Genomic DNA, 72,089 nt, shown 5'->3' on the forward strand with positions numbered 1-72,089 from the left:
TTTCTGTGTATAAGATCATGTCATCTGCAAATAGAGATAATTTTACTTCCTCCTTGCCAATCCGGATGCCCTTTATTTCTTTGTCTAGCCTAATTGCTCTGGCTAGGACCTCTAGCACAATGTTGAATAAGAGCGGTGATAAAGGGCATCCTTGTCTGGTTCCCGTTCTCAAGGGAAATGCTTTCAGGCTCTCTCCATTTAGAGTGATGTTGGCTGTTGGCTTTGCATAGATGCCCTTTATTATGTTGAGGAATTTTCCTTCAATTCCTATTTTGCTGAGAGTTTTTATCATAAATGGGTGTTGGATTTTGTCAAATGCCTTTTCTGCATCAATTGATAAGATCATGTGGTTTTTGTCTTTTGTTTTATTTATGTGGTGGATTACATTAATGGTTTTTCTGATATTAAACCAGCCTTGCATACCTGGTATAAATCCCACTTGGTCATGGTGGATTATTTTTTTGATATGTTGTTGAATTCTATTGGCTAGAATTTTGTTGAGGATTTTTGCATCTATGTTTATGAGGGATATAGGTCTGTAATTTTCTTTTTTTGTAATGTCCTTACCTGGTTTTGGTATCAGGGAAATGGTGGCTTCATAGAATGAGTTAGGTAGTATTCCGTCTTTTTCTATGCTTTGGAATACCTTTAGTAGTAGTGGTGTTAACTCTTCTCTGAAAGTTTGGAGAACTCTGCAGTAAAGCCATCCGGGCCAGGGCTTTTTTTTTGTTGGGAGTTTTTTGATTACCGTTTCAATCTGTTTTTTTGTTATGAGTCTATTTAGTTGTTCTACTTCTGATTGTGTTAGTTTAGGTAGGTAGTGTTTTTCTAGGAATTCATCCATTTCTTCTAGGTTTGCAAATTTGTTAGAGTACAATTTTTCGTAATAATCTGATATGATTCTTTTAATTTCAGTTGGGTCTATTGTGATGTGGCCCATCTCGTTTCTTATTCGGGTTATTTGTTTCCTTTCCTGTGTTTCTTTAGTCAGTCTAGTCAATGGTTTATCAATTTTGTTAATTTTTTCCAAGAACCAGCTTTTGACTTTGTTAATTCTTTCAATTGTTTTTCTGTTCTCTAATTCATTTAGTTCAGCTCTAATTTTTATTATTTGTTTTCTTCTGGTGCCTGATGGATTCTTTTGTTGCTCACTTTCTATTTGTTCAAGTTGTAGGGACAGTTCTCTGATTTTGGCTCTTTCTTCTTTTTGTATGTGTGCATTTATTGATATAAATTGGCCTCTGAGCAGTGCTTTTGCTGTGTCCCAGAGGTTTTGATAGGAAGTATTTTCATTCTCATTGCATTCTATGAATTTCTTTATTCGCTCCTTAATGTCTTCTATAACCTAGTCTTTTTTCAGCAGGTTGTTGTTCAGTTTCCAAGTGTTTGATTTCTTTTCCCTAATTTTTTCTGTTATTGATTTCCACTTTTATATCCTTGTGATCTGAGAATATGCTTTGTAATATTTTGATGTTTTGGATTCTGCAAAGGTTTGTTTTATGACCTAATATGTGGTCTATTCTAGAGAATGTTCCATGTGCGCTAGAAAAAAAAGTATATTTTGCAGCAGTTGGGTGGAGAGTTCTGTATAAATCAATGAGGTCAAGTTGGTTGATTGTTGTAAGTAGGTCTTCCGTGTCTCTATTGAGCTTCTTACTGGATGTCCTGTCCTTCTCTGAAAGTGGTGTGTTGAAGTCTCCTACTATAATTGTGGAGGTGTCTATCTCACTTTTCAATTCTGTTAAAATTTGATTTATGTATCTTGCAGCCCTGTTATTGGGTGCATAAATATGTAATATGGTTATATCTTCCTGGTCAATTGTCCCTTTTATCATTATGTAGTGTCCTTCTTTATCCTTTGTGGTGGATTTAAGTTTAAAGTCTATTTTGTCAGAAATTAATATTGCTACTCCTCTTCTTTTTTGCTTATTGTTTGCTTGATATATATTTTTTCCATCCTTTGAGTTTTAGTTTGTTTGTGTCTCTAAGTCTAAGGTGTGTCTCTTGTAGGCAGCGTATAGACGGATCATGTTTCTTTATCCAGTCTGAGACTCTTTGTTTCTTTATTGGTGCGTTTAGTCCATTTACATTCAGCGTAATTATAGATAAGTATGTGTTCAGTGTTGTCATTTTGATGCCTTTTTGTGTGTTGTTGACAATTTCATTTTTCCACTTACTTTTTTGTGCTGAGATGTTTTTCTTTGTAAATTGTGTGTTCCTCATTTTCATAGTATTTGACTTTATGTTTGCTGAGTCATTATGTTTTTCTTGGTTTTTATTTTGAGTTATGGAGCTCTTATACCTCTTTATGGTTACCTTAATATTTACTCCTATTTTTCTAAGTAAAAACCTAACTTGTATCCTTCTATATCACCTTGTAGCACTCTCCATCTGGCAGTTCAATGCCACTTGTATTTAGTCCCTCTTTTTGATTATTGTGATCTTTTACATATCGACTTCAATGATTCCCTGTTTTGAGCATTTTTTTTTTTAATTAATCTTAATTTGTTTTTGTGATTTCTCTATTTGAGTTGATATCAGGATGTTCTGTTCTGTGACCTTGTGTTGTGCTGGTATCTGATATTATTGATTTTCTGACCAATTTCCTTTAGTATTTCTTGTAGCTTTGGTTTGGTTTTTGCAAATTCTCTAAGCTTGTATTTATCTGTAAATATCTTAATTTCACTTTCATATTTCAGAGAGAGTTTTGCTGGATATATGATCCTTGGCTGGCAATTTTTCTCCTTCAGTGCTCTGTATATGTCATCCCATTGCCTTCTTGCCTGAATGGTTTCTGCTGAGTAGTCTGAACTTATTCTTATTGATTCTCCATTGTAGGAGACCTTTCTTTTATCCTTGGCTGCTTTTAAAATTTTCTCTTTATCTTTGGTTTTGGCAAGTTTGATGATAATATGTCTTGGTGATTTTCTTTTTGGATCAATCTTAAATGGGGTTTGATGAGCATCTTGGATAGATATCCTTTCGTCTTTCATGATGTCAGGGGAGTTTTCTGCCAATAGATCTTCAACTATTCTTTCTGTGTTTTCTGTTATGCCTCCCTGTTCTGGGACTCCAATCACACGCAAGTTATTCTTCTTGATAGAGTCCCACATGATCCTTAGGGTTTCTTCATTTTTTTTAAATTCTTTTATCTGATTTTTTTTTCAGCTATGTTGGTGTTAATTCCCTGGTCCTCCAGATTTCCCACTCTGCATTCTAATTGCTAGAGTCTGCGCCTCTGACTTCCTGTTGCGTTGTCTAATTCTGTGATTTTATTGTTAATCTTTTGAATTTCTGACTGCTGTCTCTCTATGGATTCTTGCAACTTATTAATTTTTCCACTATGTTCTTGAATAATCTTTTTGAGTTCTTCAACTGCTTTATCAGTGTGTTCCTTGGCTTTTTCTGTAGATTGCCTTATTTCATTTCTGAGGTCATCCCTGATGTCTTGAAGCATTCTGTAAATTAGTTTTTTATATTCTATATCTGGCAATTCCAGGATTGTATCTTCATTTGGGAAAGATTTTGATTCTTTAGTTTGGGGAGTTGTAGAAGCATTCATGGTCTGCTTCTTTATGTGGTTTGCTATTGACTGCTGTCTCCAAGCCATCACTAAGATATTGTAGTGATTTATTCTATATTTGCTACAGGCTTCCCCCAATTGTCACTGAGGTAGGTGTGTCTCTATTCCTAAAGCACCTTGGTGGGTGGGCTCTGCAGCTGTACCTTAGACCCCCAATGCAAGTACCTCTACAGATTGGTAGGTGTCACCCTCCTTAGACCCCTAAGGCAGGAGGCTAGGTGGTCTGGGGGGAGCTTCAGCCCTCAGTTCCCTGTTGTGGGTCAGTGAGGGCTCTGTTGAATACGCAGAGATATCAGACCTGGGAAACTTGTCTTTCCAGTAAATACCCTAAAACAAATGCAGTCAGATCCCTATCAGAAATGCCTTTGCATTATAATAGCCACCTTGTTCCCTGTAGGGATGAAAGCCCAAGATCGTGGATCACATACGCTTGGCTGGAGCTGGTTCTGTGTTTTTAGTCCGATTAGGGAAGGATTTTTGGTCCCTGGGTTTTTTGTAGTTGCTTGTCTCAGGCCAGGAGAATGGGTTAGGAAAAGACCAAAAAAAAAAAAAAAAAGGAAAAGAAAAAAAGCAGAGCAGTTCACTCTCTAGCTCAGGAAATTCCAATGTTAATGAAACCATCTGGAAAGGGGAGGGGAGGCTTCAGATAAATAGGAGAGAGTAGCACCCCAGAATATAGACAAAGTTACTTATCTTCCTTGGGATGACTGTTTTATCTGAGATTACCAAGGGGTGTGTCGACTGTGTGTGCTGGCTGGGTAGAGATTGTCCCCGATGGTCAGGCCTGCGTCCCGTGGTTGTGCTGTCTCAAAAGCCGTGGTTAGTTCCTCCGCTCCCAGTCCAAAGCCCAGCGCCAAGGTTCCCCGGCTGGGACGCTGCACTCCCGGCTCCAAAACCAGTCGTTGCCTCCCGGTGACTTCTCCTCCTGTCAGCCGCTGCCTGTGTGCACTGGCTGGGCTTCCCCTGAGGTCAGTTCAGGGGGCTAGGGCTGCTCCCCGTCTTTGCACCATCTCAGGATGCCGTGCTCAGCTCCCCTGCACCCAGTCCAAAGCCCGGCGCCAAGGTTTCCTGACTGGGACGCTGGCTCCAGGCTCCGAAAACAGTCGCTGCTTCCCCATGGTTGTTCATTCTCAGTCTCTGTCACTCAGGTCAACTCTTTAGGTCTGTGTTTGTTGGTCAGGGTTCGTAGATTGTCATGTACGTGATTGATTCATTGTTTTTCAGGGTCTTTGTTGCAAGAAGGATCCGAGGTAGCGACTACCTAGTCAGCCATCTCGGCCCCACCTCACTACTGTTCTTTTGAGTAGCTATAAATTTGACCCACCTCAGGGGTCATTAAAGATGAGAGAGGTGGAGACGGACAGGAATAAAGAGATACCTAGGTGTTTACTTTATTTACATACTGTCCTATTTTTTTTTTTTTAATCAGCACACCAACAGGAAACCGGTGTCAAGCATAACTTAAGAAAATTCCAAGAAAGTTTGTTTACATAGGAACCAATTACAGAAGTGTGGGCTTGGTAGAAGAACCACAAGTACTAATGCAATAACCCTGGATTAGAAACAGTGGAGCTGGTACCTGCTTACTTTGGTCAAGTCATCAGGAAAGACCAATTACTCAGTAAAGGAATCCTGCTTGGTAAAGGAGAGAGTCAGTGAAAATGAGGGAAACCTTCCATGGGATGGATTGACACAGCAGCTGCAGCAATGGACTGAAACATACCAACAATTGTGAGGGTGGTGTAGGAATGGGCAATGTTTTGTTCTGTTATACATAAGGTCGCCATGAGTCAAAGTTGACTCCATGGCAACTAAGAACAACAATCACTACTTGGCCTGTACTGATCAGCCAAGACAACTAGCCTGACACCCAAACTTTCTGGCTCTCTCATCATATCTGTACTTGGATATGGTATTTGGCAGTCTGAATGGCTGCCAATGAGCCAGATGACTCAATGCAATCCAAAAGCGCAGTTAATTCTTTATGGGGTAACCTTGACCAGTGGGAAATGGAAGACTAGAGGAAGCTCATTCTCTGTCATCATCCACTGTACCTACCCCATGCTCCTCATGGAATTCTTTGAAGTGCATCTGGAGAAGTCCTATGCATTCAACAAAAGGCTGGTTTTGTGTTGTTGAAGCATTACTTTACAACTTGCTCACATCACTTCCTTTTATCCTCATTCTTGGTGTCCTGAATTTACATCTCTCAAGAAAGCATCTTCACTTTTGTCTTTGCTTCAGGCTTTGTGTTCTAGGCAACCTAGGAATAAGACTTAGCAGAAAGATGTGGCTGTCTGCTTCTGTAAGGATTTATGGCCCTGGAAACCCTATAAAGTCCCTATGAGTCAGAATCTACTTGACTATAGTGGGTGTTATCCTACCAGATGTTTAGTCACATTCCCTGGTGAAACTTGCAGAAGAGCAGGGATTTTAGAACATGAGGAATGAGAGAAACATGTATTCTTGAGAACAATGGTTAAAAAATTTCTGCCAAATTTGGGCTGGGGAGACAAAGTAAAGTTAAGAGTAAGACCAAAACACAAAACAAAACAGAATAAAATGTCCAACATAACTTTTTACACAAAGTAGAACAAAAATTTGGCATTAACTTTTATAACTGCATCATAAAAAAAATATAAAAAATTGCTTATTCTTGTATTTGTAACATCTGTGAGAGGAAAAATAAACTGAATTCTTGGAAGAATTTCAAATTTTTCATATTAAGATCAAATAGAATTTTCTTTTTGAGTTTTACATTAGTTAGAAATACCATTAGAAGTAAATAACAACAAAAAATTCAAATGATAGTGACTTAGTAAGAGAGATACTTGATTATCTCACTTAACACAAAGTTAAGCATCTTAAGTTTTACTAGGCATTTCATAGATATTATTAAGGACCCAGGTTCAAAAAAGCATCCTAACTTTCAGCTTTGCTCTCTCATCCTTATTGTGTTGGCTTTGATCATTTAGCTTGTCTTTTCTTGGTTGCAAGACGGCTGCCCAAGTTCCAAGCATTGAAAGAAGGAAGTGGGAAAAGGGGTGCAGGGTAGGGGAGAGTTTTCCTCTGTGCCTGTAACTTTTTATTCAGATATGATGAAAATGTTTCCTAGAATTTCCACCTCCACCCCTAGCATGTTCCTTTATGTAATTTCTAATGTTGGCCAGAATTGGGTTATCATGACCATTTGAAGCTGCAAATGACCTGGCAAGCTGGTAAAATGAAAGAGGTTGGAAAAGGCTGATGGAGAGGCAACTAGTGGTATTTTATAGGTTCTCATAGAAAGACTTACAAGTTATAATGAGTAATATCCTGTTAATATGTTACAGTAGATACATGACTTACTCATTACAGCTACACTTCACCCTCCATACTGATGACATTATATCACCTTACAATGGAATAGAAATAATTCCTCATGATGGAATAGTTAGGATACAAATAGATGCAGCCTAGGTACATATTTTTGAACACTGGAGATAGTGTTTGGGCTGGCCAGTATGGAGGGTGAAGTGTAGCTGTAATGAGTAAGTCACGTATCTACTGTAACATATTAACAGGATATTACTCATTATAACATGTAAGTCTTTTTATGAGAACTTATAAAATACCACTAGTTGCCTCTCCATCGGCCTTTTCCAACCCCTTTCATTTTGCCAGCTTGCCAGGTCATTTGCAGCTTCAAATGGTCATGATAACCCAATTCTGGCCAACATTACATAAAGGAAAATGCTAGGGGTGGGGGTGGGAATTCTAGGAAACATTTTCATCATATCTGAATAAAAACTTCTTCCTCAATCTCTTTTTACTTAATCAGATTTTTTCATCTGGTTATAATTACAACCGGTTAATGTACATGGTCCCGAGCTCCAGATTATGCTCTACAGCAAAAGCCTGAGTATGGCTGCTTGATTTTGCCAGTTGAATATAGAACCAGAATCCCTAGGAGACAATCAAATTAAGGGGAGGGCTGCCTGTCTTTGGAGGAAAACTAAGAAAGCTAATATGAATGTATGCACGCTATTTCTGCTTGGATGTAACAGAGTTTAAGATCTGCTAGGGGGCCAGGATTCTGTGCAGAAAATTATTTCAAATTGGCCCCAGTACCTGCACAAATGAGCAATAAAGCCACTTGAGATTTACTTATATTGCAGAAAAAAAATTATGCCCCAAAAATTTTAAGGAAGGTGAAACTACATACTTGCCTGGGCAAAAGGAAAATACCCATAAAAAAATAAAGTACTTGTAAAATGCTAAGCTTTCAGTAATGCTATTTCCTGGGGTACTCTGCAAGACAAAGTGTTAGTGAATACGGACCAAAATAACTAAATGAGGTAATTCAATGTATGTGGTTGTTATTTATATACCAATGAAAAGTAATAGAATGGCTTCCAAAAATAGCTAGTTTAGTTTTAGAATAGTTTTTCAGTACTTCTTTCTGGCGGCAATCAGCAAATAGAATTGGTGATTCAAGCCACTACTAGTATGAAAGAAACAAAACTGTGCTGTCTTTATATGAAAGAATCTTTGCCTTTTTCCTCTCTAAAAGTAAAAAAGCTAACATTTATGGAGCGTTTTACTCACTTAAATCTTCTAACACCAGTGAAGTAGACTAGACACTGTCTTCGAAATGTTAAGTGACTTAGAAAACTTAAGAGATTTGTCCAAGTCATACAGTTGTAAGTGATAGATCTAGGATAACAGGGAAACCTGAATCTAGTTTAAAAAAAAAAAAAAAAAAAGGGTAAGGATCATTAGAAAACACGAAAGAGAACTGCCCAGAATTTTTGCTTGATAGAGACCCATGATCTCTGAGTACAACTGAAGTCAGACTTGGGGGTAGGTACAAGGTGTCTATCTACCTTTTTCTCAAGTGGTGCTGATTTCCCGAAACAAAATCTGACAATGCCATGAGGTGAGGCCTTCACAAGTTGTTTTCATAAACCAGCTGCATCTTCTCCGTGGTAAGTGAACATTCCGCTCATATCCTAGCACTAGGTTGTGATGGTGACGTGAACATTCACTCCTTTCCTTGTTTTCATACATACCCCAGTCATAAGTTGGATGTGACAATGTCACACATTGCTAATTAGTTACAGTTTTTAATTGGAAGTCTTGTTGTATGGAGCTTTAAGGTGTACTTATTTTTAATCATGCACTCTTTCCAGTATTCTTAAACTCTTAGCTCTATCTTCTAAGGCTGTGACTCTAGTTGTATGCCTATTCTAACTTTCAGAACTTCCTCCTCTTCCAACACACATATATACAGTCCACATACAGCACAGACACAGCACACACACACTCATATACCACCCATAACACACGACCACACGCATTCACACTCGTCTGCTTTCTTTTTATATGTAGAAACAGACACACACAACTGAGCAGTAACTAGAAGACACAAAACATTGGCACATTGTTCCCTGGAAGTATAGCTTTCTGAAGTCAAATAGCACGAGTGAGGGAAAAAACAAGTGAGGGAAGAAGGGGGAAAATCATACCAGTAGTGCCTATGGAGAACTAAGCTTTCTAAGTCATCCATCAGTGCAGAGTATCAGAGACACAGATGGGTCTGTGTGCAATGCCCACTCTCTGTTAGCCACAATGTAGGCCAGGAAGCCCAAGGAACTGGACTATCCTGTGGTTAGAATTACCTGGTCTTAAGCACATTTTACCCTGTAGCGTCTTATAACCAAAAAGCTCATTGCCCTCAAGTCGAAGCTGGCTCACAGTGACCCAAATGGACAGAGTAGAACTGCCCCATAGGTTTTCCAAGGAACAGCTGGTAGATTAGAGTTGCTGACCTTTCGGTTAGCAGCCAAACGCTTAACCACTGCACCACCAAGCTCCTAGAATCTATCCTGGACTAACCAAAAAAAGACTCTTATATGTCTCCACCCACATCAGATTTGTATTTGTTCCACGTGGGTGATAAGAACTTAACGCCTATAACCAAGGGGCGTTTGTGAAAGTACATCGTGATCTTCAGATGAAAAGTAAAAAAAGAAGAGATCCCTAGGATAGAACAGGTTAGAAAGGATTCAGGTTAAAAAGACACAGAATATCTGAGACTTACGATATTTATATATTATTTATATATGATGGAATAGGACAGAGGTAATTTGAAAGCCTGGGGATAAGATGGGGATCTCTTTAATCCCCCAATTTGTAGTTTCTAGAGTTTTTTCAAGTTTTTCTTCCCCATCAGATTATTATTATTATTATTATTATTATTATTATTATTATTATTATTTATACATCATGTATCTGAATTTATCTTTTTTCGGTATCTTGGAAGATTTATCTTTTTATTCCCCAGGATTTATTGAATGAGTTTTCACTTTGTTGATAAACACTCTACTTCCAAAAAACTAGCTGAGAATAGTGATACTCTTGAAGGCAAAATTATACTGGCATAATTATCTTCATCCAATTTAGAATACCACATGTTGCTTTGTATATGGTGTAAATTTGATTTGGAAAAATTTTATTGAAAATAAGAGTAACAAAAATTTTTCTTCAATTTTCTATTTCAAATGATTTTATTTGAATTATCAGGGTATGTGTGTTAAGAGAGTACAAAAATATTGCAAACTATTACAATAATAAAAAAATACTAAATATATTGTCTAAATATTTTTTGGAGTATCCTGACAAAGATATCAAAAAGACAGAATTCCTTCTCTTAAAGAGTCACATATATGACCATAATTCTGGAGGAAAGTTTTCTAGACTCTAGTTTAAAATAGTAGATATGAGCAAGAGATGTAATAAGATTTAATCCTGTCTAGCAGAAAGGTATCAGAAAGTGTTTTCTAGAGGATGTTAAATTTGAACTGGGCCTTAAAAGATGGTCAGAATTGAGACTTCCACTTTGTGATGTGAACCAAAAAATTCCTCTTGGGGACAACTTGAAAAGCTGCCCCACATTTTTAAAAAAGTTTTCTTAGGGGAATCAAAACGTAAACATAACTCTGAAGACTTGTTAAGCACGATCCAGACGAAGATTAAGGTCTAGGGAGGTAGCCATGGTGCTGGGGCTTCATTTCCTCCTGGTGTACTTGCCAATTCTAGAACGTACAACTGAGAGAATAAGAAATTGAGCATCACTTTTGACAACTCGCAGACTGGATGGATGGATAGGTACTGGAACCCAGGACCGAGAGGCAAGAATATAATCAATGTCACTAAACGGTACGTATAGAAACTGTTGAATTGGTGTATGTTTTGCTGTGTAGATTCTCAAAAACAAAAATAAAATAAATTATAAAAAAAAAAGAGGGGAAGAGGGAGTCTTCCTATTGTGGAATTTGTAATTCAGATGTCTTAACTGTTAGAAGTATAACACATTCTACAGTGCCAATCAGGATCTGGGGACCATGAAACTGGTATCTTTATTAATATATCTGCTAGGGGAAACACGCACCCATACCCACACACTAGCTATTCACTTCTGTAACATTATGTTGTTGTTGTTGTTGTTAGGTGCCGTCGAGTTGGTTCCAACTCATAGCGACCCTATGCACAACAGAACGAAACACTGCCTGGTCCTGCACCATTCTTACAATCGTTGTTATGCTTCAGCTTATTGTTGCAGCCACTGTGTCAGTCCACCTCGTTGAGGGTCTTCCTCTTTCCCGCTGACCCTGTACTCTGCCAAGCATGATGTCCTTCTCCAGGGACTCATCCCTCCTGACAACATGTCTAAAGTTTGTAAGACGCAGTCTTACCATCTTTGCCTCTAAGGAGCATTCTGGCCACACTCATTCCGAGACAGATTTGTTCGTTCTTTTGGCAGTCCATGGTATATTCAATATTCTTCGCCAACACCATAATTCAAAGGTGTCAACTCTTCTTTGGTCTTCCTTATTCATTGTCCAGCTTTCACATGCTTATGATGTGATTGAAGATACTATGGCTTGGGTCAGGCGCACCTTAGTCTTCAGGGTGACATCTTTGCTCCTCAATACTTTGAAGAGGTCCTTTGCAGCAGATTTGCCCAATGCAATGCGTCTTTTGATAACTTGACTGCTGCTTCCATGGCTGTTGATTGTGGATCCAAGTAAAATGAAATCCTTGACAACTTCAATCTTTTCTCCGTTTATCATGATGTTGCTCATTGGTCCAGTTGTGAGGATTTTTGTTTTCTTTATGTTGAGGTGTAATCCATACTGAAGGCGGTGGTCTTTGATCTTCATTAGTAAGTGCTTCAAGTCCTCTTCACTTTCAGCAAGTAAGGTTGTGTCATTTGTATAATGCAGATTGTTAATGAGCTTCCTCCAATCCTGATGCCCCGTTCTTCTTCATATAGTCCAGCTTCTCGTATTATTTGCTCAGCATACAGATTAAATAGGTATGGTGAAAGAATACAACCCTGACGCACATCTTTCCTGACTTTAAACCAATCAGTATCCCCTTGTTCTGTCCGAACAACTGCCTCTTGATCTATGTAAAGGCTCCTCGTGAGCACAATTAAGTGTTCCAGAATTCCCGTTCTTCGCAGTGTTATCCATAGTTTGTTATGATCCACATGAAGGACCTGGCAGTCTGTAAGATTATAGCCACTGAAAACCCTTTGGAGTGCAGTTCTACTCCGTAACAGGTGAGGTCCCCGTGAGTGGGAATTGGCTTGATGGCAATGGGCTTGGGTTTGTTTTCCTTTTTTTTGGTTTACTCTTGTATGCAGTCTGACTGTTGTAATTATAACTCATTTGGTCAAAATTCATTTAACTGAGAGCAAATAATAAACTAAATCATAGACCACGAGGATGTGTCCTTTATATTTTATATATAGTTTTTTTTTTTACATATATATTTATATTTAGTTAGATATACCCACAAAAGTTCTTATGAGAAATGATTCATGCACTTTGGTCTTTGTTTAAGTAAAAGATGGATTTAAAAAAGTACTTTATTATCTACCTCCTTCTCTGCAGACAAATTGATTTACAAAGTAATATAAACTGTTCAATCTATTTTACGTAGGAATTTATGAACCTTTGTCATCATAAGGGCTATATAACATACTCTAATCCTTCATGTTTTACACATTTTTTTTTGCCTCCTTAGTCAAAATTTTCATTTAATGAGTCCTGCGTTCTCTTCTTATGTGGTGAAGTTCATATCCATGAAGGATTTTAGCTCCTGCAGTGAGCAGTATTAGGTGATGCAGTACATTTACTTAATGAGACAATGATACAGTTAATTATCTGTAAGAAAACTCCGAACTATTATAGCAAGACCTTGCATTTATAAGGAAAGCCACTACATACATATTTATATTAGTCTCTGCCATGTGATGACATTGAACATTCATTGCATTTCTGAGGAAAAAGAATTTGGGGTGCTCAACTGAATCAGATTCACTTTCCTGATCAATTGTTGATGAGGTTTTAAGCCAGGAATCTTTGTTGGTAGAAAATAGGAAATATAGGAGGGAAGCAGAGGAGACAAGAGTGATCCTCTCCCCTAGAGAGGTTGATAATTGTAGAATAGGGCTGAGGAGAAGGCAAGCAAAAAAAAAAAAGAGAGAGCTTAAAAATAATTAATGGGACTGGAGAACTCACTGTTTAAATAGAAGATAATTTGTGTAAGCATATATAGAAAGTTAGTGTAAATTTGAGCCATCTTCGCTATGTATATATTGGAGAAAACGTCTGATAAAGATATTTTTTCAGGTTGTAGAAGCAAAACAGCAAGCTCTGAAAAATGTGTCTTGCTTTAGAGGTATTGCTATAATCCTGAATCGGTGAGTTACTGTGACAGCATTTACAAATTGCTCAGGAGCCTGAAGGATCTTAGAAATTATCTAGGGGAGTGCCAAGGGCTCTCAGGAGAGCTGCTAAACTTCCGACATTGTGTCAATCCAGAATCTACAAAAATATGGCCTCTCAGTTGCAAAGCCCTGAGACGTGGGACAGAAGTCTTGGAAGAGCACTTTTGCCTTCTACAATGATAGAACTTTACAAGCCCAAGTGGAAATGAAACCAAGCAGCAGACCTGCTGATTCTGACAACTGTACTTGACAGTGCTGCCAGCTCACTCTCAGCTGATACTCTTAATCTGGGAATTGCTGGAGACAAGACTGCCTCATCAAATCACTCTTGACTTTTGAAATGGAGAATTTATCCATGAAAGGAGAAGAGGTTAATTACTAAGACAAATTCAGCCATGAAATCATAAGTGATTTGGAGGGAAGAAGCCCATATCTTTATTTTAACACCATTTGACCTATCCCAGTAAGTCTTTGTTTTATATTTAATGATGATATTGAGGATTTGAATGAATGATTATTGCTACATTATGTGAGTATGCAATTAAGAGCATGGAAAATGGAAAATAGCCAACATAAATTTTGGGGGTTTCAAAAAAAAAAAAAAATCCACTGCCATTGAGTCAATGCCAACTCAGGGTGATCCCACGTGTCACAGAGTAGAACTGCTCCATAGGGTTTTCCCGGCCATAATCTCTATGGAAGCAGGTCTCCAGGCCTTTCTTCCACAGTGCTGCTGGGTGGATTCAAACTGCTTGGCTTTTGGATTATTAGCCAACTGCAAACTGGTTTGTGCTACCCAGGGACCTTTTTGGGATTAAAGCCTGAAAATATTTTCTTTTTGTCTTTTATCTGGGGACATTAATACCCTAAAAGTTTCTCTGCTCACGAGGTGCTGCATGTTACAGGCAGTCTCTGTCGTCTGGAGCTTTTCCTCTTGCAAATATTACTAACTTTCTTTTGTAGGTGGCTGATAATTTTGGCTGTAATTTTTAGTCACTTCAGCAAATATAAACAGGAGATTCAGTCTCTTCACAAAGCACATTTGTGAGGCCTGTGGAATGGAATCTTCTCTTTATGTCATCTCTTACATCAGCATCCTTTGTGGAGGAAGGTGAGGAAGAGGAGGTTAACACACGTCCAAGTCAAGCCCATGTGATTGCTTGCCCAAGGAAGAAATGTAAGTGGATTAGGGTAACATATCTGCCTGTGTCCATGGAAATCTTCCAGACTGTCTCTCCCAGGTTTTGCTTAGGTCACAGCAGGTGACGAGGACTCACATGCTTTTTTGTTTGTTTGGGGGAGAGATGAGAGGTTATAACTTAAGGTCAATCATTACAGACATTTAATAATTAAGAATGATTCCAGCCCTTAACAGCCAGGAAGGACACATAAATCATAGCTATGATTCAAATGTGACTCAAGCAATAACAAGGGCAGGTCACTCTGTTATCTCACTACAGAAATGGCAGAATTCAGAGATCTGGTAGCTCTTGCTGTGAATCTGGTCACAGACACACGTACCCAGGCTACATTAATCATCATCACCGTCATCATCATTTAACAATCAAAAGTGCTCTTAGCTCTGCAGAGCAGTTTTGCATTGATGATATCTTTGATTCCCATAGACAAGCAAGTGGTGTTACTATGTTCGTTTTATAGATGAGGAAATCAAGGCACAGAACCATTAAATAATTTGCTTAAAGTCACATAGCTAATTAGTATCAGATTGGAGCCTCTTCACCATCAGACTTGGGCTCTTAATAGCAAAAATTGTTAAATTAAGAAATCAACATCCTAAATTGTACCCTATGCAAAAACAGTGACATATATTTATTAATGGCTGATTATGAAGCAGAGGGAAACCCTGGTGGCGTAGTGGTTAAGAGCTACAGCTGCTAACCAAATGTCAGCAGTTCAAATCCACCAAGCGCTCCTTGGAAACTCTATGGGGCAGTTCTACTCTGTTGTATAGGGTCGCTATGAGTTGGAATCAACTCGACGGCAACAGGCTTCATTTTTTTTTTGGGGGGAGTGTTTATGAAGCAGAGAGTGTGTTAGAGCTAGATAACATAAATGCTTAAAAGTAAGTTTATCCTACCTGGTTAAGAATTTGGTAACACAGGGATCACAACAGAGGGCCCCGGACAGAGCTGGAGAAAAATGTAGAATGAAATTCTAACTCAAAAGGAAAGACCAGACTTGCTGGCCCGACAGACTGGAGACACCCTGAGAGTATGGCCACTGACATCCTTTCAGCTCAGTAATGAAGTCACTCCTGAGGTTCACCCTTCAGCCAAAGATTAGACAGGCCCATAAAACAAAACAAGACTGAAGGGGCACACACCAGCCCAGGAGCAAGGACTAGAAGGCAGGAAGGGACAGGAAAGCCAACAGTTAACCCAAGGTTGAGAAGGGAGAGTGTTGACATGTTGTGGGGCTGTTAACCAATGTCATAAAACAATATGTGTACTAACTGTTTAGTGAGAAACTAGCTTGTTCTGTAAACCTTCATCTAAATCAGAAAAAAAAGTGTATTACATTAAAAAAAAACTTTGATAACAACTTTTTGAATAATGTATTCATTTGTCCCCAAACATCTGATGAGAGAATCAGTATAATAGAAGTTTTCAGAGATGCAGAAAAATGAAGTCAGGTTAAAAAGATACTATCTACCTAAATTAAGTAACAAGCTATTTTCTTTTTACTTTTTTTAAAAAAACAGCTTTGAATTAATAACCTAAATCCTTATCAGAGTGAATGTTTTCTGTTCTAGATGAGAAGGCTGGTAGGGAAGCAGAGGTTCAGTTTAGCTTACATTGGTCAGTTCGATGCTTAGTTAATTGTCAATAAATGTGTTTTGATTATTAAGGGTATATCTGCTTGCTAAATAATTTAAATTGAATTTTAAATACTTGCTCCAGAGTATTGACTGTATGGGACTCCACAAACCAATTTAATTTCAGTGGGCTTCAGTTTCCCCAGATAAATCAAGTGTTGGCTCAGATGGTTTCAAAATTCAAATTTCAGCTCTAAACTTGGCTATGGGGTAAAGAATGAATTCTCTAATTTTTTTTGTAAAAACTGATTTCATTTTTATTGTCTCTTGGAGGTGAAGAGAGAAGGGCCTGGGGGACAATTGTCACAAAACCACTTACTGAAAAATCTACTTTTTCCATGTCGTCATTGTTAGGTAGTGCGGATTCCGTTCCGACTCGTAGTGATCCTACGTACAACAGAAAGAAACACTTCCCGGTCCTGTGCCATCCTCACAATCATTGTTATGTTCGAGCCCATACCTTTTCCATACTGTCATATTTTAAATAAACAACTTTGAGAATATTCTTTTTCATTTCATCTGACCCCAGGCTATTTTGCTGTCATAACTGGTGTCCTACCTGTGCCCACTCCACTGTTTGGCTTCTGTCTATTGGTCCTAGAACAGGTAAAAGTAAACATTGCCAAGAAATCTTCAGAGATGTGGCATAAGCCCCAGGCCTGGAAATTTTATTTTATGTTTATTTTCTCCTTTTGGTGCATTTTAGGAAAGAGAGAGAAGAAGGAAAAAAAAAAAAAAAAAGAGTTTTTTCAAATTATGTGATGCTTAATGAGACCATTCCATTTTCTCTCACATCACATTAATTGTTTGTAATTTTTTCTAGCTATCTTGGCGTTCATGTCATCTGGAAAACTGAAGGAGCAGAGGGATGCATTTATTTCCAGAAGAGGTCAGAGAGTATAATTAGGGGACAGAGAATAGTAAGTAATCAAGCATGCAGTACACACTTTCATTAAGGCCCATGTGTTACAAAACCACAATATTTTAATTTTCTGGTTCCTGCTGTTTAGGCTGAAGAGGTTCTGTGAAGGTTTCTTTCAGTTCCATTTTGCAAAGGATAAAAGTGTGACATTTTCAGTCTCATTAGAGGTACAATGTTTTATTCCAAGGTTCGTCTTCATTTGCACGAAAGGAAAAAGCTCCTCTTGATGGTTAAATAATAAAGAAGGCTGATTGCTTACAGAGTCAAGTAACAAGACTCGATTGTGTGCCATGATCCAATCTCTCCTGAAATCTTGAAATTTTTATCCAACTTAATGATGGCATCTGCTGGGAGGAGAACATTTGCATGGCATATCTTTGTAACAACCCCAAATCATGGAAACAAGCCAGGGGAGAAATTTAAATGAGTGTAATCCTCTAGGAAAAATACACTTAGAATTTTTCTCTTAATGGGAACTTTGTTTGCAGACAGCGAACGGTCTACCCAGATAACGCCAACAACATCTGCTGCTGTTGGTTAAGAACTGACCTCTTAATCGTGAGCTACTCACATCAAAATGACTGCAGGCTGTTGGAACAACACGGGCTTTCCTTGAGAAGTCCTCTTCAACAATATCATAAGACTGAATGCCAAAATAATGATATACCTTTTTGATTTAAATGCAATTTGCTAAAACAAGGTAAAGGAAATGCATACAACAGGGGAAAACCGCACATTAATCAAGTGAGATGAAGCCCATCTGATTTGTTTGGCAGCTGCTGTGGAAGAGTAATGCTTTGGCATGCCTTTATTTTAGCTTACATTTGTCAATTTGAGGGAATCATTGCTTTTCTTTCTTCACTAAGTCCATCCTTTCTGTGACTGTGCCAGCTGTTTGTTTTGATTATAGGTGGCAGATAACAGCTTCCTGACTGAAATGTCTGTGGGTAGAGGAAGGATATGGGGATGGGGAACCATGATCCTAAAGAGATTAAAAGTCCTCACCTTTATATTTCAGTCTCAGACCACTGACGTGATCCAATATGATTTATATGTCATGTAATCGGGGTTTTTGTGACTCTTCTATTTGCTGTGATCCACAGCCATTCAGTTTATTTTAGTCTGTTGATGTTTAAGATAAAGTAGCAAAGTGAAAATAACTTTCTGTTGGTACTCATACCTAACTCGAGACCTCTGCATCTCCTGACCCAATATTTTAGACTATTTTAAGTTATCTAATTTTAAAATAGAACATTGTCTAACTGGCTTGGTTTGGACATGTCATCAGGAGTGATCAATAACTGGAAAAGGGGATCATGATTAGTGAAGTAAAAGGCTAGTGAGGGTGAGGGAGACCCTTGGTGAGATGGATTAGCATGATGGCTGCAATGATGGACTCCAACATGCTGGCAATTGTGAAGACCAGGCACAGGACTGGCCAGTGTTTTTCCTGTTGAACATAAAGTAGCCATGAGTTGGAGTCAACTCGATGACAGCTAACAACAACAGCGATTTAGAGTAGAATCAAAGAATTTGAAAAGACCTTTGAGATTATCTAGTCCAATCTATCATTTTATCTGTTGTTGTTGTTAGGTGCTATTGAGTTGGTTCTGACTCAGAGTGGCCCCAGGTACAATAAAACAAAATGCTGCCTGGTCCTGTGCCATCCTTATAATGTTCGTTATGTTTGATCCTATTGTTGCAGCCACTATGTCAACTCATCTCGTTGAGGGTCTTCCTCTTTTTTGCTGACGTTCTACTTTACCCAGCATGATGTCCTTCTCCATGGACCGGTGTCTCCTAAGTAAGTGAGATGAAGTCTCGCCATCCTCGATTCTAAGGAACATTCTGGCTGTACTTTTTCCAAAACACATTTTTTCATTCTTGTTGTACTGCATTAATTCTTCTCTGGTCTTCTTTATTCATTGTCCAGCTTTCACATGCATATGAGGTGATTGAAAATACCGTGGCTTGGGCCGGGCACACCTTAGTCTGCAAAGTGATATCTTTGCTTTTTAATGCTTAAAAGAGGTCTTTTGCCACAGATTTGCCCAGTGCAATGTGTCATTTGATTTCTTGACTCCTGCTTCCTTGGGCATTGATTGTGGACCCAAGTAAAATGAAATCCTTGACAACTTCAGTCTTTTATCCGTCATTCTATCTAAGGATCTTTTTTACAATATTTTGGGAAGAAAATCATCATTCCTGCTTGTATATTTCTAGGTGACCTGTATAAGCTTTCAACAGTGACAGTAGCAAAAAGTCAAAATCTGCTGCTAGGGAGTGTCTTCAGTAGAAAAAAAAAAAAAATCTCTCTTATATAAGAACATCCCTTCAGATAAAGGCAGAAAACTTAACTATTTCATTCTTCTCACATCCATGGGTTGTCTTTTCAGGACTATAAAGGGGCAGTTCCTTATATGGTGAGGTTTCCAGGTCCCTCGCTATCCTGTCTACTTTAAAGAGTATTATGTGGAGAACAGAACAGAAAACAGGGGGTAGAACTAAAGTATTTCAGAGTTGAAAGTAACATTCGAAATTTAAAGAAGTAGGAATGGGGTCCTAGACAAGTTAGGTGAACTGTCCGTTGTCACATAAACAGTCCCCTCTCTCCCAACAAATTTCATTTTTTGCTAAACTGTGCAGCTTGTTAGATACAATACTTCAGATGTTATATGATCAGCCCAGATCTGGGGATCTGATGCATATACATGCTTTATTAACAGTCATATTATTTGGTTGCTTGCTTTACATTACTTACACAGATAGTAGTTAAACCAGATCCAGTTTCACCAGGTTTCAAGATTCTCAGGATATTTTCGAGTCCTAATTCTTTCATTCAATCATTTTACCTTCTGTTCATTTTTGACTTGTGCAACTGCTAATTGCTAGAATGCTGTGTCTTTGTCATATTAGTCTTAGAAATACTCAATAGGACAGGGGCGAAAAAGCCCTGTGTGCCCTGACATTGGATCTCATTCTAGATCTATAATCCATTAATCAAGACCTTTTGAAACCATTGTTCAGCCATGCATGTTTATGCTTAATTCTGTGCTCACTTATGTTATGACTTTTGTCTTTGTTTACAAACTGTATGTGAAGGCCATTTGGCAGATACCTTACTGAAATTAAGACATTGCCTTACACCTAGCTGTTCAATTGACAAAGGATAGGAGGTTACTTTGAAATGTTTTATCCTTAGTAAATACCTTGTATTACTTAGAGATCTCATTTTTCTCTTCTATGAGCTCACAAATCTTCTGTTTAGTAACTTAACCTGAAATTTTGCCAGGAATTGATGGAAAAAATCACAACTCTTTGGTAATTTTTCTTCTTTTGGAAAATTGGGATTTTTTTTCTTAGACCTCAACTATTCATGAATTTTTAAAAGCATTAGTGTTTTGGAGATAATATGTGCAAATACTTAAATAGCTTGACATATAATTGTAATGGGCCTGATTTGAGCTTATTTAAGGTTGTGCTGTTACAAATTTTACACTAATCCTTGGTTTCAGTTTCCTTTGATTAATATATGCTCTTCCCTTTTTCAGTTTTTTTTTTTTTTTTTTTTTTACTTGAAAAAAGGTGTGGGGAGAACTTAGATAAATTCAGGATACCACGGTAGTAGATAAAAAATTGATAAAAACATTTATAAAATACGTGTCAGTTATGGAGAAAGTGATATAAAAACATGTGTGTACATAAGCATAGCTTAATAATTAGAGTATTTCTATCAACTGTGAAGTTATTTGGGTGTCACTTCTCAATTCCATCTCTTTCCATCCCCCATCAGAAATAATTTGTGTGTTAACTCCCCAGTGCTTCTCTTGGAGGGCTGATTCTTCTCTACCACAGGCTCTCACTCATGGTAATTTCCCCTCCCCACAAGATATGCAAGACTTTGAAGACTGAAAAAAATTTTTCGGAGTTCAGTAAATGCCCTCATTTCAACCAGTAAATGTACTTCGATGATCTTTGCTCATTTCTGTGGGTTCCTGTTTGCTCTTGGTTTTTGAATTCTGTGTAGTCCTTTCTTGCCACTCAGTGATGTATCGTTGTGGTTAGGTCTTGTTGAGTCGATTCCAACTTATAGAGACCCCATGTGATGGAACATGCTTGATCGGATTTTCTAGGCTGTAATCTTTACAGCAGCAGACCACCAAGTCTTTCTCCCATTGAGCTACTGAGTTCAAATCACCAACATTTCAGTTAGCAGTCAAGTACTTAATTGTGCCACTTTTGCTCCTTTTTTATAAAAATAAGTTTTCTATGTCTTATTCAACATAAGCAATTTTCAGAGTGGATTAGGAAATAAAAGTGTACTCTACATTTTTCAGATTGAGGACAATTCTCCTCTACCTAGAAGGTAGAATCAGAACAGGACTTGAATAATTAATTCTATTATTCATTAATATTACAACATCTTTGTGACCCTGTCTTCTGCTTTAAACATAGCTCTTAGCTGTTGTCTTAGTTTTTTTTTCCAGGTATTCATTTATTTGCACATCCTATTGCTGTACTTGTCCTCAGTTCTGATCTTTATCTGCATGTTTTATTTTCCAATTTTATCTTATAATTCCTCTCATCTCTTGGAAACTTTTCTCCTTAAAACTCTCTATAAATAGGGTCGTACCTATCTTTACAAAGATACAACAGAACCTTAGAAAAAAATTTTCTAACAGCTCATAAAATTATATATTTTTTCTGTTTTATGAACCCTCTTTATTTTACCATTCTCCTCTTTTATGAGAACATCTTGGTTCTATTTATTATGGGATCTATAAATCCTTCTATTTCTATACATACACTAACTAAGGAGTTTTATTCAGAATATGTAATGAACCCTTGAAATTCAGTAACAAGAAGACAAGTCATATGGTAGAAAATGGGCAAAAAAATTGAACAGGCATTTCACAAAAGAGATAAATGTATAGCCATTAGCCATTAAGGACATGAAAATGTGCTCCACATCATTAATCATCACAGAAATGAAAAATAAAACCACAATGAGATATCACTGCGCACCCATTACAATGACTCAAATTAGAAAGACTGACAATATCAAGTGTTGATGAGGATGTGTAATAACTGAAACTCTCATATATTGCTGGTGGAAATGGCCAGTTGTGCAATAACTCTGTTAAATAGCTTGGACATTTCTTATAAAGATACTCCTAACACATGACCCAGCCATTCTACTCCTCAGATATTTACCTAAAATAAATGGACATATATAGCCACACAAATGCTTGCACAGGAATGTTTCTAACAGCTTTATTTATAATAGCTGAAAACTTGAAACAACCAAATCATGAATGGATAAACTAATCATAACATAGTGAAATACGACTCTTCAATAACAAGGAATGAACTCCTGTGACATGTATACAGTCCGTGTGACCTTCTGAGGGTTTGGGAATTTGATACAAACATTACAAAAGGGGGCACTGCCTATTTAATCTTTTAAAGGTTTACTTCTTTGCTCTCACTTTTTATGGATGAGGAGAGAAAACTATTTCTTATCCCATGGATGTGAGGCACTTTCAGTTCTCAGCTATGCAGAAATGCAGCATCTGAAATTCTTTTAATTGTCCTTAGTGATGTATGTGCTTGTCCACCACGCATCATGGCATCCTGGTTATTGAAGAACTCCCTTTGTTTGTATAGACTTTCTTAAGGACAATCCTTTCTTTAGGAAATCTAGAGTATTCATTTATAACAACTGTCAAGAAACTTTATTTCAAATCTCACAGACGATGTCCTGATATTGACTACAGTACTACAATGTTTACGCCATATGGTTGTAATTATTAAACTGATTGTTTTCCTTATATTAAAAAAAAAAAGACCAATACAATAACATGGATGAATCTCAAAAACGTTATGTTAGGAAGCCATACACAACAGTATGTACTGTTTTACTCCATTTATGTGAAAATCTAGAAAAGATTAATCTGATGTATAATAACAAAAAGCAGAGGAGTAGTTGTTTGGTGTTAGAGTGGGAAGATGGTGGCTGGGGTTAACTGGAAATGGTACAAGGGAACTTTTTGGAGTGATGGAAATATATTTTGAATGTGATGGTTACAGCTAAGAAAACACTTTGGACTATTCATTTAAAATTGAAGCATTTTATACCATGTAGTTTATATCTCAATAAAGCTGATTTTTTTTTTTATTTAAAGAAAAGAATAATTTTCTTCCCTTAGTCATTTGTTTGTGGTATTTTGATATACAGAAATTTAAATTTTTATAGTCAAAATATATCAGTCTTTCCCTTCACAGTTTTTGAGTTTTGTGTCATGTCTAGAAAAGCTTTCCCTGCATATATCATACACAGGCCATTTGGCAGAATGGTTTATAATGCAGATTCTGGAATCAGATAGCCACTGAGGGGCTGTTTACACTTGGACAGGTTATTTAATCTGTCTATACTGTAGTTTCCTAATTTTTAAATCTGTGGATAATTGCAGTTTCCACCTCAATGGTAGACAGTGTCAAAATGAAAGTAGTTAGAATAGTAATACTCAGTACCAGCTATTTTTATTATTATATTTTCTTATTCTTTTTATTATTTGGAATTATTAGAAATAGCAAGAAAATTATAGGGATTATAATAAACATCTGTGTGTACACTACCTGAAAACCAAAACCAAGCCTGTTGCCACTGAGTCAATTCCAATCCATAGCAATCCTATAGGACAGAGTAGAAATGCCCCACAGGGTTTCCAAAGAGCAGCTGGTAGATTCAAACTGCTGACCTTCTGGTTAGTAGCTGAACACTTAACCACTGCACCACCAGGGCTCCAAAAGGCAGCATAAGAAAGATTTTTTTAAATTTATTTTTTAATTATATTTGGTTATATTTGATCAAACATTCTGTATTTGTTTTTTGAGATATGTAAATATAAATAAGAGAGAAATGTAACAGGATTCTGCTTAAGACATAACAAGAGACTGAAAAGCAGATGACATCTTTGAGAAGAGTTTCCTTTGTCAAATCTTAATTTAACATTCTGCCAAATTTTCTTCAGATGCTTTTCCTTTAGGAAATATGTGTAAAATTGAATTCTTCTTTGTACTCCTTGATTTTTGTCTTTCCCCAACCTATACATCATCACTATAATGACATTGGTATGTATTCTTCTTGTCCAAAAAAATAGTTACATTATATATTTTTTATGTTTATAAAAATACATATTTTTTATTTAAAATTTTACATAAATAGCACTCTGTATACATTATTATACTACTTGAATTTCTTACTCAACATAATATAGTCAAAATTTATCTATGTTTTACATGTTAGTAATTTTCAGTTTTTATTTTTCACATTTATATCTTTAACCTACCTGAAATATATTTTACTATAAAGTATGATATGCGGATGTACTTTACTTTTTTTTTAATGGTTAGCTGATTGTTCCACAAACTAAGTATAATATTTTTCTCACAGATTTGAAATTATAACAATTCACATGTCATTCTATCTATGTATATCGATGGCAGTGGGTTTTTAGTGGTATATATGTATACGTATGTATATATATATATATACATATACACAGATATACGCACACATATACATAATACTTGAATAAGTCTCTTGAATTTTTCTTATATTGATCTAGCTCTTAAATTTCACAGCATTACCACACTATTTCAATTATTTTAGCTTTTTACAGAATGATTGCAACTTTATTATATATATGTGTATACATACATGTTCAAAATACATATAATCATAATTTTGTAACTGATGCTAGTTTTAAATTTTTAGATTTACAATTTACGAAGAATGGAACAATTATTGCTAAAGAACAGAAAATAAGCATTATGAATCTTGATAATTTAAAAATAGTATTAAAATAACACCTACGGAGGGAGGGAAGAGTGATGGGAGGGAAGTTTAAGGTTGCTAAAAATTCTCATCTTTCAAAGTGAGGAACCAGTACGTACTGTCTAAGCTTACTAAGTCAAGTAATAGAAGTCTAAGTGTACTCTTTTTAAGATAAAACATAAATTACAACCAAAAATTGGGAATTCGAGGAAGAAGGGGAGAGGAGGATAGGGCATGTGAATGCTCTACGTGTTTTATCTTTCAAAGGACAGTCAATAGATACTCTCCAAAGTGGCCAAATCAAGATATATAAAATAAAACCCTTGCCCTTGAGTCAATTCCAACTCATAGGGACCCTATAGTAACCCTATAGGACAGAGTAGAACTGCCCCCATAGAGTTTATAAGGAGTGCCTGCTGGATTTGAACTGCTGGCCTTTTGGCTAGCAGTTGTAGCACTTAACCATTATACCACCAGGGTTTCCAATCAAGATATACAGGCACATATATATTACTTAAAATATATTGGTAACTGCTGGAAGAACTGGACATAGAATGTGTTAATAGTGGGTAATTATCCCTGGAGAACAGAACTAGAGGTTGGGGAAAGTGATCTTAATTTGTATTACTCTCACAATAAATATAGTTTAATTAAAAATTAAATTGTCTCCAGAGAGACTTTGGATAAATTACAACTGTCTGCCACAAGGCAAAAGCAAATAATACAGGGCTTGGTGTGGGGCTCTTTAGACTGAATCCCCAGTCTGAGATTCTGAGGAATCAGGAGTTATTGGAACTCACAAGGCATCCTGGACAAATGGTTCTGTAAATAAATAAGTGACGCTAGTCAGAGTCATAGCACCAAATTCAAAAGAACCAGTTTCTAAAATATTTATTACCATGATATGTCATCCCACTTTCTAGCAGAAAAAAAGATTTCCTGGAGATATGGCTTTTTTAAAATCAGATTATGAGAGTTGTGGAGAAGCTACCTAGAGTAGGTGATTCCTCGATACATTTTTTTTTTTTAGTATGGGATCAGTTTTACTTTTAATTTATTCAATTTTCTGCTTAGAATATTTGACTTTCTTAAAAGACAAGATTTTCAGTAAAAAAAAAGAAGTTGTTCTCCTTTCAAACACAATCTTTGTGTCTTCCATGAAAGTCTGAGTTATGGGGATGTCAAGACTCATCCGTGAACATCTTTTGTCTGTCATCGAAATGCCATTCTTACATTGATTAGAGTCTCATAAAGATGAATTGTTGAAATTTCAAGGTCATCTTGATAATTCTCTTGATATTATGCCAATTTCCTCTTGTTTGATCCTCTGTAGGTTATCATTAAGAGTGAACTATTTTCTTTTTATGAATACTTGTACCCTATTGAATAATCCATTTGAGTGCACACCAACTAATTTTCAAAAGTAATTTCTTCTCTGGACCTTTAGTCACTGAAAGGTAGAACCCTAAAATGACCTTTTACCTTCCAGAAATCTCAGTTCTTGACCTAGTTGTTTTCTTACTTCTTTTTCTCTACTGAAAACCCTTGAGAATTCTCCATGTGCTCAGTTATAGCTCTGCTGTTAATGCCTTGGTTTGGGAAGCCTGTAAATTCATCTTCTATGAGGACTGGATGGGTAAGTTCTATTTTGGCTAGATGAGTTTAATCTGCCAGATTGGGACACACCACACAGTGGGAAGCAATAGCCCTGGATGATGATAAGCCAAATATTAAGGACTTGGGAATGGTTATTTTTAGATGTGATAGAATCCCTTGAATCATGCCCACAGTGATCAAGAGTGCTTTTTAGAAAAATATATCATCAGGGTCAAAGGAAAAAATTCTAGGTATTGCATTTTTGAGGGATTTTAGAATTTTATGCTTGTAAACATGCATTAGTTGCTTGTTTTCAATGTTTTAGGACTTTTTTCTTCCTGACCATTGAGGTGTGAAGGGGTAGGGGTAGGGGTAGGAATAGGAAGGTATGTTGGCCAAATTTCCTTTTTAAACCTTACGGGAGCTGGGCAGCTTTCAAGCTGCCCAACTCAAATGATGAGAGCTATTTTATTCCATGTTTTTATATAATTCTCTGGCAAGCAGAATATGATCTGTCTTAACACTTATATTCGCCTTGCCAAAGCTTATGCAGTATGTTTGGACATATGGTCTCATTTTTATGATCTTTTAACCTTTATTTATTCTACATACCCTATGGCAGAGATAATCACTTGTGGGACTTGAATGCCAGGATATGGTCCCATCTGGAGCCTCTGAAAAAGAAGAGGGTTGCTTCCATGAGGGGAAAGCTTTTAAAGGTACATGCATACATTTAAACAGGAATAATTTCAGTTCACTCTTGATGAATTTAAAGTAGTGGTTTAATATGTGGGAAAAAAATAAATCAAACCAAAAGCCCAACATATGGTTAAATTTGTTCATGAAAGAAATCTGCATTTGGTATGTAAAGTGTTCCATGTATGTTCATATATGTTATTAGATGAGTTTGCATCGCTGTGTCTTTTATATCCTTATTGATTTTATGTCTCTTTGGTCTTTCAGCTATGGATAAATGTGAATTAAAATTTTCCATTGTGATTATGGATTAGTCTATCTTTCCTTTTCAGTTATTTTCTTTGTTTGCTTGTTTTTGCATTGTGTTTGTAGCTATATTACTTAGTGCATATCAATTAAGAGTTTTTAAATTTTTGAAATTGATCTTCTTTCATTATGAACTTCCTTTCTATTTTTTCTAGTAATGTAATGCTTCTTGCATCAAAATCTACTTTGGGTACAGCTACACTAATTTTCTTTCGCTTAGTGTCTTAGGCTGGGTTATCTACAGAAGCAAAACCAGTGCTTTACATATATATACACACACACACACACACACACACACACACAGACTTATCTCAAAGAAATGGCTCATTCTATTGTGGAGGCTGGAAAGTCCCAAAGACCATGGGTTAGGCATCTGTTGGAGGCTTCTCCTGACTCATGTGGCTTTTGGGTCTGATGAGCCCAGAATTGATAGGTCAGATGGTAGGCTGTTGGCTCGTAGGGCTGCAGAAGCCGATGAATCCCAAAGTCAACAGATCAGACGACAGGCTACTGGTTCAAGTCCCAAGAACTGGAGGTCAGACGATGATGACCAGGAAACAGGTTCCAGAGCAAGCAAGTGAGCTTTGCCAGAACTTTCACATATATATCTGGTGCAGGCTAAATGCCTGGGGAAACTCCCCTTACAACTGAGTGTACATCAGATCGCATTATGGAGGTGATTACATTATATTACAAAATGGAGTATAATTATGTAATACTGAGAATTATGGCCTGGTCAAGTTGACACATAACATTAACTATCACAATCCACCCCTTGTCTATTTGCCACCTGTACACATCTCCTTAAATGGTACATAATCTTGAAATAGAGACAATTATAAAGTCATACTTGTACCTAACATGATACAACTAACATGTGTAGAACCAAAAATGCATTGGCCCTGTTTATATCTTATATTTCGTAAGTGATGTGATAAGGGAGGGAAGAAAACAAAAATGTCATACATGCACATACAAACATGTGTGTAATAAAACAAGAGAGAAATACTCATAACAATTATAGTCCTCATTTCTGCAACTGGTCATATGGTCGTAACTGGTATTTAGAACTACCTTCTTCTACCACCCATTCTGTATTCCGTTTACCTTCAGCAAGTACCTCAGCTGGTTGTGGTTCTTTGCCTGGTAAGGTGACCCAAACCTTCATTCCTGAATGGTCTGGGCCATTAGTAGTTGTGTTGGAATTGGGTTGCTGTAGTTTTCCATTGACTTTAATCACAGGGCACAGTAGTACTGAGAGACATTCTAAGGGATCTTATTCCAGGCATATTTTTCTTTACCTCCATTATGTAATATCAATCTGATTTTCCCTTGGTAATCAGAATCAATCACACCAGCCAATATGGTAACTCCCTTCTTTGTTGATCCAGAGGCAAGAGGAGCCCAAAGTGGCTGGGTGGCATTCTTAACTTCCAGTTCAATGGAATCAGCATTGCATCTCCAGGTGGGAGCATTCCTCCCTTTGGAACTAAGGCCTCTAGACATGCAGAGCATAGGGTCTTTGGGACAGGAATCCAAAAATTTTGCAAGTGGATCCCTAGGGGTAATATTGAATGGAGCCACTCTCACTTCCACCCCTTGATTCCTGGACCTATGAATCCTGGCTATGGGAGAAACAGTGCTATATATCCAGTGCTGGTTTAGAGCATATACAGCCTCCTGGAGAACATTTCCCCAACCCTGCAAAGTATTGTCACTTAGCTGGTGCTCTAATTGTGTCTTTAGAAGGCAATTCCATTTTCTATTCAAGCCAGCTGCTTCAGGATGATGAGGAACATGGAAAAACCAGTAAATTCCACCAGCAGGGGCCTATTGCCACACTTCATTTGCTGTGAAGCAAATCCCTTGATCTGAGGCAATGTTGTGTGGGATATCATGATGGTGAATAAGGCATTCTGTGAGTCTCCGGATGGTAGTTTTGGCAGAAGCATCGTGTGTGGGGAAGGCAAATCTGTATTCAGAGTAAGTGTCTATCCCTGTAAGGATGAAACTGCCCTTTCCATGATGGAAGTGGTCCAATGTAATCAACCTGCCACCAGGATGCCGACCAAGGAATGGTGCCATATTAGGGGCTCAGTGTTGTTCTCTGAAGCAGGCAGATTCGGCACTCAGCAGTGGCTGTAGCCAAGTCAGCCTTGGTGAGTGGAAGCCCATGTTGCTGAGCCCATCATAACCTCCATCCCTGCCACCAAGGCCACTTTGTACATGAGCCCATTGGTCAATGACAGGAGTGGCTAGGAAAGGAGAATGACTGGTTTCCACAGAAGAGGCTGTCTTAGTTATCTAGTGCTGCTATAACAGAATTACCATGAGTGATGTCTTAACAAAGAAAAATTTATTCTCTCACAGTCCAGTAGGCTACAAGTCCAAATTCAGGGTGTCGGCTCCAGGGGAAGACTCTCTCTGTTGGTTCTGGAGGAACATCCTTGTCATCAGTCTTTCACTGGACTAGGAGCTCCTCAGTGCAAGATCCTTGGGTCCAAAGGACACACGCTCCTGCTCTTCTTCCTTGGTGGTTTGAGATTCCCCATGTCCCTCTGCTCACTTCTGTCTTTTATATCTCAAAAGACATTGTTACAAGACACAACCCAATCTTGTAGATTGAGTCTTGCCTCATTAATATAACTGCTGCTAATCCTATCTAATCAACACCAAATAGACAGGATTTACAACACATAGAAAAATCACATCAGATAACAAAATGGTGGACAATCACACAATACAGGGAATCATGGCCCAGCCATGTTGAGAGATATTTTTGGAGACCTCATTCCACCAAGACAGCAGTGCCAGGAGCAGAGTGCACCCTTCGGACCTGGGGCTCCTGCTCAGAGAATCTCCTAGACCAAGGGAAGATTGATAACAAGGACCTTCCCTCAGAACTGACAGAGAGCAAAAGCCTTCCCCTGGAGCTCGATGCCCTCAATTCAGACCTCTAGCCTAACATACTGGGAGAGGATAAACTTCTGCTTGTCGAAGCCACCCACTTGTGGTATTTCCGTTATAGCAGCACTAGATAACTGACACACAGGTCATCCTACCCACTTGATTGTTAAAACCCTTCTTTGTTGAGGTTGCTGTTTGGTTTGCATTCACATGAGACATAAATATCTTCACTTCTTTGGCCCATTCAGAAAGGTCTATCCACATACCTCTTCCCCATACCTCCTTGTCACCAATTTTCCAATCACATTCCTTCCAAGTCCCTGACTATCCAGCCAAACACTTGGCACAGCCCATGAATTAGTGTGCGCCCAGTGTTTGGCTTTATTTATCCTTCCAAGCAAAGTGAACAACCAGGTGTACTACTTGAAGTGATGCCCAATGTGAGGATTTTCCTTCACCACTGTCATTCAGGGATGTCCCAGGAAAGGGCTGCAGTGCTGACTCTGTCCACTCTCAAGTGGTACCTGCATATTGCACATAACCATCTGTAAACGAGTCATGAATTTTTTCTTCTTCTGTGAAGTGATCACAAGGAACTTCCTATGAGGCCATAGGTACAGGCAGGGAAGGGGAAGGTAATGTGACAGGAGTGAAGACCATGGGCATTTGAGCTACTTCCTCATGCAACTTACTTGTGCCTTCCGGTCCTGCTCAAGCCCTATCTCATACATACCACTTTTGTTTAATGATGGAGTGCTGCTGTGCACATCTCACTTTATGACTCTGTGGATCAGACAACGCTAAGTTCATGATAGGCAGCTCAGGTTTCATGGTGACTTGGTGGCCCATGGTTAGATGTTCAGTCTCTACTACAGCCTAGTAACAAGCCAAAATCTGGTTCTCAAAAGGAGAGAAGTTATCTGCAGAGGATGGCAGGGATTTGCTCTAAAATTTTAAAGTGTCTGCACTGTGACTCACCAATAGGGGCCAACCAAAGTCTCCAAACAGCATCTTTGTCTGCCAGTGACTCTTCAGGAACCATTGGATCAATCAAATCATATGGCCCAAGTGTCAGAGCTGCTTGCACTGCAGCCTGAAGCTGTTGCAGAGCCTATTCTTGTTCTAGGCCCCACTCAAAACTAGCAGCTTTTCAAGCCACTTAATAAATAAGCTGGAGTAACACACCCAAATGATGGATATGTTGCCTCCAAAATCCAAAGAGGCCCACTGGGTGTTGTGCTTCCTTTTTAGTTGTAGGAGGGGCCAGATGCAGTAACTTATCCTTTACTGTAAAAGGAATATCTCTATACATGCCCCACACCACTGGACCTGTAGAAATTTCAGTGAGGTGGAGGGTGGCTGACTTTTTGTCAGATTAATTCCTACCCTCCAGCATGCAATTCTCTTACCAATAAGTGTACAGTCATTGATACTTCTTCCTTACTAGGTCCATTTTGCATAGTGTCATCAATGTAATTGAACGGTGTGGTGTTTTGTGGAAGGGAAAGGCAATCAAGGTCCCTACAGACTAAATTGTGACATAGCACTAGAGAGTTGATATACCCCTGGGGTAGGACAATGAAGATGTATTCCTGGCCTTCCTAGCTAAAGACAAAGTTCTTCTGATGATCCTTAGAGACCAGAATTGAGAAAAAAGCATTGGCCTGCTCAGTAGCTACATACCAGTTACCAGGAGATGCATTAATTTGTTCAAGCAAGGAAACCACATCTGGAACAGCTGCAATTGGAGTCACAGCTTGATTAAGTTTACGATAATCCACTGTCATTCTCCAAGATCCATCAGTTTTTTGCAAAGGCCAAATAGGTGAGTTAAATGGGGATGTAGTTGGAATCACCACCCCTGCATCCTTGAAGTCTTTGATGGTGGCAGTAATCTCTGCAATTCCTCTCAGAATATGTGGTATTGCTTTTGGTTTACCATTTTCCTGGATAGAGGCAGTTCTAAAGGCTTCCACTCGGCTTTTCCTACAATAATAGCCCTTACTCCACATGTCAGGGATCCAAAGTGGGGGTTCTGTCAGTTGTTGAGTATGTCTATTCCAACTGTGCATTCTGGAACTGGGGAAATCACCACAGGATGGGTGGGGAACCCACTGGACCTTCTGTGACACTGTTATGAGCTAAGACTCCATTAATGACCTGACTTCCATATACCCCTACTCTGACTGGTGGGCCACAGTGATGTTTTGGGTCTTCTAAAATTAGTGTCAGTTCAGAGCCAATGTCCAGTAATCCCCCAAAAGTCTGATTATTTCCTTTTACCCAGTGAAGAGTCACACTCATAAAAAGGCTGTACATCCCTTTAGGGAAGGCTGGAGGAAAGGTCAATAGTATAAATTTTTGGCAGCGCAGTGGAGTCCTTCTTCAAGGGGACCTGGCTTCCCCTTCATTCAAGAAGTTGTGGGTCTGTAAGCTGAATAAATATGGCAATTGATTGAGGAGCTGTGACTCTCTATTCTGGTGATTCAAGTTAGACCTAGAGTTCTTCCACTTATACAGATCAAGTGTGTATTTTGTAGGTTTCCCATCTATTTCAGTCCTAGGGACACCATGAGTAAGTAGCCAACACCTTAAGTCCATATGAGCCACACTGTACTGATTACTGCTTTGACTCTGCTGTCTGTTGCAGTAACCATACCCACCTTGTCTTTGTCTGCTAAGTGCCTCCACTTGGCCCCTACCACCATGGGGTTCAATCAACCCCATAATAATTGGATGTCTTAATTCAATGAGGATAGGTCTCACTGTCAAATCTGACTTAGCAATCACAGCAGTCTTTAAAGATGCTGGGCTCCCTTCATGAATTTGTTCCTCAGCACTGTGGTAAAAAGCATGTCCTCTGGGCACCTTGTGTGTGGGTCTGTGGCTTTAACCCGATAAATCCACTCTAACATGCCAATTTTCCTAAGCCTTTGGATACCTTTTTAAAGACAAGGTTAGACTGTTTCGCCTTCTGAAATGTAACCGATGGGGTTAAACTATTCCCCCCTCCTCCTCCCATCCCAGACAGGCTTTCTGAGTTCCTGATAAGACATTTCTGTGTTGTCTGGGTAACAACACAAGGTCGTCTCACTGCTTCTCTGTTCAAGGCTGCACCACCTCCCCCCAGTAAATCACCCTCTCCCATTTGGAGATGAGTAATAAGCCTCAAAGCTGGCATTAGAGAAACTTCATGTGTCATACTTCCCAGCAGTCATATTGCACCCCTACTGTACTGCATACATGTTAATTAGTTTCTGAAATCCTGCATATTCCCAGAAACTTCATGAATTATGCATAAGTTCCCTATTCCAAAATCCATAACTGCCCTAAAATCCCCAACTTTGGGGAGCTTGATTTGAGATTTAGTCTCTGAGCTCCTTGTTTGACCAGCTCAAAAGCCTGTCTCTTGATTGACTCAAGGGGTTGCACCAGGCAGGACCGATTCCCAATAGGTTACATGTTCTTCTACTGTATACCAAGGCAGGTCTGGTGTTTCCACTTGATTTAGTGCAGGCCACAACTTTTAATCCATGTTTTAGCAAACCAACTAAATAAACTATCAGATCTTTTTCTAACATCTTGAGCTGAAACACTCAGTGAAGGATCTGTACTTAGTGGGCCCATATTAATAAACTCAGATTGATCTAACCTTATGTTCCTTGCACCACTATCCCACACCTTTACTAGCCTTTACATATTCCCCAGGTTTTTGTTTGTACGTATTAGAAAAGTCAAGCCCTTCTTTTGGAGTGTAGTGTACCTCCTCCTGGGTCACACTTTGTACTCCACTTTTTGGGGCTCACTGAGATTAAAGTCTAGTTATAGGTCTTTTTTTTTTTTTATAGGTCTAGAAACAAAGGGTTGTGAGAATGAGTCCTGGGGATGTTCATCAATGTCTTATAAGGCATCTGCTTTAGGCGATGCCCCAGGCACTGATTCAAACACTGCCAAAGATGATATCTCAGACAAGGGCTGTTCAGACACAACTGGGTTAATCTCACCAGATAGTCATGAAGGGGATAATGGATTTGCTGGGGAGGGTGGCTTAGCAGACAAAGATGGAGTAATCTATTCAGATGGGAATAAGAGGGCTGGTTCTGTTAACAGGAGTGATTCAACAGAATTTAGGGGCTCAATGTTCCCAGCTTACTGATGAACTGCCCATACGTCACCATACTAAGTTTCATGATCCCATTTCTTCCCAATAAATGCTTTCATTTTAACTTCAGAAATCATTCGAGGTTGGGAACTTAATTGGCATTGTAATTCAGCCATGCTTACAATAAGACTCTGGGTTTGGTTTTCAGCAATATCAGCTTTCTTACTACAAGACACTAGGTTTCCTTTCAGGGCATAAGTGGCAAATTTGAGGTCTTTTATGCCACACTTGAGCTGTGACTCTGCAGCCCTAAGCTCATCTCCTTCTTTCAGCACTTCTGTAGCAAAAGTAGGACCAACCAACTAGCTTCCCTCTACTTCACATTCTGGGAAAGTTTTAGAAAAGTATCAAACATGCAATCACTCAGAACCTCGCCTCTCACCAACAATGTTTATTTCAAGGAAATGGCTTGTGCTGTTGTGGAGGCTGGCATGTCCCAAAGTCCATGGGTCAGGCATCAGCTGGAGGCTTCTCCTGACTCATGTGGTTTCAGGGGCTGATGAACTCAGAATCCACAGATCAGGTGACAGGATGCTGGCTCAAGTTCCAAGGTCAGGTAATGACAAACCAGAAATAGGATCCAGAGCAAGCAAGGGAGCTTTGCCAGAATGCCCATATATATATTGGGTGCAGGCCACCCCCCCAGGGAAACTCCTCTTACAACTGATGAGCTGATCACATCAGATCACCTCTTGGAGATGATTTAATTATATCATAAAATGGAGGATAATTACATCAGATCACAAAAAGAAGGATAATTACATAATCCTGAGAATCATGGCCTAGCCACGTTGACACACAGCATTAACTATCACACATAATATTTACATGGCATATGTTTTTTCCATTCTTTTACTTTCAACCTTTCTGTGTTTGTGTTTAAGATTTGTTTCTTGTAAATAGCATATAATTGGGTTTCATTTCTAGCTCAGCCTTACAATTTGAATCTTCTAATTGGAGCATTTCATTCACAAGCATCATTGTAAAAATTCAATTATTGTTAGATTAAGGATTATTTCAAATATTTTACTATTTGCTATGTCTCACAGTTTTATGTTCACTTTACATTTGGATGTCATTTTTTTTCAGAGTATAGAGCTCTGTGTTTGCAGTTATTTTCCTGCAACACTTAAAATATATTAATAATATATGTTCTGTTTCCATTATTTCTTTTGAGAGATCACCTGTCAGTTTTATTGCTTTTCTTTCTTTTTTTTGTTTAAAGGCAATGTACCTTTTTATTCTGGAAAATTTTTCTATTTGTATTTGGTTTTCTAAAGTTATGATTTCTTTTCATATATTCTGCTTGGAGTGAGTTCTCAAATCTGTGCTTGATTCTTCCATAATTTCTGCACTATATCTGGTCATTGTTTCTTCACATATTGTGTCTGCCTCTGTATTCTTTTTCCTCATATTTCTGTTTCCAATTACATGTGTCTAAAGCCTTTTCACCATCTTCTACATGTTCTTATATTCTTTATATATTTTTTATTTCTTTTGCTCTCTGTGGTGTAGCCTGGTTATTTTCTATTATCCTATTTTGTAGATTACAAGCTTGTTTTCTGCTATGTCTCTGTTGTTAAACCAATCTATTTATTTCTCAAATTCAGTCATTGAATTTTTTTTTATTACTTCTTTTAATAGTTTCTAGTTCTTTATGAATTTTTCAATCTTGTTTGTTCTTATACATATTAAGTTATTTAAGGTCCATGTTTCATAACTCTAATATTTTAATCATATATAGGCCTATATCTATTTGTTTTTTCTTTAGGTTCTGTGTCTTGATAGGCCTAGAAGGTTTTTTTTTTTTTTTTTTTTTTTTTTAATGCTGGAATTTTAAATAGAAACTGTAGATGATCTGGATGATAGTATTTTACAACAGAAAGAGTTTACCCTATCCTTTCATAAAGAGCCTGAGTGAGGAGAGAAATCCTTAATCCACTCAGGGATTAAGCTGAGTAGAGGGTAGTTACAGTTTTTATAACCTTTGATATACCTCTGGTTTGTCTCTCCTCCTAAAATGTAGTCTTCCTGGGTTTCCAGCTTTGAGACTGATATGTTTAATAGTGTCTCTAATCCTGGGCAAGTCCTCAACTTTAGCTTTTTTTCTGTTGTTGCTTGTTTGTTTCCTCAGCACTGTGAGACTGCTGAATATTATCTTTGCTTTTCAGAGTCTTTCTACTTGGATTTTTCATCTTTTTCTCTACATGTTTAAAGAGTTCAACAGATAGTCAAATGAAAGCTGTTGAATGCTAGGCTCACTTCCCTGCACCTTCTCTGTCTTTTAAAATTTTGCTTCCTAGGTCCTAGCTTCTGTGGAAGCTCTTAACCCAATGAAACCACCAAAAGCTCTGCTGGCACCTTTACTACTGCAGCTGTGTTCTGCTTTGTAGATTCCCAGCCTCCTACCAGCATCCAAAATATAGAAATATCTTGAACAGAAAAGTAGCTCTAGCAGAATATCAGCTCATCTCTCTGCTATTTACTTCTCTTTGAATTATGTTTCCCAGACAGCTATCTGATGCCTTCAAGCAGGTTTTGTTGTTGTTGTTCGTTTGTTTTTAATCAAAATTTTCTAAGTGTTTTCAGTGGACATATTGGTCTGCCAAAAGCTATTGTATCTTGTCTAGTGATGAAGTTTCCTTCCCCTTCAAAATTGATATATCAAATCTTTGTTGCAAGACTCAATTAATGAAGAAAGCCACTAGATATTAAAAGTAGTAATATTTTACTGGTAGGGAAACAAAGCTTAAATAAAATATTTATGGAGCTCTTATTATGAGCAAAAGGTATAACTATGTTTTAAATGATGCAAATGCTTATAATACTGATAATAAAATGTAAAATACATCCTCTTATAGAGCTTACAATTTTGTAAGAAGCACAAATAACCCATTTAATTATTAGAAAATAATATCAAAATATAGCCATAACACAAAAGAGTAAGTTTACATTTTAATTCAGGAGTTGGCATACTACAGCTAGAGGGCCAAATCTGGTCCAAAGAGTATTTATAAATAAAGATTTGTTTGAACACAGCAACATTCATTCTTTCATATATTGCTATAAAAGCAGAGCAGTTGCAACAGTCATCATATGGCCTACAAAGCCAAACATATTAAAGTATTACAGAAAAAAGTTTTACAACCTTTTTTTCCAATTGTTGTAGTGTTTTGGACCATCATTTTTTTCTTTCCCAGACTCCACAATTTTGGTTAATGAGAAAATTCAAAATATCTCCAAAAATTAAACCAGTTTCTTTTTTTTGTGTGTGACTTTTTAAAAACTCTTTGTCCTTGTTGATTCTGGTTCTGAGGACTTCAGTTCTGTGGCTGCAATCTCCAGTTGTTATTATTGCCTGCACTGAAACTACAACAAGCTTCATTTTCTCTTTGCAACGGACATGGTCTTCTATCGCCTATGCAAAATTCTTGTGCCATTTTATGTTGTGTCTTTTCTTAGCCTTGACAAAATTTATCTGGCTGAGATTATGACTACAAGAAAAGTGTTTGACCACCTGGATCAAAGGAGAATGAAGAACACCAAGGTCACACGATAACTATGAGCCCAAGAGACAGAAAGAGCCATGTGAACCAGAGACTTACATCATCCTGAGACCAGAAGAACTAGATGGTGCCTGGCCACAACCAATGACTGCCCTGACAGGTAGCACAATAGCTAACCCCTGAGGGAGCAGGAGATAAGTGGGATGCAGACCCCAAATTCTCATAAAAAGACCAGACTTAATGGTCTGACTGAGACTAGAGGAATCCCAGCGGTCATGGTCCCCAAACCTTCTGTTGGCCCAGGACAGGAACCATTCCCGAAGACAACTCATCAGACATGGAAGGGACTGGACAATGGGTAGGAGAGAGTTGCTGATGAAGAGTGAGCTACTTCTATCAGGTGGACACTTGAGACTGTGTTGGCATCTCCTGTCTGAAGGGGAGATGGGAGGGTAGAGAGGGTTAGAAACTGGCAAAATTGTCACAAAAGGAGAGACTGGAAGGAGGGAGCAGGCTGACTCATTAGGGGGAGAGTAAGTGGGAGTAAGGAGTAAGGTGTATGTAAGCTTATATATGACAGACTGACTTGATTTGTAAATGTTCACTTAAAGCTCAATAAAAATTATTATAAAAAAAGAAAAGAAAAGTGTTTGAAACATTGCCAGCTTTGGAACTAGGAGGGTCAACAGGGGGAAACATTTACTTTCATATCTAGTATCTTCCCTTGAAGCAGTCTATTGCTCAAGGGTCATCAATTTGGGAATAATGGGCCATGTGCAGTATTCCCTGGAGAAAAACCTGTTGCTGTCAAGTTGATTCCAACTCATAGCGACCCTATAGAAACAGAGGGCTAACCACCCCCAACCATAATCTTTATGTATTTGTCAGCTTAGAGATCTCAGTGAAGACATCTTTTCAAAATCTTATCTTTTCTCTTCCACCCTCTTTTATGGTGCTCATTCAGTCATTCCAGTTTCCAGTTGCTTTCCAGATGATTCCAACCCCATGTGTGTTAGAGTAGACTTATGCTCCACTGGGTTTTTAATTTTTTTTTTTTTTCAGAAGTAAATCACCAGGTCTTTATTCTCAGGCAACTCTGTGTGGACTTGGACCTCCAGCCTTCCTGTTAGCCACTGAATGCCTTAATCATTTGCACCACCTAGGGGCTTCCATTCAGTGGTAGCACTCTCTATTTCCCCAAAGAGTTTTAAGAGTGTAGAAATAAGAGGCAGAGCTAACATGGCACTATAGACAGAAACACCATGCTGTTCCTTCATAGAAAAGACTTGAAAAACTAAGTAAAACAGATACAAACATCAGTCCTGGAACCACAAGCATCAAATGAAGGGATAAAGAACTCAACCGAGGTCCATATGGAATAAAAAACTGACAGAGAAAAGAGAAAGAGGAAAGCTACAGAGTGGAGGTCCCCTATCAGCTAACATGGTACAGATTTGTCACCTTGAACCCCTCAGCCACCAAGAACAGCAGACAGGGAACACGGGAAGGCAATGTCATGGAGCTCCCAGCAGAAGATAGAGCACCCGGTAAACAGGAATACATGCTTTCCCACTCCCTGCCCTTCCTCACCTGCTTTCTGGCAAGCCATGGTCCCTCAACTGGGAAGAAGCCAGCTCTTTGCCACTTGGATTTGCCTCACCTCCACTGGCCAGCTCCATCAGTGCCATTTTTTTTTTGTTGTTGTTGTTGTTGCTTTTTTGACTTCTTTTGGTTTGTTCTCTCTCTCACCTCCTTCCTATTCTTTCTCTCGAACACCTGGTGTGTTGAGCCATCTCCACTTCTTCTTGCTTCTAGACAAGCACTGCTTGTCTAGAGAGTCAATTCTTTGGTCCATGCCACCAAGCCGGTGGGCTCCCTTGTTTTTTTTCCTCTCAGTTTCTTGTCTTTCTCTACTTTTTTTTCTTTCTTTTTCCCAAACACTTGGTGCCATGTACAATCCCTGCTCCTTCTAGAAGCTCTGTGCTGTGCTACTTGGTGGGGGAGCCCCTTCCCTGGTCCATGCTGCCATGCCAGTGGGCTCCCTTGGCACATTTTTTTCTTTTTTCTTGGTTTCTTGTCTCTCTCCACCTTCCTTCCTTTCCTTTCTCCTGACTGCCTGTGCATGCCTTTCTCTCTTTTCCCCCCTAGTTTCTTATCATGCTCTCCCTTCCTTCCTTTCCTTTCTTTCACCCGCCTAGCTGTGTATGCCATCTCTGTCCCTTCTTGATGGGCTGTGCCATACCACCTGATTAGAAAGCCATTGGCACATGGCTTCCCCAGATCTATGCCATTCCAATGGTAGGCTCCCTCAGCACTTTTTTTTTTTTTTGGCTTCTGTTTCTCCCTCTTCTTTCCCACACCCATTTAGCTCCACACATCACATCCTCCCCCTTCCCTCAGTCTGTAAATGACAACAACCCTGGAATAATAAAAGAGGGAATAAACAGTGTAGGTACAGAACTTTCAAATGGAGAGGATGTCAAAGCAATACCAAGTAACAAAAAATTGGTTCAAACATAGGAAGATGGGGTAAATTTCAAGGTAAACACAAAGAAAGTTAACAAACCTACTCATCAAAAAGAAGAAAAGCATAAAGTCTCAGTAAACACAAAACCTACGAAATTAAAAAAAAAATCCACAAACAAAAGGAATTCAGCACAGGAGAGTAAGAGGAACAAAGAAAACATCAACACTACAAAATGACAGTAGTAAATACACACCTATCAATTATCACACTGAACATAAATGGCCTAAAAGCACCCATAAAGAAACAGAGAGTGACAGGTGCATTAAAAAAAAAAAAAAAAAAGGACCCATCAATATGCTATCTACAAGTGACACAGCTTAGAAACAAAGATATTAATTTATTAAAAATCAAAGATGGAAAAAATATATCAAACAGCTACCAAAAAAGAGCAGGAATGACAATACTAATCTCAGATAAAATAGACTTTAAGACAAAAATCCACCATAACAGAGAATGGAACTTATATAGTGATTAAAAGGATAATCCATCGTGAAGATATAACCATAATAAATACCTATGCCCCCAATGACAGGCTTCAAAATACAAAAAACAAACTCTAATGACATTGAGAAAAGGAGTTAACATTCACAATAATAGTATGAGATTTCAATGCACCACTCTTTGTAAAGGACAGAACGTTTAGAAATAAAGTCAACAAAGATACAGAAGATCTATAGGCCACAATCAACCAACTTGACCTCACAGACGTATATAGAATGCTTCACCCAACAGCAGCAAAGTACATATTCTTTTCCAATGCATATGGAACATCTTCCTGAATAGATAACATCTTAGGCCACAAAGCAACCCTCAAAAAAATCCAAAACAATGGGATAATACAAAGTGTCTTCTTGGATCACAACATCATAAGTTAGAAATTAATAACAGGAAGAGTAAGGAAAAAAATCAAATACATGGAAAATGAATAAAACCCTGCTTAAAAACCACTGGGCAATAAAAGAAATCAAAGATGGAATAAAAAAAAATTCCTAAAATCAAATTAGAATGAAAATACATCATACCAAAACATTTGAGACACAGCAAAGGCAGTCCTCAGGGGTCAATTTATAACAATAGATGCATACATCAAAAAAGAAGAAAGGGACAAATCAAAATATTTGCTACACAACTTGAACAAACAGAAAGAGAACAGCAAAAGGAGCTCACAGCCACTAGAAGAAAGGAAATTATGAAGATCAGAGCAGAAATAAATAAGATAGAGAATACAAAAACAATAGGAATAATCAACAAAACCAAAAGTTGGTTCTTTGAAAGGATCAACAAAATTGACAAACCACTTTTGAAACTGACAAAAGAAAAACCAAAAAGGACAAAAAAACCCAAATAAAAAATGAAATGGGGGACATTACAACAGACCCAACTGAAATAAAAAGGATCATAACAGAGTACTATGAAAAACTATACTCCAAGAAATATGAAAACCTAGAGAAAATGGACAAATTTCTAGAAACACACTACCTACCCAAACTAACACAAATTGAAGTTGAAAATATGAACAGACCCATAATGAGGGAAGAGATATAAAATGTCATAAAAAAATTCCCAACAAAAAGAAGTCCTGGCCCAGATGGCTTCACTGGAGATTCCACCAAACATTCAGAGAAGAGCTTACACCGGTACTACTCAAGCTATTTCAGAACATATAAAAGGAAGGGATACTTTTGGATTCATTTTGTGAAGTCAGTATAACCTTAATACAAAAACCAGACAAAGACACCAACAAAAAAGAAAATTACAGACCAATATCTCACAAAAATAAAATAAAAGAATCACATGATCATCTCAATCGACATAGAAATGGCATTCAGCAAAGTCCAACACCCATTCCTGATAAAGGCTCTCAATAAAATAGATGTAGGAGAGAAATTCCTCATAATAAGATAAAATACTTAGGAATAAATCTAACTAGGAATGTAAAAGACATATACAAAGAAAACTACAAAACATTACGGAAGAAATCAGAAGAGTCCCACATAAGTGGAAAAACATACTATGCTCATGGATAGATAGGCTTAACATTGTGAAAATGTCAATTCTATACCAAAGCAATCTACAAATACAATGCAATCCAGATCCAAATACCAACAGCATTCTTTAAAGCTGTGGAAAAACTAGTCACTGACTTTATATGGAAAGAGAAGAGGCCCCGGATAAGTAAAGCGCTATTGAAGAAAAATAATACAGTGGCAGCACTCACATTATCTGACCTCAGAACCTACTATGCAGATATAGTAGTCAAACCAGCCTGGTACTGGTACAACGACAGACACATTGCCCAATGGAACGGAATTGAGAACCCAGCTGTAAATCCATCCACCTACAGTCACCTGATCTTCCACAAAGGCCCCAAATCCATCAAACTGGGAAAAGACAGTCTTTTTAACAAATAGTGCTGGCAAAACTGGTTGTCCATCTGCAAAAAAATGAAACAGGACCCATACCTCACACCATACATGAAAACGAATTCAAAATGGATCAAAGACCTAAATATAAAATAAAAAACTATAAAGACTATAGAAGAAAAAATAGGATCAACACTAGAAGCCCTAATACATGGCATTAACAGGATACAAACCATAACTAACAACACAAACTTCAGAAGATAAGCTAGATAACTGGGATCTTCCAGAAATCAAACACTTATGCTCACCAAAAGATTTCACCAAAAGAGTAAAAAAAGAGCCTAAATTTTTGGCTATGACAGATCAGACAGACAAAGGTCTGATCTTTAAAATCTATGGGGAAATCCAACACTTCTACAACAAAAAGAAAAAATAATCCAAATAAAATATGGCAAGTATATAAATAGACACTTCACCAAAGAAGGCATTCAAGCAGATAACATACACAGAAGGAAAAGCTCGAAATCACTAGCAATGCAAATCAAAACCACAATGAGATACCATCTCACACTGACATTACTGGCACGAATCAAAAACAAAACAGAAAATAACAAATATTGGAGAGGCTGTGGGGAGACTGGAATTCTTATGCACTGCTGGTGGGAATGCAAAATGATACAACCATTTTGGAAAACGATATGGTGCTTCCTTGAAAACCTACAAATAGAAATACCATATGATCCAACAATGTCATTCCTAGGAATGTATCCTAGAGGAATAAGAGCCATCACTTGAATAGACATACGCACACCCATGCTCATTGCAGCATTGTTCACAATAGCAAAAAAGATGGAAACAACATAGGTGCCCATCAACAGATGAATGGATAAACAAACTGTGGTATATATACACAATGGAATACTATATAACAATAAAGAAAAATGATGAACCTGTGAAGCATCTCATAACATGGATGAATCTGGAGGGCATTATGCTGAGTGTAATCAGCAAATCACAAAAGGACAAATATTGTATGAGACTACTATTATTAAAACTCATTAAAAATTTACACACAAAAACAAACTTTGATGGTTATGAGGGAGGGAAGGGGCAGGCAGGGAAAAACAGTGAACACATGATAGCTAAGTGGTAACTTTGGTGAAGGGTAAGACAGTACACGATACGGGGAAAGTCAACACAATTTGCCCAAGGCAAGGTCATGGAAGCTTCATAGACACATCCAAACTCCCCGAGGGACCGAATTACTGAGCTGAAGGCTGTGGGAACCATGGTTTCAGGAAACATCTAGCTCAATTGGCATAGCATAGTTTATAAAGAAAATGTTCTACGTTCTACTGTGGTGAGTACTGTCTGGGGTCTTGAAAGCTCGTCAGTGGACATCTTAGACCTCCACTGGTCTTACCCCTCCTGAAGTATGGGAGAATGAATAAAGCCAAAGACACATGGGAAAGAGTAGTCCAAAAGACCAATGAACCACAAGTACCACAGCCTGCACCAGACTGAATCCAACACAACCAGATGGTGCCTGGCTACCACTACTGACTGCTCTGACAGGGATCACAATAGAAAGTACCAGAGCTGGAGAAAAATGTAGAACAAAATTCTAACTCACAAACAAACAAAAAAACCAGACTTACTGGTCTGACAGAGACTGGAGAAAACCCAAGAGTGTGGTCTCCGGACACACTTATAGCTCAGTACTGAAGTCACTCCTGAGGTTCATCCTTTAGCCAAAGACTAGACAGGCCCATAAAAGAAAATGAGACTAAATGAGTACACCAGCTGAGGAGCAAAGATGAGAAAGCCAGGAGGGGACAGTGAAGCTGATAATGGGGAACCCAAGGTTGAGAAAGGGAGAACTGACATGTTGTGGGGCTGCCAAACAATGTCACAAAACAATATGTGTATTAATTGTTTAATGAGACACTAGTTTGCTCTGTAAACCTTCATCTAAAGTACCATTAAAAATAAATAAATACCTTCCAAAAACCAAAAACAAAAAAAAACAAACCAGTTGCCAATGAGTCAATTCTGACTCATAGTGACCCTATATGACAGAGTAGAACTGCTCCATAGAGTTTCCAAGGAGTGCCTGGTAGATTCAAATTGACAACTTTTTAGTTAGCAGCTGAAGCACTTAACCACTACACCACCAGGGTTTCCAAAATACATCCCAAGTGGAAAAAAAAAAAGAAATAATTGTAAAAGTGCAAACTCTCTGATTTGAATTGCCTGTTGGGGTCTTGATCTGTCTTTTGTTTTGTAGTTACTGATACTTAATTTAGTCCTTTCTGTAAGTATTGAATAATCATTAACAGAAGAGAATTGATTGACAGAGTTTCATTACTTTGGGAATAAATAGAAAGTCTATGGATTGAACACTTAACTGTGCTCATGAGGAACCCATACACAGATCAAGAGGCAGTTGTTCAGACAGAACAAGGGGATACTGAGTGGTGTGAAGTCAGGAAAGGTGTGCGTTTAGGTTGTATCCTTCACCGTACTTACTTAATCGGTATGCTGAGCAAATAATCTGAGAAACTGGACTGTATGAAGAAGAACAGGGCATCAGGATTGGAGGAAGACTCATTAACAACCTGCGTTATGCAGAGGCCACAACCTTGCTTGCTGAAAGTGGAGAGGATTTGAAGCACTTACTAATGAAGATCAAAGACCACAGCCTTCAGTATGGATTACACCTCAACATAAAGAAAACAAACATCCTCACAACTGGACCAATGAGCAACATCGTGATAAATGGAGAAAAGATTGAAGTTGTCAAGGATTTCATTTTACTTGGGTCCACAATCATCACCCTTGGAAGCAGCAGTCAAGAAATCAAAGACGCATTGTACTGGGCAAATCTGCTGCAAACGACCTCTTTAAATTGTTGAAAAGCAAAGGTGTCACCTTGAAGACTAAGGTGTGCCTGACCCAAGCCATAGTCTTTTCAGTCGCATCATATGCATGTGAAAGCTGGACAATGAATAAGGAAGACCTAAGAAGAATTGATGCCTTTGAATCTTGGTGTTGGCAAAGAATATTGAATATACCATGGACTGCCAAAAGAACAAACAAATCTGTCTTGGAAGAGGTACAACCAGAATGCTCCTTAGAAGCAAGGATGGCGAGACTGCGACTTACGTACTTTGGATATGTTGTCAGGAGGGATCAGTCCCTGGAGAAGGAAATAGAGGGTCAGGGAAAAAGAAGACCCTCAACTAGATGGATTGACACAGTGGCTGCAACAATGGGCTGAAGCATAACAAGGTTTGTAAGGATGGCTCAGGGCTGGGCAGTGTTTCGTTCTGTTGTACATAGGGTGGCTATGAGTTGGAACTGGCTCAACAGCACCTAACAACAACTACAATGGATTGAAACTGGCAAAAGAAATGTCTTGGAAGTGTGAAGGTTCAATTTACACCGTATGTTTCAGAAGTGCCAACGCCACACTTAAATAGATGCGGCGTGAATTCCTTTCATGCTTCATCCATGTTTCACACCCACCCTGAAGTTCCTCAAATGTCCAAAGTATTTGAATGAATAGAGCGCTGGAAACCTAAAGCCATGGGGAAGAAATTAATTTTCAAGGCTAATTAGGAAACGTTTGTGAGGTAACTAGCAAAATAAAAATACATTTGCCAATTAATTGCATCATCAGCATAAGACCAAAACTACTGTACATTGTGATGGATTTTCCCACTAGTCAACCAAGCTGATTGCTTAGATTATAAATGTGCAGTTAAAATATTTTTGTCAAGTCTTCTGAGTCTTCCACCTGCTGCACTGAACGTATATGGGAGGTTATGGTTGTATCTCCCAATGTTTCTTCGTGGGTGAATTTACCAGGTAGTACTGATGACCTTAAGGAGCCCTGCTGGTGCAGTGGTCAAATGCTCAGCTGCTAACTGAAAGGTTGGTGGTTCAAATCCACCAGCCGCTTGGTGGGTTCTGCTTCTGTAAAGGTTTATAGCTTTGGAACCCCTATGGGGCAGGTCTCTTATGCACTATAGGATCACTATGAGTTGGAATTCAACTTGACTGCAATGTGTTTGGTTTTTGGTTTATTGGTGACCTAGAAAACCTGAGCTATGATTCACCAGCTGAGGATTTCAACTGATGGCACTGTCAGCACTCACATTGTCTATCATGCAAAATAACAGGTTCAAATTAACTGAAGGGACTACCTGCCTGAATTTGGAGATGAGCTTTCACAGCAATCCCAAATACAGGGCCAAATACCTGTATAATGGAGATAAGCACACTTGTTAGTCTGGTATAGTAGCCCTAGCCACAACCCAAAGTCTACATAAATGAAAAATTTCAGGCATGACCTACCAAAGTTGATAAAATAGGAGCCATATAATTCACACAATTGACAATTTCCTCTTGGCCATTGAATAAATCCTTGTTTCTATTTGAAGTGGAGGACTTCGAATTTGGGATTAAATTTGCACATCTTGCACATCACAGGAACCATTTTGTCACCCTTATGTTTTTTTTTTTTCTCAGTTAACTACAGTGATTTGAATGGAAGGCAGTGTTTTGTTTAAAACAGCTATTGATGGGTTTTTAGGGAGAAAGCATCTAATTACTGGAGGGAAATCCTATAACTCTCCTCCCATTTTGAAAGATAAATGAGGAGATTGTAGATATTTAACCAACTTCAATTATGTTTCCATTTAGTTCATGCCGTTGAGGCTGATTTGTGTGTAGCCACACTGCACTATTTCTGCCCAGAATCAGGGTTCTTTCTTGTAATTGTAAGAGATCGCAGTGGCATTCACACCTGCTAACCGTAGGATTTCATTAAAATGATTGATTGCTTTCATTGATTTATCTGATATGTGGGCATTCCTGTGGTGTGGGTTTTCACTTTAAAATGTACACGGTTTATCATTTGGGTTCTTGTGATGCCATTAATGAAATCTTGAGCATGCATTCTTCCAAAGGCCTTCCTTTTATTGGAGAAAAGTTTAGTGGCCTGGAAAGTATAAGATATGAATTACCTCTTTTTTGGGCGGGGGGAGGGGCGGTTAATGAGCATTACTATTGTTACCATTTAAGTGTCTCTTCCACTTCATATTAGTGATTTCTACTTTATTTACACCTCTATTACTAGAGTTGGAAGCAGATTTATAACGGGAGAGATGTTCAAGTTTTAACACTAAGAAGAGTAGAACCAACTCACATTAATTCTTTTTAGGTCCCTGGTTTACATTTTGAAAGTCTTTTTGAAATATAAAGAGATCTAGTCTTTGAACGAAATGAATTTTTGCTTCCTAGGAAATCTGATTCAGGAAAATAACTTTTGAAGAGATCTGGTACAGAGGAAGACAGAATCCTGTCAACCAGGTATACTTGTTGAACATTCTAGACATGTTTTGGTAAATAAGATTCCCACTGCTTAGTAAAGATTTCAAGAATCCACAGTTTGAAAGCAAAACAAATTTATATGCTCATATTGTAGTCTATGTGAATGGCTCCCCTAGATTTGTGCCATGTACCCCTTGTAAGAGTCTACCAGATGACCCTGACTTTGCTGTTTAGAAAATAGTTACCCATTGTATAATTTACTTTATAGTGTTGGAATCCATGCCACTTGATCCATGGATTCTCTGTATTATACTTTGATTTATATATTTTTTAACTTAGTCCAGAAATCACCAGTCCCTACAAAGCTTTCCTAGTTAAATTTCAATACAATTAGCCTCAACGCTTAGGGATTTTATTTAGAATACTTAATAGCTCACTTTCTGTTTTCTATGGTTGCCACTTTAGCTTTTATGCAATGCATATAAATTTAGCATTCCATATAATTGTATTTTGATGGTTCTGCACAAAAGCCAGTTTATACAATAATAAAACGGAAGCATATATAGGTTAGGCCTCATGCACTTATGTAAAGAATAATAGGAGGGACTCAGGAGAGGAACTCTCTCTTCTCAGAACTCTTACAGTACTTATTGTCAGTACATTCAGGTGAGCGCTTGGCTGTACAAAGACTGGCTGCATCTCAAGTTGTTTCTTGGCTATAGATCTTATCTCCTCAAATCCGAAACAAGCTTTCTGGGAGCAGTAATTGCCGTAAACCTTTCACCTCACCATTGCCTCCCCAGGGATGCTTGTGGTGTAATTACTCCATAAACGCTAATCTAACTAAATTTATACGTGAGCTTCTGACTCGGAGTTCAGCACGTTAGATCGTTTCCAGAAATTCCTACAGGATATAAGAATGTGTTATGATGAAATGCCATCAGCTCCCTCCCTCAAACATCTATTATTAAGCAGACTCTCAAGTTTAGGGGAAAGGGGAAAGGAAATTAACAATATTATAAATGATGTTCCATTGTTTAGGAGACTACTTACCCCCCCCCCCAAAAATACAAGTAACTTATTCTTTGGCCCTGGGTGGCACAAATAGGTTGTTCTTGACTACTAACCTAAAGGAGCCCTGGTAGTGCAGTGGTTAAGAGCTCCGCTGCCAACCAAAAATTGAGGGGTTTGAATCCACCACTGCTCCTTGGAAACCCTATGGGACAGTTCTACTCTGTAGGGTTCCTATGAGTTGGAATCAACTCCATGGCAATGGGTAAATAACCTAAAGGTTGATAGTTTGAACTGTGAAAGAAAGCCCTGGTGATCTGCTCCTGTAAATTACAGCCAAGAAAACCCTATAGAGCACAGTTCTACTCTGACACAGTTGGGGTCACCATGTGTCGAAATTCACTCGATGGCAATGGGTTTTTTTGTTTGTTTTGGTTTATTTCTGTTGTTGTTTTTAGTTGTCATCAAGTTGATTCTGACTCATGGCGACTCAATGTGTGCCAAGTAGAACTGCTCCCTTGGGTTTTCAAGGTTGTGACATTTCAGAAACAGATTGCCAGGCCTGTCTTCCGAGGCACCTTTAGGTGGGTTCAAGCCATCAATCTTTCTTCAGCTAAGTAGTTGAACACTTAATTGTATGTGACACTCAGGGTCTCCAAACATAAATTCGGAAGCTAAATCTTCGATAAATTTTTTTTTTGGAAGAAGGTAAGAAAGAAAAACAATGTAATGGTGACAAAATATTTTTTTAGATTGAGAAATGGACAATTCTTTTAAGCTGCAAAAGTGGAGAGAACAGGTAACTTTAGTACAAAAAAAGGGAAAAAAAGCATGGATTGATCACTCTGTATTGAACTTGATTATTTCTTATTTTAATTGACAACATTCACGTCTTTGAGCTTCTCATTTAGACTTTGATAAAATCAACTTGCAGAGGCAGATGGCAGGCTGTTATTTTTAATTCACAAGCCATGTTAAATGTATGCCATATGTTATAGAACTTTTCAGGCTCAGCCTTTTGAGTGCTACCACAATAAACTCACCAACTTACAGAAAAGGAAATCTGACAGGAAGAATTATGCACTTGCGGGTTACATTTTTGAAAACCAAAGTCATTTACTTGTCTCTTTGCCTGATTTAAGGAAGGGGGAAAAACCTCTTAGCAAAATGAGAAGTCACACATTGAAATGGTAATTGCTGTGTAAAAGAGAAGTGGGATTAGGGGGTCTGATTGTTGCTTTGTCCTGAGAAGTGATATGTTGCCTCAATAGCACAACACCTTGGGAGAATATACAAGGCAGCCTGTTACAATCCATAAAGGGACTGAAACCTGAGTTCTATTTTGTGCACTGCCAATGACCCTCAGCAGGTTAATTCATTTCTTTGGCCCTCAAAACCTCATATGTCAAATAAAAAAAAGTCATAGTAGATAATCTTTGAAACCCCTTCTAGAACCTACATAGTACAAATCACAACTCGTGTTCATAGATTCACCAGTGGCTGTTAAGTGGACTCCAACTCCTAACAACCCACGTGTATCAGAGTGGAACTGTGCTCCATAGCATTTTAAATGGCTGATTTTTCAAAAGTAGATCACCTCTGGGTGGACTTGAACCTCCAATCTTGTGGTTAGTGGCCAAACACATTAATCGTTTGCACCACCCAGGTTACTCACCATCATCTTTGTGGATGCCATATTATCCATAGTTGCTCTTTTTTTGGAGTAATTCTTTACCAGAAAGACTCTAAATTTCATGGTCCTTCTTTGAATTGCTATTAATGAAGGTCAGCACGGTTGTAACAGATAGATTTTGTGGAGTTACTTTTATGAAATCTACCTATGTAGTCATCTCTGTGTTTAAGAAGATGTGTCCGTTATAGATTTACTATCTGAGACACTATACTGGTAAGAGAGATATAAGCAAAGCTTTTGACCATCTGCCTCTATTTCTCTGGAGATAAGTTTTTTCTGGAGACATGATTTTATAGTATGATCAGGATTTGGGAAACCCGGATATCTTTATCCATCAATGAGAAATTTTGTCACTGTCTACTTATTGCAATATTTATTAAGAATATCAATATTCATATCGAAGTATCTGTTTAAATGAGCTTGTATAAACCTCTGAATTCCCTTTTTGATTCCTTAAGTAGAATAGGAAGTGGCTCCTGCTGCATGAACAAGAGGCTAGAGGGGATGTCAGATGACATCAGAAATATTTCAACTAGCAGGTGTGGGTGTAGGAGGTAGAGAAGGGAGGAAGCTTTACAGGAAAAACACAAAAGAAGGCTATGGCTTTCAAAGAATAATTTATGTGATGTTCTCCTTCCTCCTTAAGGGCTTCCCATCCTTTTCGTGTTCTGTTCATAACTCTTGGGACACTGAATATGACAACCATGTTCAGTGGAAAGAACAAGGGAAAAGTCGGGGGTACCTGGTGTGTCTTGGGTGGCCGGGGGAGGGAGCAGGTAGGGGTGTACCTATTGCTGAGATCTGAAATGCTTTCGTAAAGTATTCATTTTTTTGAATTAAGCTGTCCTTTTTTTTTTTTCCTTAAAGATGGAGGTCACATAGGAAATTTGCCCCTTTTCATAATTAAAAACCACATTTTATAATACTTAGGCTCCTTTCTTGCTGTAACTTCCTGGCTTCTATTCCACCATGGTGAACTAAGGTAGCAGCCACTGAGAAAGTTTTCTTGCTCCTACCTGGTTTGATTTTGGCCACTTCAAACAGCATTGAAGGAAAGTTTTCCTTACCCCCACACCCCACACCCACACTTAAATCCTCCACCAGTCTCTCTCTTTCACACGGGCACATATACCCCCGCAAACACATGCATGATGCATGTACAGACAAACTGTGTCAAGTGTCTGGTTTTATTATTACTATGATGGGCTGCCTCTGTATAAAATACACTTTCCTGGGCACACTGCTTTGATAGCTACCTCTCTGTGTTTGTCTTTGCAATTCCCTGGGCTTGAGCTCCTTGAGGGCGGGAGTTTTGTCCTATTCATCTTTATACACCCACCATCTAGCTGGTACATAGTAAGGACATAATTAGATGTTTTGGGGAAAAAACACGAAAGTGCAATAAAAAATGAATTAATGAACACTTCATCTGGTTAGGCCAAGAATTGCCTCAGTTTCTAGGTCATTTATTCATTCAATCATTCTTTAAGCAACAGTTTCATCGGTTCTTTTGTTGGAGAGGTGATAACCTTAGAACTCACTGTTTACTCCACGAAGCCTACGGTTTGTGCGCGTGCAAAGCCACACATGTGTATTAAACTAGAAATGAACTATTTCTGGTTAACTATTAAACTGGAAATTATTCATTTCACAGTGTTGACGTAATCATTCCACTAATCTTTTTGTTTCTTTCAAAGTTTCTAGAACATTTTTATATATAGATAGCTGGTCAAAGTGTGCTGCACTGCCAACTGCAGTTGAGATTTGAGAGTCCAGAATAGACGGACCAGATGGGCAGCTTCCCTCACGGCAGTTTCCCAAAGTGCATTCAACAGAATACTTGTTTCTTGGGATGTTAAATGGGATGTTACTAGGTGTTGTGAGAAAAGGAAGGAAGAACGATACAGGGAAAGAGGGAGAGAGAGGGAAAGAGAGAGAGAGGGAAATTTCTGTACTTATAAATCTCATATGAATTTGGGGAAATAGCTCAATCAAATGAATTTAAACAGGGTTTTCTTGCTTCAGGATTTTTTAGAACCGGTAATTCAGTAATATGCTTTGAAGTTAACCAAGACAGAGAAAATATATGAATAATATCCAGTATTTATCATATTAATTTTTTTCATAGAACTTTTAGTTCGTAAAGTGTCTCAGAGGACTGTTCACCCTACAAAACCCTAGAAAATGCTAGTTTATTAAATGTTAATTGAGAGCATGGGAATGCTCGTGGTGTAGTGGTGAAGAGCTATGGCTGCTAACCAAAAGGTCAGCAGTTCAAATCCACCAAGAGCTCCTTGGGAACTCTATGGGGCAGTCCTATTCTGTCCTATAGGGTCACTATGAGTCAGAATTGACTTGACACCAATAGCTGTTTTTATGGGAGAGCATACTCCTATCTGAGTGTACTCCACTTGTTGAACTCATAAACTCATGTGGGGTCGACAGATTTCCGAGATCTCGGCTTGTCCTGGACTCGGGTATGCGTGTGTTTCTAACTTTTCTGGATTTGATTTGACATCTGGCTTCTGGTCACACTCCTAAGTTTTCTCCCTCATCTGCTTAGTTTCTCTGCTTTCCGACCCTTTATCAGGTAGTGTCTGATTAGGAAATCAGAAAGGTCTCATTATATTTCAAGCAGGAAAGGACTTAATTCAGGGAATTGTTTGCAAAGCTTTTGGAAATTATGAGAAAGAAAATAAGAGAAGGTAGAGGGGGAGTGGAAGAAAAAAAAAGAGTTAAATAAAAAAAAAATCCAAGATCTGGAAGCTCCTATATGACCCTAGGCTGAGCCCACATACCCGGCTCTCTTCTGAGCTGCCGTATATGCAGCTGCTCCTCAGCTGCTACCGTAACCATACTGCTGCCACTGAGTAGGGCCTATCTGGGAGGTTGGATAGGCTGCTGAAACTGCCACCAACACAACTGGAGGCCACAGTCATCCGTAGGGTCCTCGGTTGCCCATGCTGGCTGCTGCCGCTCCTGCTGGGAAGTTGGGCAGAAGTAAGGAAGAAAAAAAAAGCATTGTCCTTCTCCCTAGTTTTCACTTTCCTGCTATTGCTTCCCATTGGCATAACCCACCAGAAGCTGAATTGACAAAGGGTTTTAGAAATGTGGCATACAGGCTTCCAGCCCCAGAGGTACTGTCATGGATTGAATTATGTGCCCCCCGCAAAATGTATCAGTTTGGCTGGGCCATAATTCCTGGTATTGTGTGATTTTCCTATCTGTTGTAAATCCTGCCTCTATGATGTTAATGAGGGAGGCTGGGCGGCAGTTGCCTTAGTGAGGCAGGACTCAGCCTAAATAAAGACTAGGTTGTGTTTTGAGGCAATCTCTCTAGATATAAAAGAAAGAAGCAAGGAGAGAAATGGGGTACCTCATACCACCAAGAAAGCAGTGCTAGGAGCAGAGCGCGTCCTTTGGACCCGAGGTCCCTGTGTGAAGAAACTCCTAGTCCAGGGGAACACTGATGAGAACCCTGACAGAGAGAAAGCCTTGTTCTGGAGCTGACACCCAGAATTTGGACTTTTAGCCTACTTTACTGTGAAGAAATAAATTTCTCTTTGTTAAAGCTGTCCACTTTGGTGTTTCTGTTCCAGCAGCACTAGATGACTAAGACAGGTACAGAGGAGCTTATAGAAAGGAAAATATGGAGATGAAAACAGCAGACACTCTCAGACACAGTCGTCTTCTTCAGGTACTCAATGTCCATAAGCGTGTTCTCATTCATACTTAAGCTTCCACACAAGAACAAGAAGCATTTTCTACTTAGCAAGACGTACGACCCTTTAGAAATTGTTGTGTGTTGTCAAGTCGATTCAGACTCATAGAGACCCTGTAGGACAGAGTAGAACTGCCCCATAGAGTTTCCAAGGCTGTAATCTTTATGGAAGCAGATCTCAAAAGTCTTTTCTCCCATGGAGCCGCTGGTGGGTTTGAACCACCATCTCTGCGGTTAGCATCTGAATGCTTAACGACTGTGCCACCATGGCTCTTTGCTTTTACAAATAGATAGTCTTGAGTGAAGCACTGGTAAAAATTTTGACTTCATAGAAGTGTCTACTTTATGGACCCTCTTTGTAAAAGGTACTATTGATCTTCATTTACTTCCTTATATAGTTTACTAAGGTTCATCTTGTAATAGCTTCCTTGCAAATTTTCTCCACTTCCTGAACTTCTTTTTTTTTTTAATTTTCCTTGACAAACCTCAATCATAGATGAGCCACAATTATCGATTTCTTTTGTTTCTTTCTATACCTGCTCCCTTTGCAAGTAAGTATTACTGGAGAAAATCAGACAAACTAGCAGATTTATATCAGTATAAGTTAAAATCACAGCCTCTAGTGAGCATTCAGTATTACCCAGCATTTTTCTACTAAGCTTATCCTCTGTGCTGTGCAATGATTATTTTAAAATTCCTACTCCTTTCCCCACATTTATTCAATGACTCTGAGAAAATGGAAATCAACCCCTGCAAGCTCTGTCATCTTCCCAACAGAAAATCTTACACGAATCTACACCAATGTCTGACTTCTCTTCCATTCCTCTGTCACAGGGAACAAATTGTCTCCATTTTCTGGATCCCAACATTTCTTATTCTTCCATGTTTTTTTAAAAATGTATTTATACCATCACGGTCAATCTCTGCCTCTGCATTACTCCCATCACCAGATACACATGATCTAGAATTTTAAATCATAAAACATAGCAAAACAGCCCTTCATTGTCTTTTATTACTTTTTAGCTACTTTATATCTTTGGTACATTTCAGAGTGACTGAAATGACAACAATTTCAGAAGTTACTTAACTGCTGCCTCTGCTTCCTTGTTTTCCAGTTAGTCTTCTCTGTACCCCAGTTTGGCTTCTGCCACCAAGGCTTATTTCAGGTCACCAATGACCTCTGCTTAAGGAAATCCAATGGACAGACACTTTCATGTTCATCTTGCTTGGCATAGTTAACTACTTCCTCCTCCTTAAAATCTATTCTTGTTTCCTTGCTTGTTTCTCAATGCTTCTAAATGTTGATCAGCTTCAGGTTCATGTCCTAGGGGATGCTCTTTTTCTTCATACTCTCTCTCTAAAAGATGTCATTTATTCCCAAGAAGCTTAATGACTCTAAAATTCCCATCTCCATTCAAGAGCATGGCTCTGAGCCCCAATCTTGTATACATAACTAACTTCTACACAACTCCATTTAAACGTCTCTCAGTCATCTCAAGATAAAAATCTCTAAAGTTGAGCTTGTAGCTTTCTCTTCTGAATCTATTTCTTTCACGTTCTTCCCAATGTCAGTAACTGGTCTTATCCAGTTGGGGATCATTCTTATTTATAGCTTATTTCATCTTCCTTATTCATTTCACAAGCAAGACCTGTGGATTCCTGTGGAATCCTCATCTTTCTTGCCACCCAGCTTGCCCAGGGCTCCATCATCTCCCAAGAAAACTAAAATACATTCTCTTACTATACTCTATAAGACAGAACATGATCTTACAAGGACCTAACTCTCTGACCTCATCTCTAGTCTTACTCTCTCCCTCTTACTACCCTCCAGAACTTCTTTCAGCTCTTCAAATACATCAGTCTCTTCTTAGCTTTAGAATTTTTTCTCATTCCTCCAGTGCTTTGAATGACTGGCACTTCCTTATCCTTCATAATTGGTCGAAGAAGTCTATCTTCATCACCCTACCTAGCCTTTCTCATTTCTCTCTTACAGTATTTATTTTCTTCCTTCTAGCACTTATTTCAATTTGAGCTTATATGTTATGTCAACTTAAAATTATATGTTTTTTATTTTATTTATTTATGTTTGTGCCCCTTTCTAGGTAGCAAACTCCACAAGGCAGAACTTTGTTGATTTCATTTAGTACTAGTATGTCTAGTGCCTGACACATCGTAGGTGCTCAACAATATTTGCTGAAAGAAAGAAAGAATAAAGATTGATACCAAAATATAATTACAGGAGAACTTATTAGAGGAGAGTGATTATTTGAATTTCACTGTTAATCTCTAATAAGGGTCCCTAAACCAAAAAGATAAACCCGTTGCCGTTGAGGCTATCCCGACTCCCTAGGTGGTGCAAATGGTTTGCATGTGACTGCTAACCTAAAGGTTGGTGGTTCAAAGTTATCCAGCAGTACCACAGAAGAAAAGCCCGGGTAATACACTTCTATTAGGATTATAGCCAAGAAAACCCTATGGAGCAGTAGTCCTCTGTAACACATGAGAATCAACTTGACGGCAAATAACAACATCAACAACAAGCTCTAATAAGACGCCTAGGTAGAGAATTGCTTGGTTTTGGAGGATTAGATACAGAAAAATAAGATTTTCCTACTAGAATTTGGACATTAACCATCTGTGACCAATAGCAAGCTTGCCCTCACAGTGGAAGTTCTTTTGTCAGAGAAATGGTAAAGAAGCTCTGAAGTTAATTTCAGACCAAACTCCCAAGGAAACATCATAAATGACACTTTTGACGTATTTTCACTCTAATAACATGCACCCTCTTCATTTGTTTGCCAACCACGCCCTCCCCCCTCGAGATATTTTCATAAACGCTGCTATGCCAAATTTTTTTACATGTTGCCATAAAAAACTACCTTAGTGTGCTTACAAAAATACCCTACAAGGGGGCAGCACGGTTGGCAAGCAAAAGTAGAAGGCATGTGTAAACTGCATGAAAATACGGTACTAGTAGAAACTAGGCCTGGTGATCTGCTTCCAAAGGCCACAGTCTTGAAAACCCTATGGAACAGTTCTAGTCTGCACACATGGGGTCGCCATGAGTCAGGATTGACTCAGTGGCAACCAACAACAACAAGAATAGTTTCTTTTAAGACGTCTTGATTTTGCATGTAGTTTATCTAGAAACACAGAATTGTGGACTTTGTATCAATTTGTCTTGTAACAGAGGTTAGATCCTTTGGTATTATTGAAAACTTTGGGGAAAAAAATCAAAACAAATTCCCTTTTAAATGGTCTACTTCTCTTTCTCATGAAATGGGAGTTGAATAGAAAAAAAAAAAAAGAATGACTGAGAGGTAACAATACATATTATTCTCCTTGGTCTGACAATTCCTGGGGCTGGGCAGAGGTTGGATAGTGTGCTTCCATTATCATGAGGAGAAAAAGAACTTTATGGAAACTTTTTCTTGCTTTATTCTATCAAACTCCTTCAGTTTCCATGGAAATAAGAGCAGAAAGGCCATTGACAGGCAGCAATAGAGAATGAGCTCTTTCTGGCATACTTTGGCTACTTACAGTTAAGGGTTTGTAGGAGGAGGCAGCTACCAATTTAAGAAGATTTAACTTTTAGTATTGTACCAAGTTTTATTTTTTAAACATTGCAGCCTTCTAGGTATCAACAAAGAAAGAGAAATAAGAAAGAAAAGATAAACAAAAATTATGCAAGACTTCTCTATGTTTGTTATTTGTTTATCCTTACTTGGGTCTTTATTCTATAACTATAACTGTATAAAATCAAAAGAGCCTACATGGGTCCTTGTTTTGGGGACTACGAAGAAAGGCTAGAATTTGGGAGGCTGATTCACACTTTAAAGTCAATTTTAGGGTGATGAGAACTACTCCCAACCCATACATACCCAAGAGACAGGATAGGTGGTGGTAGATTGAAAGATAAAAAGAAAAAGATGACCAAATTTTAGAGAACTCGGTAGTCTTGCAGGAAGAAAGAATGAGCAGAGAATGGACAGACAGGTGGCCCTAAAAGTAAATACAACGAGGCTCACTGACCTATTACTTAATTTGTCTTCACCTGATCATGAGTGGCATTGCAAACCGTGAACCGGAAAACTCTACAAAATACAAATCTAGAGGAAATAGGAGAAGATAACAAAAAGAAGTGTAACAATCTCTAGTCCTGATTTCCCAATTATTAGCATGCAGCTTATCTATCTCCAATTATTTTTTTCTTATATAGTTTTTTGAATTGAAGTTCATTATTTATTTGTTGTTTAGTTTCTGTATATTGTTCCTGTTATTTCATAAAAATGAAAACACAGTATTTGTTTTCGTGCTTGTGTGTGATTGACTTATTTTGCTCAACATAATGTCCTCCAAGCTCATCCATGTTCAAAAATGTTTTGGGAACTCATTTTTTTTTTTTTTTTTATCTCTGAGTATTCCATTGTATGTACAGGCAGTCCTTGAGTTACGAACAAGCTCCATTCCTGAATGTGTCTTCAAGAATTTGTAGGTAAGTCAGAACAGGTGCATAGGTTCTTATTTAGCCTTACTCTAGTGCAAGAAGGAGTCCTGGTGGTGCTAACCGAAAGTTCAGCAGTTTGAATCCACTAACTGCTCCTTGGAAGCCCTATGGGGCAGTTCTACTCTGTCATGTAGGTTGCTATGAGTCAAAATCGACTCAGCTGCAATGGCTTAGTGCAAGAAAGGAGCCCTGGTAGTGCAGGGTTTAAAGCTCTTGGCTGGTAATGGAAAGATCAGCAGCTGGAATCTGCCGGCCCCTTCATGGGAGAAAGATATGGCAATCTGCTTCTGTAAAGATTTACAGCCTTGAGAACACTATGGGGCAGTTCTACTCTGCCCTACTGGGTCCCTATGAGTCAATCTACTCAACAGCAGTGGGTTTGAGTTTGGTTGGTTTTAGTGCAAGAAAGGGCAAGAAGCCTTTTCAGTGATTTAAAAGGGCAACAAGTGAAGGTGACTGTAACGAAGAATTTGTTGGTAGGAGCAGTTGGTTCAATCACTTCAAAAAAAGTGAGGGCAAATTTACATAATATTTAAGAGCAAGTACGAGTTTCTGTAAGTCTGACATTTGTAACTCAGGGACTGCCTTTATCTACAACATTTTACTTACCCATTCATCCAGCAGCCAAGAAATCAAACGACACATTGCATTGGGCAAATCTGCTGCAAAGGACCTCTTTAAAGTGTTGAAAAGCAAAGATGTCATTTTGAAGACTAAGGTGCGCCTGACCCAAGCCATGGTATTTTCAGTCGCATCATATGCATATGAAAGCTGGACAATGAATAAGGAAGACCAAAGAAGAATTGATGCCTTTGAATCATGGTGTTGGCAAAGAATATTGAATATACCACAGTCTGCCAAAAGAACGGGCAAATCTGTCTGGGAAGAAGTACAAGCAGAATGCTCCTTGGAAGCAAGGATGGCGAGACTGCGTCTTACATACTTTGGACATGTTGTCAGGAGGGATCAGTCTCTGGAGAAGGACATCATGTTTGGCAAAGTACAGGGTCAGTGGAAAAGAGGAAGACCCTCGACGAGGTGGATTGACACAGTAGCTGCAACAATGAGCTCAAGCATAACAACAATTGTAAGGATGGCACAGGACCGGGCAGTGTTTCGTTCCGTTGTGCATAGGGTCGCTATGAGTTGGAACTGACTCAATGGCACCTAATGACAACAACATTTATCCATTGATAGGCACTTGGGTTGTTACCATCTTTTTGTTATTGTGAATAGTGCAGTGATGAATATAGTTGTGCTTACGTTTGTTCATGTTACTTCTATTAGATCCCTAGGGTATACACCTAGGAGTGGAATTGCTGGATCATATGGCAGCTCTACCCTTAGTTTCTGAGGAACTGCCAGGCTGTTTTCCACAGTGGCCATACCATTTTGCCTTCCCAGTAGCAAATGGATGAGGGTTCCAATTTCTCCATATTCCCTCCAACACTTGTTTCCTTTTTTAACCTTGGCCGTCCTAGCGGGAGTGAAATGTATCTCATTGTGGTTTTGATTTGCATTTCTCTGATGGCTAATGATGTTGAGCATCTTTTCATGTGTCTGTTGGTCATTTGTATATATTTTAAGGTGAAGTGTCTGTTCATGTCCTTTGCCCAGTTTTTGATTGTGTTATTTGTCTTTTTGTTGTTAAGTTGCAGAAGTGTTCTATGTATTTTCCATAATGTATACTATACCCTTATCATTTATATTGTTCCCAAAGATTTTTTCCCAGTCTGTAGGTTGTCTCTTTACTCTTTTGATAAAGACTATTGATGAACATAAGTATTTAACTTTTATGAAGTCCTAGTCATCTATTTTGTTTTCTGTTGCTCACACACTCGTTACTGTGTATGATAATCTATCAGTGAAAAAAATTAGGTTCAAAGCCTTGCTGCTATATTTTCTTCCAAGAACCTTACGTGTTTAGGTTTAACATTTAGATCCTTGATTCATTTTTTTAATATAGGATTTTATTTTGTTGTTTTTGAGAATATACACAGCAAAAGAAACCAATTCAACAGTTTCTACATGAACCATTTAGTGACATTGATTACATTCTTCAAATTGTGTAACCATTCTCACCCTCCTTTTCTGAATTGTTCCTCCCCCATTAATAAACTCGTTGCCCCCTACGGTTTCTATATAATTTTTGGAGTTGCTACTGTCAGTTTGATTCCACATAGATAGTTCTTAAAAGAGCATAATGCTCAAGACAGATGTTTTTACTACTTAAGCTAAACCATTGCTTCGTTTTAAGAAGATTCCAGGTAATATTTTTGGTTTGAGGTTCAAAGATTATCTCAGGACAATGGTTTTTGGGGTTCATCCAATCTTCATGGCTCCAGAAAGTGTAGAATCCATGAAAATTTGAAATTTTGTTCTGTATTTCCCCTCTTTTCATCAGGATTATTCTGTGGAACCTTTGATCGAAATATTCAGCAATGGTATCTGGGACCATCAATTCTTCTAGTTTCGTGGCAAAGGAGGCAGTTTTTCCATGGAGGCAATTAGCCACACTTTCCATATCTTCCTCCTATTCCTGACTCTCATTCTTCCTCTATTGTTCCAGGCAAATAGAGACAAATTGCTGTGCCTTGCATGGCCGATGATTGCAAGCTTTTAAGACCCCATGCATAAAAAAAATTTTAGAACTAGGTAAAAGAGACACTAAACATGTGATTAGGCCAATTAACTGGGATGTCCCATGAAACCATAACTCTAAACCTCCAAACCAAGAAACCAAATCCCGTGAGGTTTTTGGTTGTACAGCGACCCTGTCCTATAGGGTCTCTATGGGTTGGAATCGACTCTACGGCACTGGGTTTAAGCAGGCTTAGCAGCTACTTTTTAATTTTTTTGGTCTGTTGTAGATATATCTATCACATGACTTTTGCCAATTCAACATTTTACAGGTGTGCAACTTATTGACAACCAGTACAATGATCAGCTGTGCAACCCTACCCTTAATCAATGTGATATTTCCATCACAGTTAACTCCCTTCTCCCTGCTACCTCCTGCCCCTGGTAACCAATAATAAACTTTGTTCTCTATATATTTGCCTTTTCTTGCCGTTTTATATAAGTGAGGTCATACAATACTTGTCCTTTTTTGATTGACTTATGTCACTCAGCATAAAGTCTTATAGCTCCAGCTCCATCCGTATTGTAGCATGTATCAAGGCTTCATTTCTCCTCTTGGCTGAATAGTGTTCCATTGTATGCATGTACATTTTGTTTATCCATTCATCTGTTGACGGGCATTTAGGTTGTTTCCACCTTTTGGCTTTTGTGAATAGTGCTGTAATGAACATTGGTGTACAAGTCTCTGTTTGAGTATCTGCTTTCAAGTCTTTTGGGTATATATACTTAGGAGCGGAATTGCTGGGTCATTTGGTAGTTCTATTTTTAGTTTTTTGAGAAACTGCCACACTATTTTCTGTGTTCTAATTTCCCCACATTCTCGCTAGTATTTTTATTTTCTGTCTTTTCTTTCTTTTTTTTTTTGTCTTAGTTATCCCGGTGAGAGTAAAATGGTACCTCCTTGTAGTTTTGAATTGCATCTCTCTGACTGCTAATGACGCTGAGCATTTTTTCATGTTTTGTTGGCCACCTGAATGTCTTCTTTGGTGAAATGTTTATTCAAGTCTTTTGCCCATTTTATGATTGGGTTATTTGTCTTTTTGTTGTCAAGTTTTATATATATTTTGGTTATTAGATTCTTGTCAGATATATGGTTTTCAAGGATATCCTCCTAGTTGTTAGCTTGTCTTTTTGCTTTTTTGGGAAGGTCTTTTGATGAACAAAAGTTTTTAATTTTTTTAAACATACGTATATATTATCATTGTACTTCAGATGAAGGTTTACAGAACAAGCTAGCTTCTTATTGAACAATTAGTACACATGTTGTTTAGTGACATTGCTTACTAACCTCATGACATATCAGCACTCTCCCCACCCTGACCTTCGGTTCCCTATTACTACACACTTGTTCATTGCAGCATTGTTCACTATAGCAAAAAGATGGAAAGAGCCTAGATGCCCATCAACAGATGAATAGATAAACAAACTGTGGGTACATACACACAATGGAATAGTATGCAATGATAAAGAACAATAATGAATCTACGAAGCATCTCACAACATGGATGAATCTGGAGGGCATTATTGTAAAAAGTTTTTATTTTTATGAGGTCTCATTTATTTATTATGTATTTTGCTGTGTGTGCTTTTGTTATTATATAATTTATTGTTGAAAGCCAGGCCTGATAGCCTTGACCCTGCTTTTTCTTCTAAGAATTTTACGGTTTTAGTTTGCACATTTAGGTCCTTAATTAGTTTTGAATTTGTCTTTGTGTTTAGCACGAGACGTGGATCCTGTTTCATTTTTCTGCATGAAGAAATCCAATTTTCCCCAAAAAATTTATTGAAGAGACCCTTCTTTCCCCATTGAATGGACTTAGCACCCTTGTCAAAAATTAGTTGACCATAGATGTGTGGCTTTACTTCTGGACTCCTAATTCTATACCATTGGACTTTGTGTCTATTGTTTTAGTATTACCAGGCTGTTTTGATTACTGTAGCTCTATAGTATGTTTTAAAATCAGGAATCCTGAGTCCTATTTTGCTCTTCTCTTTCAACATTGCTTTAGCTATTTGGGGCCTCTTGCTGTTCCATATAAAGTTGAGGATTGTTTTTCCTATTTCTGTAAGGTAGGCTGTTGGAATCTTGATTGGGATTTTATTGGATCTAGATTGCCTTGGGTAGTGTTGACATCTTAACAATACTAAGTCTTCTAATCCATGGAACATGGAACATTTTCCAATTTATTTAAGTCTTCTTTAACCTCTTTTGGTAGTGTTTTTATAGTTTTCATTGTTTAAGTCCTTCACAGCCCTTGTTAGATTTATTCCTAGGTATTTTATTATCTTAGATGCTATTGTGGGAGCCCTGGTGGCAAGGTGGTTAAGAGCTACTGTGAGCTACAGCTGCTAACTGAAAGATTGACAGTTTAAATCTACCAGCTGCTCCTTGGAAATCCTATGAGCAGTTCTACTCTGTCCTATAGGGTAGCTATGAATTGGATCAACTTGACTGCAATGGGTTTTTGGTTTAGATGCTATCATAAGAGGAATTTTTTCTCTGACTTTCCTTTTAGATTACTCATTGCTGGTGTATAGAAACCCAAATGACTTTTTTTGTAGCCTGCAACTTTACTAATTCCTTTACTAGCTCTATAAGTTTTCTTTTGGACTCTGGGATTGTCTTTATATAAGATCATATCTTCTTTGAGTAGAAATAATTTTACTTCTTCTTTTCCCATCCGGATATCTTTTATTTCTTTTTCTTGTCTTATTGCTCTGCCTAGGACTTTTAATTAAAAAACCCATTGCTATCAAGTAGATTCTGAGTTATAGTAACCCTACTGGACAGAGTAGAACTTCTGCATAGGGTTTTCGAGGAGCGGCTGGTGGATTTGAGCTGCCAGTCATTTGGTTAGCAGCTGTAGCTCACCATAGCTCTTAACCACTGTGCCACCAGGGCTCTAGAACTTCAAATACAATGTTGAATAGACGTGGTGAGAGTGACACCCTTGCCTCGTTCCTGATTTCAAGGAAAAAGCTCTCAGTGTTTCTCTATTACACATAATGTTTTTGTTGTTAGGTGCTGTCAAGTCAGTTCTGACTCATAACGACCCTATGTACAATAGAACAAAACCATGTCTGGTCCTGTGCCATCTTCACAATCATTGTTATGTTTGAGCCCATTGTTGCAGCCACTGTGTCAATCCAGCTTGTTGAGAGTCTTCATCTTTTTTGCTGGCCCTGTACTTTACCAAGCATTCTGGCTGTACTTCTTCCAAGACAGATTTGTTTGTTCTTTTGACAGTCCATGCTATATTCAATATTCTTCTCCAGCACCATAATTCAAATGCATCAATTCTTCTTTGGGTGACTCTACTTTGAGGAGGCAGCTCTTCACCAATCATTTCTTGAGTGCCTTCCAACCTGAGGGGCTCATTTTCTGGCAGTATATCAGACAATGTTTGGTGGAATTCCCCAGTGAAGCCACCTGGTGCAGGACTTTGTTTTTGGGAGGTTTTTGATCACTGATTCAACTTTTTCACTTGTTATCGGTCTGTTGAGACATTCCATTTCTTCTTGAGTCAATTTGGGTAACTTGTGTGTTTCTAAGAATTTGTCCATTTCTTCTAGGTTATTCAGTTTGTTGCCTTGCAGTTGTTTATAATATTCTGTCATAAATCTCTTTGTTCCTCTCAGGTCAGTTGTGATGTCCCCTCTTTGATTTCTTATTTTGGTTATTTGCATCTTTTTTTCTTTGTCAGTCTAGCCAAAGCTTTGTCAATTTTATTGAACTTTTCAAAGAACGAACTTCTAGTTTTATTGATTCTTTCTATTGTTTTTCTGTTTTCAATTTTATTATTTCTGCTCTGATCTTTGTTATTTCCTTCTGGTAGGTTTAGGCTTAGTTTGCTTTTCTCTTTCTAGTTCCTGGAGTTTTCAAGTTAGGCTATTAATTTCAGACCTTTCTTCAAAAGCATCCTTGAGCCATTTTGAATTTATTTTTGCATGATGCATCCATCTTGTTTTATATTTCTGCATATGAAAATCCAGTTTTCTAGCACCATTTGTAAAAAGTCATTCTTGATACCTGGGTGATGCGAATAGTTACAGCGGTTCCTACTAACTGGAAGGTTTGAGGTTTGAGTCCACCCAGAGGTGCTTCAGAAGAAAGCCTGGCAATCTTCTTTTGAGAGATCATCCATTGGAAAACCATATGGAGCACATTTCTACTCTGACACACGTAGTATTGCCATGAGTCGGAATTGACTTAATGACAACTGGTGGTGGTGGTGGTGGTATTGATATCTGAAGTTGATGATCATGGTATTTTGCTCTTATGGATGGAACTTTTATGATTATTAAAATATAATGAACTATGAATGTTTGGTGTAAAAAACATTTTTTTTTTTTTTTTTACTATGAATGTTTGGTAGGATATCTTAATTGTTTCAAACATAGCAGTTTTCATTTCAAGTACTAATTTCTAGTCTATTTTTTGTCACAGTATACTGTGTGGAACACAGAGGTAGGGTAAGCACACTAAATGCAAACCAGAAGGAACAGCTATTTGGGCTTTTGTTTTTTAGCATTCAGAAAAATAATTTTTGTCGGTATTAAAAGACACAGGGATCTAAAGATTAAAGAACAGCAGTTACTCAGAAGAAGAATAGCTTTCTGTAGTACTGGGAACCAAGAGCAATTTCTCTGCTGCATTTTTACTCATAGTAGACATTCTGTAATTGGGAAAAATATATCTCCAGTACCCTCTTTGCAATAAATCCAGCAGGGAGTTTTGTATGTTGAATCTTTTAAAATTCTTCATTACAGTTTAGTCTCGTCAACCTAAAGTATAATTTAGTAATGACAAATATAGGGAGGACCAAGGAATGTGGTCCAAGAAACTGTCTAGGTAGATCTAATGACAAGAATGTAGAATATCTAGGGAAATAGGTCTTATCTAAGAAACTCTGTGATACAGTACTAGAAAAAAAGAATAATTCTTTTCTATTCCACTAGAAGATTCTCAAATAGTAACTTGGGTTACATTTTTAGTTTTTCTTTGGCAAAATTGTAGCAATGTTGTCTATTCATTGTTTAAGAAACTAACAAAATATAAGTATTTTATATTGTAAAATTTGTTTATAGTTGCCTTATTTAAGCAAACGAATAGAAGCATTACCAGAAGCACCATTTTCTAATTCCAATGGCAGTGCATTTCAAGACACACACACACACACACACACACACACACACACACAGCACTTGTGCATGCATGTACACACAAAGAATTGCTAAGGAGTCCTGGTAGCACAATGGTTAAGTGTTTAGCTGCTGTTAACCAAAAGTTAGGAGTCCTGGTGGTACAGTGGTTAAGTGCTTGACTGCTAACCAAAAGATTAGCAGTTCAAACCCACCTTCGAACCCAGCAGCCAATCTGTGGGGGAAAAGAAAAGATGTGGCACTCTGCCACACGGGCCAGTTCTACTCTGTCACATGGGGTCACTAGGAGTTGAAAATCAATTTGATGGCACCTAACGACAATTGATTCCAATGCAAATATTTTATTTTTAGATTATAATAGATTTCGACTTACAATTTTAACAGGTGGCATTTTTTATAAAAGGAAAGAGTTTTATCCCTGTGTATTTTGGTAACAGATTTCCCTTCAGGAATGAAATATAACTGGAAATCCATCCATTTTCTTTTATAATAGAAACATGTGCTCTAGTCTCCATAAATCCCACATATCCCTTTAAAACACAAGAAAATGATCTAAATACCTCACTATGTTTGTAGGAATCAACTAGAGGAGAGGACTTTGTAGAGCTTCTGCTCCCGGGGGCTGTGCTTCATGGAGGTGTTTATAGCCCATCAATTTTAACTTGAATTCTGATACCCCATCTTAGATTATTATTAAGTTTTTATTGACTGGGTAAAAATGTAATTGAGCCAAACCATATTAAGGATTTTTCCTAGCCCTTAAATAACATAGGCCTGATTTCTCCTCTTACCCAATTTTAGTAAAAAGCCAGTGTTCATGGTGTTGCTTAAATTTTGGTTATATTAAGGTGATAGTATAACCAAGAACCCAGATATATCTAAATCCTCATTTGGAAATTTGCCTCTTTGCCGTGGGATTTGTAAAGGACTTGCACATATAAGGTATAATGGAAATGAAAATCAAGGTATCATTCATTTAAAAATTTTATTAAATACCTACTTCATGCCAGGCACTGGTTTAGACATTAGGAATGCTGCAGTGAAGAAAAGATACAGAAATGACTCACTGCAAAGCTTACATTCTAGCAAACAAATAAATAAAATATGAAACATGTCTGACTGACTTGAAAAAAATAGCCTGGAATATTGCTTAATATCCCAAAGTAGGTCTCTGCATTAGAGCTGCCAAGAGCATGTGACTTAGCTTCGAGCCTCACAAAGAGGTTTCTTTCCTTACCCATTGTACGCCCAGCTGGCCACCACACTAATGGGGGTCAGCGCACCCTGCCCACAATGCACATGAGAGAAAAAGCAGAGAGAAGGTTTATGGCAGTGATCTTGCCCACTGTTAAACACAGTCCGAGAGTGTGTTATAATTGTGTCAATCAAATTTTTGACTCCTTTTGAGAGGGAGAGAATGTTGGTGAGGGAGAGAGACTCAGCGTTTGAAAGTAATGTTTGGAGAACAAATTCCTGCCCTGCTTCCCTGCCCCAGGGAGTCCCTGGTGGTGCAAACTGTAAATGCGCTCAGCTGCTAACCAAAAGTTAGAGGTTTGAGTTCACCCAGAGGTGCCTCAAAAGAAAGACCTGACAATCTACTCTGACAGCCTTTGAAAAACCTATGGACCATCGTTCTACTCTGGCAAACATGGGGTCACCACGAGTCGGAATCGACTCAACAAAAACTGGTTTCCTGCCCCACAAGAAACATGGGTTGCCACTTTCACCCAAAGACTTTTTATCCATGCAACAGAAAATAATTTCTCCTATTTCGGCTGCACTCCTCCACTGACACAGAACCAGTAACTATATTCCTGTGGTATTTGTTGGCTTCATTCTTTGGAAATGTCACAACCAAAATACAAAGCCCACAGCCCAGAATGAGCTTATCTGTGCTCTGCTTGGAGAGAACATCCCTTCAGTGCACTTTCACGGCTGGGTTTTTCTCCTAAATTTTTATAGTCAATTTATTTTTCTTAAATATGGAGTAATGAGGATCAGGTTTTTACTCCCCCTAAGATTACAGTCCTGTAGTCAGGTAAAATTTTCTTGGTGTATACGGTAATTATCTTAGTAATATATAATTTCTCTTAAATTGGCTACCGCTAGTTTTTTTTTTTAGTGTACTAATTCATAAGGTGCTAACTCATTCACAAACAAGATCGTTAGAAGCCAAGCCAAACAGGCAGCTGATCAATCTTGTACAGTAGACCAAAGCTTCAGAGCTCTCTCTCTCTCTTTCAGACTCATTAATTCCATTTTCGGGGCTGCTGCAGCAGGTGGGGTGTTTTGTCTTCTCACCTCATTAATCACTTGTGGGTTGCTGCAGAGAGCTCTATTAATACCTGGTCAAAAGACAGCATAATCCATAACATCTTCTAACAGGAGCAAAGCCAGCTGTGGAGCCAAGGTGTTACTATGTAACCAGGATGAAGTAATTTATGCAAACTAACATCATTTTTTTTTTAACATCATGCATCTGTAAAGCAAACACGCTTGCTCAAACCAGGACTGAGGTGATTGCTTTAACCCTTGCAAGCACCATTGGCCAACTGTGGAATGGTAACACGATCAAAGTTGGCTTTTGCACTTCTAACATTTCTGTTATTTATCTTTTCTCTTTCCTACTTCCTCCCGCATTCCAGTGACCTAGATTGCCTCCAGGATCTCTCTTTTCCCTGCCCCTATCACACCAATGGCTCTCAGATTTTTTGATTCAGACTGTGTTTTTAAAAAACTGTATCACCCCTTCCACCATTTTTTCACTGTGGCTAAATTTTTAAGTTAAAATTTTGGAACTTGAAGGTGAAATAGTAGTAATGTTACTTAAAACCAAAAAACCAAACCCACCGCCATCAGGTTGATTCCGACTCATAATGACCATATAGGACAGAGCAGAACTGCCCCATAGGGTTTTCAGGGAGCACCTGGTGGGTTTGAACTGCTGACCTTTTGGCTAGCAGCTGTAGCTCTTAACCACTACACCACCAGGGTTTCCTTAGTGTTACCTAGGAATCCTGAAAATCTATCTAGGCTACTGCTTTTCAATTATTTCAGCACTAAGATATTCCGTGACCGTTACAAAAAGTTTCATTTATTGATTGTTATCTACCGTATTTTATCATTTGTGCTCTTTTAAAGAACTATCTATATGGGATCAAACTGACAACAGTGACTCTAAAGGTTAGCTAGGAAGCTTGGGGGATAGTGAGTTGATGGTAATGGGGGAAGTGTTACGATTGGGAAAGGAGGGCGAGAATGGTTGCACAACTTGAAGAATGTAACCAACGTCATTGAGTTGTACATATAGAAGTTGTTGACTGGAGTATATTTTGCCGTGTACATTTTCAGAAACAATATAAAAAAGCTGAAAAAAATCACAGACATAATGTAATGGCTAAACAGATGATCCCATGCAGGAGACCAACACACTGAGTTGACGTAATCCCAGCCAAAAGCAAAGGATCCTGACACCTAGTTAACTTTTATGATTTTCTCAGGGGCAAATAGAAGATACACTTTAGACCTTTCTGAACTGAAACACATAACTTAAGAATCCCCACGACTGGCTTCATGGATCTCTAGAATGATGGTAACTCATAGCTGAGGAGGCCCAGCTTTAGGCCTCCAAAGAACCCAAGGTGCAACTGTAACAATGAAGGGATTCCATTTTGGTAAATTTGAACAAAAATACTTTATGTTGTTGCTAGAGGAATTGTGACTGAGACATTAATTAAGTAAAGAGACTCACAAGAATTAAGATCTACCATACTGAAGATTTTTATAGTCTGATGCTCAAAGACTTTCCTTAGGGAGATTTTTGTTAGGTTGTTTTGTTTTCAGTTTAAGATAGGATTATAGTGGGCAGAATAACTAGAGACCAGTTAGGACAAGTTCCATGGCTATACATTTTTTATATATGTTTTTGATTTTTAAGTAAAGTTTGAATATGATTACCACAAGATTAGAGGGTAAGAAGAAATAACTTTATATATAAACACTGACTGGAATTAGTGTTTCCATAGCTCCTGTTATCAAAGCTATGCTAGGGCAAATTTGGAGCCCTGGTGGCACAGTGGTTAAGAGCTCAGCTGATAACCGAAAGGCTGGCAGTTTGAATCTACCAGCCACTCCTAGGAAACCCTATGGGCAGTTCTACTTTGTCCTTATGAGTCGGAATCATAAAACTTGCATTCAACCTAAAGTCTGGAGCCACGGCTTCCAACTCATATTAACCGCACTTGGTTTGCTTAATCTTTGTTGCACCATGAACTACTGTGGACATCTGGTGAAGCCCCTGGGCCCCTCAATACCACTGTTATTTATTACTTGTCACAGCATAATTGAAAGAAATGATAACTCTTAGAGGTTAATGGGATTAAAGTTGTGATTTTTTTATCCCCATCTAAGTACCTGGACTCCCTGAATTGTATCTCAAGAACACTGCAAGTGCTTTTTTTTTTTTTCTTTGAGCAGGAGTCCCTGAGTAGTTCAAACGGTTAAGCTCTGGGTTACTAATCAAAAGGTTAGCAGTTCAATCCTACCCTGAGGAGACTCAGAAGAGAGGTTTGACAATCTGCTTCCATAACGATTACAGCCATGAAAATCCTATGGAGCACAGTTCTGCTCTGCCTATATGGGTCACCATGAGTTGGAATTTATCAACTTGGTGGCAGTTGGTTTTGGTAGTACAGTGAAGATGTTTTTCAACTATTAAAACCACTGCATGGTTCCATAGTCAGAGATGCAAAGAAGCAGGTGTCTGCTGCTTCTCCAGCTTTTAAGGCCCCGATTCCCACTCTGCATTCTGACGTGTCCTGGATCCACTTGACTTCTGACTTCTTTACCCTTTCTACAGTTAATGTATGACCATTGTCCCTTAGGCCTGATGCCCTATATGTTTTCTTTGTTAACAGTGGTCCTTTCCCTTTGTAATTTCAGTTTTCCTTCGATTGTCCTGCACGTGGATATTCAGTCCATCTCAAGACCATC

The sequence above is a fragment of the Loxodonta africana genome, chromosome 9 (assembly GCF_030014295.1).
Source record: "Loxodonta africana isolate mLoxAfr1 chromosome 9, mLoxAfr1.hap2, whole genome shotgun sequence".
Taxonomy (NCBI): Eukaryota; Metazoa; Chordata; class Mammalia; order Proboscidea; family Elephantidae; genus Loxodonta; species Loxodonta africana.